This window comes from Zalophus californianus, chromosome 16 (assembly GCF_009762305.2).
Source record: "Zalophus californianus isolate mZalCal1 chromosome 16, mZalCal1.pri.v2, whole genome shotgun sequence".
Lineage (NCBI taxonomy): Eukaryota > Metazoa > Chordata > Mammalia > Carnivora > Otariidae > Zalophus > Zalophus californianus.
Genome location: NC_045610.1, coordinates 33,241,083 through 33,313,171, shown reverse-complemented (window position 1 = coordinate 33,313,171; position 72,089 = coordinate 33,241,083).

Genomic DNA, 72,089 nt, shown 5'->3' with positions numbered 1-72,089 from the left:
ACATGGAGAACCATGATTCTTCTTTTAAATTTTCCATCCAAACTCAACTTTGTGAACTTACATATAGATTTCCAGATGCAGAAAAAAGTTATATTTTCCCAATATGAAAAGGTTGTCTTTCTCTTGGTTTAGTTTGTAGGCATGTAATGACAGAGAGGTTATGATGATTTGTTCCAACACAGGGTCACCAGTATGGAGGGAGATGAAATGCTGAAAAATACATCTGCAAGAAATCTCTCTATTAATTCCTTCCTTAGTTTTCCTGGAGGATTGACCACAGGGAACAAGAGACCTAAAAACTTCTTGGAAGGAAGATAAAGGTTTTACTGGCATAGTAATACTATACTAACTTAAAAAGCATATCTTCTAAAATTTGATATCTACTTAGCAATATTTGGCAAAATGCCATTAAAATTGTATTTCTGATATTAATATCTGCTATTGTTATAGAGAATTTTCCAAATATGAAATCCATTTAACATTTCTAAAAAGGTAGAACTGCATTAACTTTTAATTCATTTAACTAATTTCATTATTCACATTAACTTTTAATTCATTCTTAACTAATTTCCAGCACTGAATAAGCACAGACGTGTTTTGACTGTCATTGTTTTTAAAGGTACTAATTCAGTAATCCAGTATAGTATTTTAACAGCTTTGATAAGAAACTTAAATGTTCACCTCCCATCACTGATCTTTTCTTGATTGGAGTTTTTCAAGTGTTTCTTTTATACTCAGATTTATAGCTCATGCAAAGTAATTAATAATAATCACATTGAAATATATCTGAATTTAAATAATAATTTCAATGCCTTTGACTTCTAAAAATGAAGATAAAAGAAAGAAACTGGCTTAAGAAATAAACATTTAGAATTAATGTGTATTTTCCTATTGAGTTCCAGGGTTATAGTAACTGTCACAGTAAAAATCTTATTTGACCCATTATTTTGGATCAATAAAAAAAGGTACATTATCCTTTTAACAAAAAAGATTCTGTCAGCAGAGGAAGTCAGGCCAGGCATTTGTAAAAACCACCCCACCCTTTTTGTTTAACACAGCCATTCAGTACTTAAAATGGTAACATCATTCAATCCCAGAATCTTTAACTTTCTATCAGGAAATGGAGTTAGACATTTCCAAGGCTCTGTGATCCACAACCCAGACTCTTTCTACCATCACCTATGTGGTTATTATATTGCAAGTTTCTCAGAGTCCACAAAACAAAATTCATTTTATCTTATTTTATTACTATTACTTACAAAATTCGTTTTAGGTAACTCAAGTATAAAATAACTTTTAAGGAAGCTTTAAAATCAGATAGAATAGTAGATTAAAAACTGCCATGAATGTGACCAAACAGAAAGACCTTCTTTGTTTTTGCATCCTTCAGTAATACTTGGCCATTTTAATTTGAATACTATGAGGCTGATTCCTGTACTTCATCTATTGGTATGTTACAGCTTTTCCTTCTCTCACTCAAGAGTAGCTCAGTTTTCTATTGTGGACATTGCTGCTATGAACATTGGGGTGCAGGTGCCCCTTCTTTTCACTACATTTGTATCTTTGGGGTAAATACCTAGTAGTGCAGTTGCTGGGTCATAGGGTAGATCTATTTTTAACTTTTTGAAGAATCTCCATACTGTTTTCCAGAGTGGCTGTACCAGTTTGCATTCCCACCAACAGTGTAAGAGGGTTTCCCTCTCTCTGCATCCTCACCATCTGTTGTTTCCCGTCTTGTTAATTTTAGCCATTCTGACGGGTGTAAGGTGGTATCTCATTGTGGTTTTGATTTGTATTTCCCTGATGCCGAGTGATGTGGAACATTTTTTCATGTGTCTGTTAGCCATTTGTATGTCTTCTTTGGATAAATGTCTGTTCATATCTTCTGCCCATTTCTTGACTGTATTCTTTGTTTTTTGGTTGTTGAGTTTGATAAGTTCTTTGTAGATCTTAGATACTAGCCCTTTATTTGCTATGTCATTTGCAAGCATCTTCTCCCATTCCATAGGTTGCCTTTTAGTTTGTTGACTGTTTTCTTTGCTGTGCAGAAGCTTTTTATCTTGATGAAGTCCCAGTAGTTCATTTTTCCTTTTGTTTCCCTTGCCTTTGGAGACATGTCTAGCAAGAAGTTGCTGTGGCCAAAGTTGAAGAGGTCTTTGCCTGTGTTCTATAGGATTTTGACAGATTCCTGTCTCACATTTAGGTCTTTCATCCATTTTGAGTTTATCTTTGTGTATGGTGTAAGAAAACTGTGGAAAGAGTCAATATGTACATTGAGAGATGAATGGATAAAGAAGATGTGCGATTATACACACACACACACACATACACACACACATACATACAGTGGAATATGACTCAGCCATCAGAAAGGATGAATACTTACCATTTACATTGATGTGGATGGAACTGGAGGATATTATGCTAAACAAAATAAGTCAGACAGAGAAAGACAATTATCATATGGTTTCACTCATATGTGGACTATAAGAAACAGCACAAAGGATCATACAGTAAGGGAGGGAAAACTGAATGGGACATCATCCGAAAGGGAGAAAAACCATGAGAGCCTCTTAACTATAGGAAACAACCTGAGGGTTGCTGGAGGGGTGGTGGTGGGTGGGGGATGGCATAACTAGGTGACAGGCCTTAAGTAGGACATGTGATGTGATGTGATGAGCACTGGGTGTTATATGCAACTGATAAATTACTGAACACTATGTCTGAAACTAATGATGTTGGCTAATTGAATTTAAATAAAAAATTAAAAAATAAAGAGTAGCTCAGTTTTCTTTCTCAAGCACTCCTTCCCTCAAATACTCCCCCACATATGTTTTCACTGGTTGTTTTACCTTCTCCCTTCCCCTGCATTTCAATAAAAACAGTTGTGGTGCCCCCCCCCCCCCCCGCTGAGTTCACTTACAGCTAAAGAAAAGAATTACATTTCTCTAAACTCATTCATTCTTTGATAAAATATTTTTTGAAATCCTAATATGTATTAGTCATGGTTTAGATGCTGTGCTGCCTTTGACAAAATCTATACCTGGAAGGAAAAAGCCCACTCACCACAAGAGATGATAAATTGTGAGATCCTAAAATCAAGGATCATAATTGTTCTTGCTTACATACCTCTGCCCTCATCTAGATCTCCTTCAGAGATAGTGTGTCAGATGAGGTATACTGAGTAAATATTGTTGTTACTTGATTACAGATCACCCTGTAGTATTATGAGCATACTGCTTTCTAGCATTCTTCATATTAAATAGCTGGTCGTTTACTTTAGAGTGAATACTCCAGGCACAATCATGATTTCTTACTCATGATGGCAAATTCACCCATAACCTGATAAACAATAAATACTGAATATTTGTTTATAAAAAGTGAATTTTAATTTAAAATATGAATTATGAATGACAGCATGAAGAAGGGAATGAAAGATATAGAGGCAAACCAGACTGATATCCCATTTTTCTTAGTGTGTATAGTTTCATTTAATTAGTGATCAGGGTTTGGGCTAGATGCTGGTAGAGGCAGTATCTGTTTACTATTCAAAGTAACAGAATATGATGGATGTTACAATATTTATTTCAAAATTGTGGAGAAACTTTGGCTTATGGCCCAAGATGGAGGTAAAGCTGAGTTTTGAATCTTGGTCACTTGAGCCCAATCCCTGTTCTCTCTGCCTTCCCCCCTCCCCCCAAGTTATCTTAAGAACATTAAATACAAGAACCTTTCTTCCTAAATATGTAGAAAGTCTCCTTAGACTCTTCATTGAAGAAGGGGCAAGGCGAGAACAGAATGGGGCATTATTATGTATTCAGCTGTAGCAGGCCAGATAAATGACTGCAGTTACACACCTGAGCCAACAGTGCCCTAGATTTAGTGATTTAGCACTAAACAGAACAACTAGTCAAGAAAATGATGTGGTTAGAGTATGTGATGAGACAGTAATAAGAGGAATATTGGCTGTCATAACCCTTTCACTATCTAAAAGCTATGATTACTTTCCCAAATGCTAAGCCAGTAATGTATAAAAACCAAGGGAGGGAATAAAGCCTAAACGCCTCAAACGTGGCACATTCTAGGATATTTCCAATTATATAGTGGTTTTAACACCTTTCTGGTCTGAATTTCATCTAGGATTAGGATTCAAAAAGAGACCATGCCCAATCATGAAGAACATTGGTATTTCATCTTTTTGTTGTTGTTGTTTTGAGAATGACATTTGTACAGTATCACTTACAGATGTTTCCTGCATGCTATTTTTGCCCAGAACTTTTAAGTCTCTTCAGGCAGATGAAACAAAGCTGCTTCCACTGACAAGGAAGGCACAATGGGGGGAGATTCTCAGTTTTGACTGTGTTCAACCAGATGCCTCCATTTTGAGCTCAAGGTCTCATTGTTTCTCATCAGTGTCCTAACTTTAACATGAATGAGTTGGTAATCCTGGGTATTCAGTAGATGGTAAATAAACACATAATTTATTTGTAGCTACCTAAAACTGGAAACAACATGAATACCCGCCCCCCATTTGGTGAGTGGAAAAACAGTTTAGTTCTTTCATACAATCAAATATCACTCAGCAAAAGAACCAACTACAAATAAACAGTACGTGGATGGATCTTATTGCATTATACTAAGTAAAAGAAAGACTGCATAATGTATGAATCTATTCACATTATATTCTGGGAAAGTAAAACTATAAGAACAGAAAACAGATTAGTTGTTGTGAGGGGCTGGAGGTAGGAGGAGAGATATGGTCTAAAAAATGGTTACAAAGGAATTGGGATGTAGAGGGGGGATAAAACTGCTCTATCCTTTATTAGAAAAATAAAATTTCCACAATGAGATTTTTCTACATAGGCAGTGAGATAGCTAAAATTAAAATGACTGTCAATACCAATTGTTACTGAGGAAGAAGTAGAACTCTCAGACATTTCTATTACTAATGCTTTTTCTATTAATAATGTAAAATAGTACAACCACTAGGAAAAACAGTTTGGCAGTTTCTGACAAAGTTAAACATGGTCATCACATAACCCAAAATTTTCTGTTTTAGATCCAATCCAAGAGAAAGGAAAACATATGCATACACAAGAACTTGAACAACAGTCTCCCTAATGGCTTTATTATAGACCCAAACTGGAAACAGTGCAAATGTCTGTTAGTGAATGAATGGATAATCAAATTGTGGTGTATTCAGTAAATAAAATACTACTCAGGAATATAAGTGTATAAACTAATGACACATATGAAATGAATGACCCTCAAAATATTACACTTATCAAAACAAGGCAGCCATAAAAGAGTCATGATCTTTTCATCTGAAACTTTATTTCTACTTGAAACTACATAAGAAAAATTTAAATTATAATGATAGGAAGCATATATGTGGTTTCTTAGTTGTGGGTGGGTTGGGAACTGAATGGAAAGGGAAATAAGGAAAACTTTTTGAATGACAGAAATCCATTTATCTGACTCATTTCCTTACCATTTCCTGACCATATCCTTAAACTGGATTTAGTTTATTGTATGTAAATTGTACTTCAATAAAGTTGATTTGGGAAACATATTACCCATATAGTATGAATATCCCCATAACGAGTATTATAAATATTGTTTATTGGTTGATGTTATAGTGGGGGACTTGTTAGAAGCAAACACTTAACAGTTCTAGAAGATCACTTCTGACTTCTGGGGATTTACGGTGTGGAAATTCTACTAAAAATTATCCCCCAAAGGAAAATTACAATACACTGTGGAAATAAGAGGCAGACTCCAGCAGATGCCACAATAGTATTATTACTCCCCAGACTTGAGGTAATAAATATGAAAGAAACCATTAATAGAAGAAGCAAATAGATAAAATAAGCTACAAAACATAAAAACCCAAACAGCAGGACAAAAAATAGGCTTGGTTCGAAAAAAAATAGTACTCATAAAAAAACTAATTTAAATAAATTTAAAGAATAATTAGAATATAAATAAGATGTTAGGTATAATTCAAGAGAATCAGTGATTTGGAAAATATAATGAGGAAATTGCCCATTATTCAACATAGAGAAATTAAGCATGAGAAATATAAAAAAGAATTAGTAAAACATGGAGAAAAATAATATTTCCAACATTTGTGTAAGAGAAATTACCAAACAAGGGAAAAGAGAAAACGAGTAGTAAAAGAGACATTACTAAATTTTACTCTATAATTGAAGAATGAATATATACATAACAAAGACAGAGAAACTATTTTAACATTCAAAAATATTCTGGAATTAAGCATATTATCTTAAAGAGGCCTTTTCAAAATGATAAAAAAAGTGTATCCATTGAGAAGATGTAACAGTCCTAAATGTGTGTGCACCTAATAACAAAGCTTTAAATACACAAAGCATAAACTGTTAGAACTAGAGAGGTAACAAGACAAGTCTGCAAACACTTGAAGTTTTTTTCTCTCAGTAACTTACTAGAACATGTGGAGAGAAAGGACATATAAGACTTGAACAATGGATGGCAACGAAATTAACAACCATTGTTCAAATTAACTTGAACAATGATGGCAACCAAATGATATAAAACTGTTTTGTATAAACCCTTTAAAACTGCAGAATTTTTTTTCTTCTAATCTTCGTGGAACACTCATCACAAAAGATGCGAAATGTCTGGAAATGTCTTGAAAAATTTAAAAGCATTGTAATGATTTCCATGAGTGTTTTCTCATGGAATTAATAGAGAACAATGAAAAAAGATCTCCAGTTTGCAAATTAGTCGGCAAACTTGTAAATAATTCACAGGCCAGTGAAACACAAAGAAAACTAGAAATATTTGAACTGCATAAATATTAAAGCACAATATATAAGAATCTGTGGAGTATAGTTAAAGCAGTGTTTAAAGAGAATTTTATAGATTTAAATATCTACATTAGAAAAACAAGATGTTTTTAATTAAAAAAAAAGTGCAAATTAAACCCAAGGTAGGTGGATGATAGGAAAATCTAACAAATCAAAGTAAAAACCACACAATTATATTTTTAAGAACGTATACGTCATTTATAAAAGATTAATAAAAGTGATAAAAGCTTAGTGTTCCAGTTATTAACATGCTATATAAAAATTACCCCCAAATTTAAGAAGGTAAAATGACCATTTATCATGCTACTGATTCTGTGAGTAAGGAATTTGGACCAGGAAGAGTGGGGAAGACTTGCTTTCCTTCCACTTGCTATTTGTTGGGAGAGCTCAAAAGTTGGGAGCCAGAATCATTCGAACAATTGCTCATTCAGGTGTCACTCATGCCAGGAAGACTCAAACAGTTGGTAGTTGGACAGTTTATGAAATTAAATAAAATTAGGTCTGAAAAAGTTGATGATCAGGAATGTAGTTTTGGACTATATTAGTGTATGTGCCTTCTCTCTTAGCAGGTCATGATCTGAGTGAAACAGAAGAGAAAAATAAACTTGAGAGGAAAAATTATAACCACACAAAAAGTTAGGCAGTAGGGAAGCTGATAAATGACAATCAGCAGAGTTACTCACAGCTAAGATTCCACAAAGCTCTACTAGGAATAACTGACACATAATGAATCTAATCTTGATTCTGTTCAGAGTGTTTGGATATGCTGATTCTTCTAGAAGGCTTTTAAAGGAAGAAACCTTGAATAAAAGTCATTTTCCTCTGCCTGTCACAGTCACTCACAAAGGATATATTTTCTTTTCTTTGGGGAAGCTGGTGGCAAAATCTGGCCAAGAGCTTACATCACTAACCGGAAGCTGTGGTAAAGACAGAAAACCTGGGAGTGCAAAGGGAATGTATTCTATACTTCGTACGGGGAAGATAAAAAGGGAAGAAAATGGGGAAATTCAAGAGAACAAAGGAAAGGCAAATGAATAAATTATAAGGATTGTGAAAAAATGAAGAATGAACATAGCATTATGTTATAATCAAACTTAAATGGAGCAAGATTTGAAACTTCCCTGAGCCAGATAAAACCCGTTAGATACACAAGCAAAGCTAATTTAGCTTATTTTGCAAGACAAGCGAGATTAACTTGACCTGGATCACCTCTTGCTTAAGCCTCTGAAAATCATGAGATTTACGTAGTATCCCAAAACTGATATGAGATCACCACTAACCAATACCCTTTCCTATAAGGAAAAATCTAGTATTGTAACCAAACACTGTAAAGAATAAAGACTCAGCTGCCTTTGAACTATATAGAGTTGCTTTAGAACAATATACCTCTGAGCCTCATTCCGTGTTTTGGTTTGAGTGTTCCCGGTTTGCAAACTGTCTTTTCGGTGTGTGCTCAATAAACTTTTACTAATTAATTTACTAATTTACTAATTAATTTACTAGTTAATACTTAATAGTTCGTTTTACTTCTGTTTTTTATGGACTTTTGACAGTTATAATTCAGAAGAGATAGAGCTGATTAAAATTTTTAAAGTAGCGTGTATTTGACAACTATCAATATACTTATTCGTGTTTTGATTTTGTTCCTTTGTTAAAGAAGTAAGGAAAAGGATTGCTAATATATCTTCAAGTTTCTTGATAGTAGGACATTAAACAAAGAAAATGAAGGTTTTATTTTCAAGTCTTTTTACTCTTCTGGTATATGAGTTCCACAGAACTAAAACTCATATTTGCTCAGCTAATTCTCCATAATAAATGCATAGACACTGTGTTTGTCGATGCCGTTTTAAGTTATTTTAAAGAAAGTGTGAAGCCAGTGGCCAGAATTCTTTATCTGCTGGGTTAGCTAGTTAATTATATTACGGTAGATGTAATGTTATTCTTGGAAATGAGGCTAGTTGTATCGATGATAGAATTTTGTACTTCTTTTCATCATCCATTTTTTTATTCATGAATTTATTTTGTAAATATTTGATTTCTTACTGTGTGCTAGATGTTGCTCTAAGTTCAAGGGACATTATGTAAATAAAACAAAAATACTAGTAAAAATAATAAATAAAAATACAAATTCCTGGCTTCTGTTATAATGTCATTATTTCCCATCAGAACTGTGAGGAGCTGCTTTTGGCTTAGGGTTTACAAAACATATTTAAGTCAGCACTTGTTACAATAAGACTTTAAAATATAGAATATCAACTGGTGGTTGAATTATTTCCTCCAATTTAGAAACACTGTTTATTTCCAATCATCAATTTATATAACTCCTTCTGTAATTTCCACCAAATCAGTATTTACATTTTCCTCTGGGATAAGCATATGCTCTTGACTAAGACATTAGTCTGTAGGTCTCAAATACTTGGAACATTCAGGGATTTTTTTTTTTAACTTTATAAACAATTCATCACTTTCAAAAATAATCATGCATTTCTTTTTTTAATGCAGCACCTTATCATTTTCAAAAACAACTGGATTCAATAATTTCCAGCCTTCTTGCTTACTAGATTTTAGAAACTGGCACTATTGAATTTCCAAGATTATAACAGATTTTTTTAAAAGTTAATCATTTTGGATATGTAAATTTGCAGAAGAATGTTCCTATGTTTTCAGAAAGAAACTAAATATGAAAGTTTTCATGGGAATGAGATTGCTTTGTGACTTTCTGTCAATTGAGCAGATAAGATTTGTTTCTCTTATGACTCTAGAAAGAGAATCATTATCTTCAGATTACTGAAAAAATATTTTTTAATTTAAAACATATTTTGTCATTTCTCTAAGAAGACTAAGACTAGCTTCCGAGGGAAACTTAACACTTCCTTAGCATGTTGTTCTTATCCGGTAGTGTAGAATTTATCAGATTTCCTTTTCACTTCATTAGAAAACCCTTTGAGGGCTAGGATACATGTCCTTCTCATCTTTGTATCTTCAGTGTCTGACACAATTCCTAGCACCCTGTAGGTCCTCAATGTATGAGATATGAAGGGATTTAAATTTTGTTCTTTATTTTAGTTGACTCAGTTTTACACCCAGTATTTAAAACCTTACACTTTGGCTTTTTCTCAGAATGTTTACTCAAGATTTTATGAAGGAAAGTTTTAACATATCAACATATCTATGTAAAAATATTTTTATCTAGTCATTTTTATTCTAGCATTTTTTTCTTATTTTGTTTTCACCCAGCCTATTTTCACAAACTATAAATTTTGGGCCAAACTTAGGCCAATAAAATAAATAACGTTTGTATCCGTAGCCAACCTATGGTTGCAGTTCAACCATGACCAATGGAGTTGCATCTTAATTGTCTCTTTTCCCAATAAAATTATTATCATTAAAATTAATATGTGATCTGTTAAGCTATTTCTTACTCTCATACAAATAAATGAAATTAAACTAAAACCAATTTTAACTTCACTATTTATAAGATTATGTAATTTTATTTATAATAATGGCTAACTACTGGCTTAAAAATTTTTTTTAAATTTAAATTTCAGATCTTCCCATTAACCAAAATGAGCCAGCTTCAGCACATCACTGCAGGCATTAAATAAACAATAGGTTAAATAATTACAGGATTCTTTTTAAATTTTATTTTGTTATGTTAGTCACCATACATTACATTATTAGTTTTTGATGTCGTGTTCCATGATTCATTGTTTGCGTATAACACCCAGTGCTCCATTCAGTACGTGCCCTCCTTAATACCCATCACTGGGCTAACCCATCCTCCCATCCCCCAAGAATTACAGGATTTTTATAATTATATGATATATAGCATAAAGATTTTTATAATTATAGGGCGCCTGGGTGGCTCAGTTGGTTAAGCGACTGCCTTCGGCTCAGGTCATGATCCTGGAGTCCCGGGATCGAGTCCCGCATCGGGCTCCCTGCTCAGCAGGGAGTCTGCTTCTCCCTCTGACCCTCTTCCCTCTCGTGCTATCTCTCATTCTCTCTCTCTCAAATAAATAAATAAAATCTTAAAAAAAAAAAAAAAAAAAAAAAAAAGATTTTTATAATTATAGATAAAAGATTACAGGATTTTTAAATTATAGGGTAAAAGAATATGAGACCTAAAAAAATAAATAACATAACCAACCTTTTTTTATAATACAATAATATTTTTTGGTTCTCAGTAAGGCTGATTAAGTATTATTATTATTAGCTCCATTTTTTTGACAAATGATTATTTGAAAAATTCAAATAATACAGAAATATAAAGAGTAAATCTGAAAGGCTCTCATAACACCTCCTTCCCCTATACCTTTCCTGAGAAATAACAATTTATCCTTCCAGATTTCTTTTCTCCTTCTTTCCTTCTTTTTCTCTTTTGTAATAATAATTGTTTTTTCTTTTAAAGTAATTGTTTTTAGTATAAGTGTAATGTAAGCATATGTAGCCTCATATCAGGCTCCCTATTATTAACAAAGCTGCAAAAAACATCTCCATTATATATGGACAGATATAGCCTGATATCCTGAGCTGTTCTGCAAGAATTTCCATGTTGAGATACTTTGATGATATACTGGCCCATCAAATTCTGTTTGTTTTTATGATGTTCAATCTTATTGACATATAGCATACAAAAAGAATGTGGTACCAATCATGTATCAGTGTGTCCATTTCCCTGTCCCTGCAGTAACACGGCACTGGCTCATACTGGCTTGTGAGTACTGATTCTGCATCTCTTCTCAACTCCGTGTGCAGTGATGTCACAGTGGTCGTTGGAAATAATGCCACATTGAAGGTATGGAAACTGTGGAAATTGACAAATACTATAAATGACGGCTTTTTTTTTTTCCTTCAGAGAATCTGTTTACTAGTGCACTTAACGGTGAGCTTATACTTTCACTAATACTAGCTATTATCTTTTAAATATTTACTATACCTTGTATATAAATATTATTTACTTTTTTTAATTAAATCATTTGTCCTTTTTTATGGGTTATTATGATTAGCCCGTTGTACTGCTAAGAAAGAGAGATTGACTTAGAATATATAAATAGGGGCACCTGGCCGACTCTTGATTTTGGCTCAGGTCATGATCTCAGGATCCTGGGATGGAGCCCCGTGTGTCGGGGTCTGCACCCAGTGGGGAGTCTGCTTCAGGATTCTCTCTGTCCCTCTGCCTTTCCCCAGTGCTCACGTTCTCTCTCTCGAAAAAAAATCATTAAAAGAAGAGAATATATAAACAATTGCATCAATGTGTTAGGTACAAAATAAATATTAGTTTATCATTCTTTCTCCGACCCCATTCTTTCCCTGTCCAAGAAACATAGGAAGTTTGTGGTTAAAGACAGTCACAGAAATCGACCCTCATTTTATTTATACCCCCCATTATTATAACATTCCTCTTTATTTGTGAAAGTAAATAAAAAACCCATAATTCACATAAGGTTGTAACTTCAGTTTGGAGCTTCCAAAAGAAATTCTATAAAAGATTCTCCATCTGGTTACTGTCCCAGAAGGGCTCCTTCTAATGCACATTGGGAATGAGGGACATTGACATAAGCCACTGGATGACACCATCATCAGTGACACTTGGCATCACAGAGAGCAAGTAGCTAAGTGGCTGACTAAATTTTCTCAGTTTTCTTTGGTTACTGTGTCTTATACAAATGTTGTCCAGTCTCAGATGATAGTTTCATCGATTTGTCTTCTTTTTTGTAAATTCCTAGTTCAGGTGAATTTTGCTGATGGCATTGTGAGCAGTATTCAGGCTGGTGATGGAGGATCCAAATCTGTTTTCAGATGTTGAAGGAAGGGGAAATCTTAGCATCTGAGGGTAAGTTCTCAGGTAAAGCTAGTGGCAGTGCTATTTATCTGGTGCATTTAAAAGGTAGCAGCACTGAGAAACTATAGCTTTCACTGAATTATTTTCTGAAATCCAAAAGTAACAGAAAATACCAATTCTTAATTTTTCTTTAAATTTTTGAAGTTTGGTGCTCTTTCTCTCCACTTCTGAAATCATGCTTTTGCCTACAAGGATCCTAGTTTGCCTTTCTGGGCAGTCTTACAGTTTGTAAAATAATAGATTTTGATAAAGCTCTTTGGTACATATTTGGAAATAAACAGGAAACCTGGCTCAGCAAACCCTCCCTCCTTTCCCTTTTCTTTTTCTTGCATCTTCTCCCCTATTCAGAGAAAAGTTGTTTGCAGAATCCAGAAGAGCTGCATGGATTGATTCCTGCCCTCTATTCTTTTGTCCCTACATTCACTTCCTCAGAGAGTGCAACCATTTTCATTATTTTTATTCTGAAGACTCCCATATGGTCTCCACGAAACTTTCATTTAAATACAGTACTCTATCATGAACTCTCTCCTGGACATTTCTATTTGGATGTTTTTTAATTACATCATACTATGTGTTCATATCCATACTTAACATGCTTTCCACTAAAAAAAAAAGTCACCTCTTGTTATGGTCTGAATGTTTATGTCCCCACAAAAATTTATGTTGAAGTCCTAAGCCCCAAAGTTAATGGTAATTGGAGGTGGGGCCTTTGGGCGATGAATAGGCCATGAGAGTGGAGCCCTAAGGAGTGGGATTGGTGCTCTTACAAAAGAGGCTCCAGAGATATCCCTTGTCCCTTCCACCATGTAAGGAGTCAAAGACAGTCACAGCTATGAACGAGGGAGAGAGCCTTCAGCCGAACTTGACCATGCTGGGTGCCTTGATCTTGGACTTCCTGTGTTGGCTTTCCCTTCCAGCTTTAGTCTACAGGTGCAATTTTTAAAATGTTTTAATATAGAAGTTCTGTTTTTTCATCCAAGTCATTGATAAACATGTTTGAATAAAAGAGGGTAAAGGGCCAATGCCCAAAACACCCTTTTGAAAATCCATTTCCTTTATCTTTAAATTTTGAGTAAATTATTTCTGCCAGGTATAGAAGCATCCAACAAAACTCTTAGTCACCCTTTCAATATTTTGTTCACAAGAACATATATATGTATATTTTAATTTTACAGGTATTTGTATCTTTTACTACTATTTGTCACTTTGGTAAATAATTTTGAAAGAAATAAAGTGAATATAGCAGGGCTTGCATTTGATGAAGCACTTTAGTGGTGTCTGATGATCATTGTGTTTAATATACTCTCCTTTGTAATCTGATAACAGGCTTTTGCCATGATTTGGTGATTGTTAAGCTTAATGAGTTTTTCTTATTGTTTTTTGCTTGGTTTTTAAGGTTTTTTTCTTAATTCTTTGGACAGAATATGTGCCACCAACTTCAGTTCTAGGATCTGGGTTCCATTTTGTGTGTGAGTGTGTGCGAGTGTGAGTGTGTGTGTGTGTGTGTGTGTGTAAAATTCCTTACCCCGGAAACCTACTTAGATAACTAGATCCTCTTAGTTGGGTATGAAGTCTCAGTCCTATGAATCCTTGGGAGACTAGAATGCTCCCTGACTCCCAATCTAGTAGCAAGAACACCATTCCAGCTGATGAACTTTTCTGACCCTATTGACTTTCCAGCTGGCCTGTCTCACCGGTTCTCTGCTTCTTGTCCATCCCAGGACTCCTCATTATTATGCTCTCCACACTTGCTTATTATCCTGCTGAATTTCCCAGACATTTCCAGCCTGCTTAGATTGGCACCCATCGCTTATCATCATAATCTCCAGACACTGGGTTCTGGTTCACTGGCTGGGTGGGGGAGACCTGTCTCAGAAATTCACTCCTTTGCTGAGACCCTGTCACTTGCTTTGCTGCTGCCAGATTCCACGGCTACTGCCTGTCTGCCTGGAATGTCAGTCTGTCACCTAAGTCCAGACAGCCCTGACAATTCTCTGCTTACCAAGATAGCCTCAGTAACACCAATTGCACCGCTAGCTCCTTTGCTTTTGCATTTGGTTGCCAGTCTTTTTTCCTGATGAATCTTTCTAGTTTGTGCACTCCAGCACCTCAGTTAGTTCTAGGATTCTTGTTTCCAAACCCTAGTTTTTTATGCTGTCTCCCACATGGAGCTAAACATTCAATAGAGGGTATGTATTTGTGTGTGTGTGTGTATGTGTGTGTGTGTGTGTGTGTGTGTGTGTGTGTGTGTGTGTGTGTGTTCTGCTCTTCAGGATCTCTCTCAACTGCCACCTTTGTGAGACCTCACTCTTCCATTATAGTGGGGTGTTGTATATCCTTTTCATGGACCTTAACACAAGTCTGCTTTTGGGGCACCTGGGTGGCTCAGTTGATGAAACATTCAACTCTTGATTTCAGCTCAGGTCATGATCTCAGGGTTGTGAGATTGAGCCCTGCGTCCGGCTCTGCACCATGCATGGAGCCAGTTGGGATTCTCTGTCTCCCTCTCCCCGCTGCAACCCCTGCTGTGTGCTCTCTCTAATAAAATAAAATAAAAAAAAGCAATTCTGCTTTTTATGTGTTTGTCTCTTCTCTTGGACTACGTGTTATTCTGGGACAGAAACCACATGGTTGTTCATTCACATAAATATTTATTAAACACTTGCCACATGCCAGGCACCATGTTTTTGACAACACAGATAAACAAAAAAGAAAACACACAGTTTTATGGTTTTAGTAAGCTCAGGATCACAGGATTTTATTACTAGTGTAAGTAGTTTGGTTTAAATATTCCACAAAAGTTTATTGAATGAACGAATGAATGAATGTTTGCTGAATAATTGACTATCGATTTTAAAATCTGCTTTTTGAAATAATTATGTGCTCTGGTGCATGCTCCATGCTCCCTAAGAAATAAATGACACCAATTGAGCAAAAACAAAAACTTAGAATAACTGTCAAAGTTGTTTTGGAGTCTAGGATAGGGAAGATTATTTATCATAAATAACATAAGACTCTGAGGCAGAAGACAACAAACTTTTTCTGTAAAGGGCTGGATCATAAGCATTTTCACATTTGTGGTCTCCGTCATGACCACTCAGCTCTGCTCTTTCAGTGCAGAAGCAACCACAGACAATACATGGGCAGATGGGCATGGCTACGTTCCAAAGAAATTTTATTTAAGGATGCTGAAATTTGAATATTACATAATTTTCATGTGTCATGAAATACTCTGATTTTTTTTTTCTTAACCATTTAAAAAACATTCATGACTTTCAGGCCTCACAGAACCAGGTGGTCAGTGGGATTTGGCCACTGGGCCCTAGTTTAGGCTTCATGTAGTTTTTACTTTTATTTTTTTTTCCAGAACACTTGTATTAAGATAAAATCTGGGTTTCCTAATATAAAATGCTTTTGGAATGTTTGCAAATAAAAATAGCTTAGATCTAGTTGAGATTTTTTAATATATGAAGGAAGATGGAAGAGTGGTTGCAGTGTCAACTAGTGTAAACAAAGCAAATTTCACAGTACAGCGTAATGCTAGGCATACTTGTGACCTGGCTGAAATCAGAGGCCTATATTGGCTACTTTCCAGGTTACCTCTAATCTTCAGATTCAGTGATTCCTTTCACTGGCAGTTGAGTAGAGGGGACTTAATAAGGTTCAGTAACTTACTTACTGATTAGGTTAGAAATATCTCTGGGCAGTGCTTGCTTAAAAAGAAGCTATCCTTATTAGTGTCATAACATAAGAGTTGAAGCAGGTGAGTTTGATCCTGGGGGCTTGGGTCAGCCTTTGTCTTAATTTACTCCAGTTTATGCTAGTGTTAAAAACCATGATATTGGGGCACCTGGGTGGCTCAGTTGGTTAAGCATATGCCTTCAGCTCAGGTCATGATCCCGGGGTCCTGGGATCGAGCCCCGCATCAGGCTCCCTGCTCTGCGGGAAGCCTGCTTCTCCATCTGACCCTCCCCCTGCTTGTGTTCCCTCTCTTGCTGTGTCTCTCTCTGTCAAATGAATAAATAAAATATTAAAAAACAACAACAACAACAACATGATATTGGGGCACCTGAGTGGCTTAGTCAGTTAAACTTCCGACCCTTGGTTTCAGCTCAGGTTGTGATCTGAGGGTCATGGCATCGAGCCCTGTGTTGGGCTCTGCACTCAGCATGGAGTCTGCTATGCTCTCTCTCCCTCTCCCTTTGCCTCTCCCCCTGTTCTCTCTCTCCCTTTCTACATAAATGAATAAAGTCTTAAAAAAAAAATGTCCTATTTGTCAGCCCCATTTCTTCTAGTTGGGTCAATTTAATCAGTTGAACTGTTCTTGTATCTGAAAGTTCAATAGAATGATCCATGTCCTGTCACCCTATTCAAGGACATCCCCTCCTTCCCCTTCCTCTCTTCCTTCCTCCCTTCCTCTCTCTCTCTCTCTCTTTTTTCTTTCCTTTTCTTTCTTTCTCTTTCTCTTTTTCTTTTCTTTATTTCTTTCATATGTTTTCTACTCCTTTACTATTATTTTCCCCACTACCAGCACCAAAACCCAGTAGAGTCTTGATTTCCTTTCCCCAAAACAGTGCTAACTCATTTCCAGGCAGGTGACGGAAGACAGGACTTTGGGTGGGAGCTATGACTACCACCCACACCCTGTCCCCAGTGCCCACCTTCAACCAGCCCAGCCTACTGGGGGGGTCACTCCTGAAATCCATGGTCCCCCAGGGCTGCTCTGGGATCTAGACGTCCTCTTCCAGGGGATGCCACCCAACAAAAGCATCTACAATGTGTGGGTTGGCCATTCCTAGGATTTGGCTGCCTCTACCCCAGGCTGGCTACTCTCCTGATACAGCCTATGAGGCTCCCAGGACAGGGGCTGCTTTCCTCTCCTACCCCTTCCTGTCACCATTGGCTTGAGGACCAAGAGGTGTCTGTGGTCACAGGGATGTCCTCTTTTCAATGCTTCTCCCTGAGACCACCTTCACCTCCAGACAGATTATAAGAAATAGGTTTCCTGAAAATGAATTTATTTTGTTTTATTTATTTATTTTAAAGATCTTTCTTTCTTTCTTTCTTTCTTTCTTTCTTTTTCTTTCTTTCTCTTTCTTTCTTTCTTTCTTTCTTTCTTTCTTTCTTTCTTTCTTTCTTTCTTTCTTTTTCTTTCTTTCTTTCTTTCTTTTTCTTCTTTCTTTCAGACAGAGAGAGCACGAGTGGGGCGGGGGGCAGAGGGAGAAGCAGACTGCCTGCTGAGCAGGGAGCCTGTCATGGAGCTTGATCCCAGGACCCTGGGATTGTGACCTAAGCTGAAACCAAGGGTCGGATATTTAACCAACTGAGCCATCCAAACACCCCCTGAAAATGATTTTAAAGGCTATATAATTTTGAGAGGCTGGTCTCAAGGTCATTTGTTTTCTTTCCTCTTTGTCCTTGAATATCTCTCCTTTTCTCTATTGCTCATGAATTTTTTCTGTTGTGGCAAGTCCTAGATTTCTCTCTCCCTCTTCCCAAGAGAAGAATAAAGACGTGACGTTAAGCAGAGAGGACTGTGGTATTGAACCAAATCAGAGATTCAGTAAACCTTTTCTGTAAAGGGCCAGATAGTAAATATTTTCGGCTGTGTATGCATATGGTCTCTGTTGCAACAGCTCAGCAGTACCATAGTGTGAAAGCAGCCATTGGTAATGTAAACAAATGAGCATATTTGTATTCCAGTATATTTACAAAACCAGGCAACAGGCAGGCTCTGACCTCCACACCTTAATTTGCTGACTTCTGAACCAAAGTATATGTTGTGTCTATTGAATATTTTGATATTCTGTATTCTTAAACTGAAATACGATATTCTTTGTCTTAAAACATCAAATGAAATTTTAATCTCTCTTTATATCCCTTTCTTATCTCCTATCTATCATCTATCTGTCCATCTGTCTGAGAAAGCCTTTATATTAACTGAGAAAATGACTCTTTAAGAACCTGCACTGTATCTCATGCTTGGTTCACAGAGCCTGCTTGGGCAGCATTCTCCTACATGTTTCTTTGCAGAAGTGTTTGGACGAAACTGACTTTAACCATTTGCATGAGCAGAAGACAAGATAGATCACAGTATAATGTGACAACCATTTGATTTCCAGTGTTCACAGACTCCCCCCCTCCCCCACCGGTTGGTGCCATAGTGTTTATGCCTTATCATATGCTGGCTGAAATGGGTGGCATATTCCTTCTTTCCAGACTCTAGTTTTGAGTTGATAAAGTCTTTGGATCAATGGCAGATTTACACATGCTATTTGTCCACCTGGTACTTATTGCAAAACTGCTTCTCTCAAAGTGGACACTTGATAGTGAATGTGTTTATTCATTCTATTCTAGACAGGTCCCCTGATGCTATCTTTCTAATGTCCATAAATAATTCTTTGGCCTAACAGCAGTGGAAGCCTAAGGCATTTTTCATGTAACCATTAGCTTCTTTGCAGTCTGGACCAGTTCTCTTCCTAGAGTCAATCATAGATTCTAAGGAAGTGCCTAGCTTGGAAATAGGTACAGATGTTTGTTGAGTCCCTATTATATTCCAGTTTCTATACTTGGATTTTTCAATTGTGTATCATTTAATCATCATAAACAACCTTGTGAGAGATAATATTAACCCTCTAGACTAAAAGTTAACAAAATAGAGTTACAGAGAATATAATGAAGCCTCCCAAGTTTCCATGTGTAGTAAATGGGCAACATTATAGCAAAGTATTGATGAGCTAACTCTGCACCAGAGTAAAAGACACTAGAATTCTGACACCAGTTGCACTCTTTCGGCTATGTGAAATCTCCAAGTTACTTTACCTCTCAGAGCCCATTTCTCCATGTGAAAAGTATAGGGCTGTTTTTGTTTAAAAACAAAAGATAATAAGACGCTGCATGTGAAGTGCTTAGCAGAGTATCTAGCACAAGGGAATATGCTCAATAAATATTAGTGACTATTATTAAAGTAAAAGATCCAAAATATAAATCCCCTTTCTCAGAGCTTCATAGCCCTTGATCTTTCAACTATGCTAATGTTAGCTGTTTTATCTCAGTGATCATATTTTTCATTCACATTCATAAAATCTGCTAATCAAAAATTGAAAGAAAGTAAGGGATCCTTTAGTTCAGGGTCCAATTTCAAATGCCTGTACAGCCAGGCGGTTAACATGATGGACTCAAGCTGGCTGGGTGTCGGTTCAGTACAGATATTCTGTGAGTAGTGGGCACTGGAGCGCACACACACGTCACACACACACACACACACAGCAAAACATTGCTGATTTCTCTGGCCCCTGCTTGCACCGGTAGAATTCCATATTTAAACACCTTCCTGTGTATTTACTGCTCTCTTGAACACAATAGCTGACAAAGATGTCAGGCTTCTCTAGACTAATCTGGTCTTATGTGGCCTTATCTCCTCCAACTTTTATTCTGTCATTTCCCAGCACCTCCCCTGGAATTCTGTTTCCCCTGGTGGTTTCCCACCAATCTCTGCTTGACTCTGATAGTCACCACTGCCCTGCAAAATTAATCTGCTGCATCCCTAAATAAGGGAAAGAAAAAGAAAGATATTTTTGAGAAAATAACTCCTCTGCTTTGTACACTAATAGCTGCCCATTCTTCCCTCTACTTCTCCACATTTTCCTCCTTATCATGGGGAGATAATGTAGAGTGTGAAATTGATTCAGGGACAGTAGACTAGCGCTAGCTCTTTTCTCCGTGGCCCATTGCTCTAGGATACCAGGGCCTATTGGGCAAAACTTCTGGAGTCTAGGGAAAGCCATATCCTGATATAAGCTCCGGAAAATAAAACATCTCCCATAAGCCTCCCAAGTAGATTGCATCATATAAATAGAATGCTTTTATTAGCACATTTGTTCAACATATTCCTGCCTCCTGCCTCAGTACTATGGTGGTGGTAGCTCTTGTCTCTGGAAGGCTTTCCCTCCAGCATTTTAACTAGATGGCAATGTTTCATCTGTAGCAGTTGCTCAAAGAGATACTGTTATTGACAAGCAAAGAGCAAAATCATCTTTTATCATAATTTCCTATTTCATTCTTTCATAGTATTTATTATCTGGATATGTTTTTTTAATGTATTTGTCTGTCTGTCAGTCTCTCTAATTTCACCTTCGCCCAATCTCTATGAGAACAAGAACATTTCTATCTTATTCACCACCGTATCTTCAAGTCTGGAACAGTATATGACATAATATATGTGCCCAATAAAATCTTGTTAATTGAATGAATTAATTAACTTTGTATCATCCTTTAATTATTCATTACTTTAGGTCTAAAATATAGTATTCTGTTTGAAAAAATGGGGTATCAAAGGCACAGAGGGTATTGCATCATATGCAATGTAAAAATAGAAACTCTCCTTTTAAAAGATAAGCTTTGATTAGATAAAACAACAAAACAAGTAAACAGAAAGCAATTTTTTTATTATGCTATGTTAATCACCATACATTACATCATTAGTTTTTGATGTAGTGTTCCATGATTCATTGTTTGAGTATAACACCCAATGCTCCATGCAGAATATGTCCTCTTTAATACCCATCACCAGGCTAACCCATTCTCCGACCCCCCTCCCCTCTAGAACCCTCAGTTTGTTTCTCAGAGTCCATAGTCGCTCATGGTTAGTCTCCCCCTCCGATTTCCCCCCTTCATTCTTCTTCTCCTGCTCTATTCTTAGTCTTCTTCTTTTTTTTTTTTTAACATATAATGTATTATTTGCTTCAGAGGTACAGATCTGTGATTCAACAGTCTTGCACAATTCAGAGCTATCACCATAGCACATGCCCTCCCCAGGGTCTATCACCCAGCCACCCCATCCCTCCCACCCCCCACCACTCCAGCAACCCTCAGTTTGTTAACAGAAAGCAATTTTATTTTTTTATTATTTATTTTAATTTTTTATTATGTTAATCACCATACATTGCATCATTAGTTTTTAATGTAGTGTTCCAAGATTCATTGTTTGTGCATAACACCCATGCTCCATGCAGAACGTGCCCTCTTTAATACCCACCACCAGGCTAACCCATCCCCTACCACTCTCCCCTCTGGAACCCTCAGTTTGTTTTTGAGAGTCCATTATCTCTCATGGTTCATCTCCCCCTCCGATTTCCCCCCCTTCATTCTTCCCCTCCTGCTATCTTTTTATTTTTTCTTAACATATATTGCATTATTTGTTTCAGAGGTACAGATCTGTGATTCAGCAGTCTTGCACAATTCACAGCACTCACCATAGCACATACCCTCCCCAATGTCTATCACCCAGCCAACCCCACCCTCCCGCCCCCCAACACTCCAGCAACCCTCAGTTTGTTTCCTGAGATTAAGAATTCCTCATATCAGTGAGGTCATATGATACATGTCTTTCTCTGATTGACTTATTTTACCCTCGAGTTCCATCCACGTTGTTGCAAATGGCAAATCTCATTCCTTTTGGTGGCTGCATAATATTCTATTGTGTATATATACCACTTCCTCTTTATCCATTCATCTGTCGACGGACATCTTGGCTCTTTCCACAGTTTGGCTATTGTGGACGTTGCTGCTATAAACATTGGGGTGCACCTACCCCTACAGATCCCTGCATTTGTATCTTTGGGGTAAATACCCAGTACTGCAATTGCTGGATCGTATGGTAGCTCTATTTTCAACTGTTTGAGGAACCTCCATACTGTTTTCCAGAGGGGTTGCACCAGCTTGCATTTCCACCAACAGTGTAGGAGGGTTCCCCTTTCTCCACATCCCCGCCAACATTTGTCATTTCCTGAGTTGTTAATTTTAGCCATTCTGACGGGTGTGAGGTGGTATCTCATTGAGGTTTTGATTTGGATTTCCCTGACGCCGAGGGATGTTGAGCACTTTTTCATGTATCTGTTGGCCATTTGGATGTCTTCTTTGGAAAAATGTCTGCTCATGTCTTCTGCCCATTACTTGATTGGATTATTTGTTCTTTGGGTGTTGAGTTTGATAAGTTCTTTATAGATTTTGGATACTATCCCTCTATCTGATATGTCATTTGCAAATATTTTCTCCCATTCTCTGGGTTGTCTTTTGGTTTTGTGGACTGTTTCTTTTGCTGTGCAAAAGCTATTTATATGATGAAATCCCAATAGTTCATTTTTGCCCTTGCTTCCCTTGCCTTTGGCGATGTTTCTAGGAAGAAGCTGCTGTGGCTGAGGTCAAAGAGGTTGCTGCCTGTGTTCTCCTTTAGGATTTGGATGGACTCCTGTCTCTGATCTAGGTCTTTCAACCATTTGGAGTCTATTTTTGTGTGTGGTGTAAGGAAATGGTCTAGTTTCATTCTTCTGCATATGGTTGTCCAATTTTCCCAACACCATTTGTTGAAGAGACTGTCTTTTTTCCATTGCACACTCTTACCCGCTTTGTCAAAATGAGTTGACCATAGAGTTGAGGGTCCATTTCTGGGCTCTCGATTCTGTTCCATTGATCTCTCTGTCTGTTTTTGTGCCAGTACCATACTGTCTGGAGGATGACAGCTTTGTAATGGAGCTTGACGTCCGGAATTGTGATGCCGCCAGCTTTGCTTTTCTTTTTCAACATTCCTCTGGCTATTCGGGGTCTCTTCTGGTTCCATATAAATTTTAGGATTATTTGTTCCATTTCTTTGAAAAAAATGGATGGTATTTTGATGGGGATTGCATTGAATGTGTAGATTGCTCTAGGTAGCATTGACATCTTCACAATGTTGGTTCTTCCAATCCATGAGCATGCAAAGTTTTTCCATTTCTTTGTGTCTTCCTCAATTTCTGTCATGAGTCTTTTATAGTTTTCTGAGTACAGATCCTTTGCCTCTTTGGTCGATTTATTCCTAGGTATCTTATGGTTTTGGGTGCAATTGTAAATGGGATCGACTCCTTCATTTCTCTTTATTCTGTCTTGTTGGTGTATAGAAATGCCACTGATTTTGTGCATTGATTTTATATCCTGCTACTTGACTGAATTCCTGTATGAGTTCTAGCAGTTTTGGGATGAAGTCTTTTGGGTTTTCCACATGAAGTATCATATCATCTGCAAAGAGTGAGAGTTTGACTTCCTCCTTGCTGATTTGGATGCCTTTGATTTCTTTTTGGTGTCTGATTGCTGTGGCTAGGACTTCTTCTTTTTTTTTTAAATTTTTTATTGTTATGTTAATCACCATATATTACATAATTTGTTTTGGTGTAGTGTTCCATGATTCATTGTTTGTTCATAACACCCAGTGCTCCATGCAGAACGTGCCCTCTTCAATACCCATCACCAGGCTAACCCATCCCCCCTCCCTCCTCCCCTCCAGAAACCTCAGTTTGTTTCTCAGAATCCATCTCTCTCCTGGTTCGTCTCCCCCTCTGACTTACTCCCCTTCATTCTTCCTCTCCTGCTATCTTCTTCCTTTTCTTTTTTCTTAAAATATGTTGCGTTATTTGTTTCAGAAGTACAGATCTGTGATTCAACAGTCTTACACAATTCACAGCGCTCACCGTAGCACATATCTTCCCCAAAGTCCATCACCCAGCCACCCCATCCCTCCCACCCCCGACCACTCCAGCAACCCTCAGTTTGTTCCTGAGATTAAGAATTCCTCATATCAGTGAGGTCATATGATACATGTCTTTCTCTGATTGACTTATTTCACTCAGCATAACACCCTCCAGTTCTATCCACGTCGTTGCAAATGGCAAGATCTCATTCCTTTTGATGGCTGCATATTATTCCATTGTGTATATATACCACCTCTTCTTTAGCCATTCATCTGTCGATGGACATCTTGACTCTTTCCATAGTTTGGATATTGTGGACATTGCTGCTATAAACATTGGGGTGCACGTACCCCTTCGGGTCCCTACATTTGTATCTTTGGGGTAAATACCCAGTAGTGCAATTGCTGGATCGAACGGTAGCTCTAATTTCAACTGTTTGAGGAACCTCCATACTGTTTTCCAGAGGGGTTGCACCAGCTTGCATCCCCACCAACAGTGTAGGAGGGTTCCCCTTTCTCCACATCCCCGCCAACATCTGTCGTTCCCTGACTTGTTAATTTTAGCCATTCTGACGGCTGTGAGGTGGTATCTCATTGAGGTTTTGATTTGGATTTCCCTGATGCCGAGCGAGGTTGAGCACTTTTTCATGTGCCTGTTGGCCATTTGGATGTCTTCTTTGGAGAAATGTCTGTTCATGTCTTCTGCCCATTTCTTGATTGGATTATTTGTTCTTTGGGTGTTGAGTTTGATAAGTTCTTTATAGATTTTGGATACTAGCCCTTTATCTGATATGTCATTTGCAAATATTTTCTCCCATTCTGTCGGTTGTCTTTTGGTTTTGTGGACTGTTTCTTTTGTTGTGCAAAAGCTCTTTATCTTGATGAAATCCCAATAGTTCATTTTTGCCCTGGCTTCCCGTGCCTTTGGTGATGTTTCTAGGAAGAAGTTGCTGCGGCTGAGGTCGAAGAGGTTGCTACCTGTGTTCTCCTTTAGGATTTTGATGGACTCCTGTCTCACGTTTAGGTCTTTCAACCATTTGGAGTCTATTTTTGTGTGTGGTGTAAGGAAATGGTCCAGTTTCATTCTTCTGCATGTGGCTGTCCAATTTTCCCAACACCATTTGTTGAAGAGACTGTCTTTTTGCCATTGGACATTCTTTCCTGCTTTGTCAAAAATAAGTTGACCATAGAGTTGAGGGTCCATTTCTGGGCTCTCGATTCTGTTCCATTGATCTATGGGTCTGTTTTTGTGCCAGTACCATACTGTCTTGATGATGACAGCTTTGTAATAGAGCTGGAAGTCCGGAATTGTGATGCCGCCAGCTTTGCTTTTCTTTTTCAGTATTCCTCTGGCTATTCTGGGTCTCTTCTGGTTCCATACAAATTTTAGGATTATTTCTTCCATTTCTTTGAAAAAAGTGGATGGTATTTTGATGGGGATTGCATTGAATGTGTAGATTGCTCTAGGTAGCATTGACATCTTCACAATGTTGGTTCTCCCAATCCATGAGCATGGAACGTTTTTCCATTTCTTTGTGTCTTCCTCAATTTCTTTCCTGAGTATTTTATAGTTTTCTGAGTACAGCTCCTTTGCCTCTTTGGTTAAATTTATTCCTAGGTATCTTATGGTTTTGGGTGCAATTGTGAAAGGGATCGAATCCTTGATTTGTCTCTCTTCTGTCTTGTTGTTGGTGTATAAGAATGCCACTGATTTCTGTGCATTGATTTTATAGCCTGCTACTTGACTGAATTCCTGTATGAGTTCTAGCAGTTTTGGGGTGGAGTCTTTCGGGTTTTCCCCATACAGTATCATATCAAATGCAAAGAGTGAGAGTTTGACGTCCTCTTTGCCGATTTGGGTGCCTTTGATTTCTTTTTGTTGTCTGATTGCTGTGGCTAGGACTTCTAATACTATGTTGAATAGCAGTAGTGAGAGTGGACATCCCTGCCGCGTTCCTGACCTTAGGGGAAAAGCTCTCAGCTTTTCCCCATTGAGAATGATATTCGCTGTAGGTTTTTCGTAGATGGCTTTATGATATTGAGGTATGTACCCTCTATCCCTATACTCTGAAGAGTTTTGATCAAGAAAGGATGCTGTACTTTGTCAAATGCTTTTTCTGCATCTATTGAGAGGATCATATGATTCTTGTTCTTTCTTTTGTTAATGTATTGTATCACGTTGATTGATTTGCGGATGTTGAACCAGCCTTGCAGCCCAGGGATAAATCCCACTTGGTCGTGGTGAATAATCCTTTTAATGTACTGTTGGATCCTTTTGGCTAGTATTTTGGTGAGAATTTTTGCATCCATGTTCATCAAGGGTATTGGTCTGTAATTCTCCTTTTTGATGGGATCTTTGTCTGGTTTTGGGATCAAGGTAATGGTGGCCTCATAAAATGAATTTGGAAGTTTTCCTTCCATTTCTATTTTTTGGAACAGTTTCAGGAGAATAGGTATTAATTCTTCTTTAAATGTCTCATAGAATTCCCCTGGGAAGCCATCTGGCCCTGGGCTTTTGTTTCTTGGGAGATTTTTGATGACTGCTTCAATTTCCTTAGTGGTTATAGGTCTGTTCAGGTTTTCTATTTCTTCCTGGTTCAGTTTTGGTAGTTGATACATCTCTAGGAATGCTCCCATTTCTTCCAGGTTATCTAATTTGCTGGCATAGAGTTGGTCATAATATGTTCTTATACTTGTTTTTATTTCTTTGGTGTTGGTTGTGATCTCTCCTCTTTCATTCATGATTTTGTGGATTTGGGTCATTTCTCTTTTCTTTTTGATCAGTCTGGCCAGGGTTTTATCAATCTTGTTAATTCTTTCAAAGAACCAGCTCCTAGTTCCGTTGATCTGTTCTACTCTTCTTTTGGTTTCGATTTCATTGATTTCTGCTCTGATCTTTATTACTTCTCTTCTCCTGCTGGGTTTAGGCTTTATTTGCTGTTTTTTCTGTAGCTCCTTTAGGTGTAGGGTTAGTTTGTGTATTTGAAACCTTTCTTGTTTCTTGAGAAAGGCTTGTATTGCTATATACTTTCCTCTCAGGACTGCCTTTGCTGTATCCCAAAGATTCTGAACAGTTGTGTTTTCATTTTCATTGGTTTCCATGAATTTTTTAAATTCTTCTTTATTCCAGGTTGACCCATTCATTCTTCAGTAGGATGCTCTTTAGCCTCCATGTATTTGAGTTCTTTCCGACTTTCCTCTTGTGATTGAGTTCTAGTTTCAAAGCATTGTGGTCTGAAAATATGCAGGGAATAATCCCAATCTTTTGGTACCATTTGAGACCTGATTTGTGACCTAAGATCTGAACCAGAAAGCAATTTTAAAAAAGAAATCTTGGGGACTATTCAGGATATTTAATTGTACTACATATTATATAATAATATTAAATTAATATTCTTACTGTGGTAATGATGTTGTTGTTGTACAGGAGAATGTCTTAGTTTTAGGATATGAATGGTGAAGTGTCCAAGAGTGAAATTTATATATATATGTATATATATATATATATGTATATATATATATATATATATATGTATATGTGTGTATATATATATATATATATGAGAATAGGCAAGTGAGACAAGATTAATAATTAGTGAATCTAGTGAAGTGATGTTACAAGTGTTCATTTTGCAATTCTTTCAACTTTTGTATGTGTTTGAATAATTACAAGTTAAATATTTGAGAGGAAATGGCTTTTTAAGAAAGATTTTGTTTATTTTAGAGAGAGAGAGAGAGAGCGAGCTCACATACGTGAGCAGGGGGAGGGGCAGCGGGAGAGAATCTCAAGCAGGCTCTACCCTGAGCGTGGAGCCTGATGCTGGACTCAGTCCCACAACCCCAAGATCATGAAAACCGAGAGTTGGACATCCAACTGATTGAGCCACCCAGGTGCCCCTGAGAGAAATAACTTAAAACAAAAAAATTCTATATATGAAGTAAGTAGTTAAATTTTTGCCAGAATTTTACTTTTCAATTTTTGTATTTGTAGTATCTATTTGTTGACCTAAAAATGCTGGAAAATGATTAATATTTTCCTTTATTTGTTCACATTTAAAATTTTATGCCTAGCCTTAAAATGGCAAGGTGAAAAGCAGCGTAGTTTATAAAAAAGCTGCCTCTGACTCTTGCTTACTAACATCACATCCCCACTTTAGTCCCTCTCTTAAAAATTTTATAGATACACTTGAAGTGTTAACAGTTCTCTCATTGAGTCTAAAGGAGATGGAATTTGATCAACTTTATGAAGTCTTTTCTTCTGAGTTATCATAGAACATAAATGAAGTGTGTCATCACCAAGGGCAGTTATTTACAAGAAGCTAAAATAGATTTTCTATTTCCAAATTTATACACTTTCTGTACTCTAAAATAATTCAATTCAATGAACTTGGAAACTGTGGTAGACAGATATTAAATAACTAAGAACAATAAAACGAAAATGCTTCTCACCTTTCCTATGTTTTTATGAGCATCTTTTAACAATAGAGACAATATAGTATTTGCCTCTGGGTCCTAATGTTCAAGTACAGAGAAGTAATTTTGAAGACTGCTAGCTTTGTATGCAGATAGCTAATTATTGATTAGTAGCTTTGCTTATTACAGGGAAAACCGATTATCTATTATAGTGGCTTAAGAAAATAAAACAAAGGGACAGTTAATGATGTGTAGTCATGCATTTCACAAAAAAGTTATACTTGGAACTGTGAAAAAGTGCATGTTGTTATTTTATACCAGGTAGTCATTTTTAACCAGGAAACAATTGGCACTGAAATGTATATTCATTACTGAGGTTTGGATAGATCCACTAATCTTGCTCCTAAATATAATTTAATACTTTTTAACGAGGTTTTTCACACTGGAGAATGTAGTAAATAGGAGATGTTCCTACAAATGCTATTTTACTTTGTCAGTTTCATTTAATTTATTCTGTGACAAATCAAAGACTAAAAATTGTAAGTTCCTACCTTACAATCCCTTTACAACATATGGAATTTTGTGTGATATTTTAGGAAGGTGATTTAGAGTTTTTGATGAGTTCGTATAAAAATTATTATGTTACTGTTTACAAATTAGTTAAATAATACCAAGAGAACAGATTGTTGTTGAAGATATCTCACCAATAATTGCTCCTTGTCCAGGCTCTTTATTAACCAGAAATAGCAAATACTGTGCTGTCACCTTATTTTCTTTGGATCATGTAGTATCTATTTGCTATTCCTGTGTGTCATTGACCACAAAATCTTTCTTTCATCTGTGAACTCTTGCCCCAATGAACAAACTTGTCTTTCTTTGTCTCGGCTGTTATTCTCCATTGCTGAAGAGTTACTCAATCATAAATTTAGAAAGCATACACATTTATTCAATGGTATGTTTCAGTTTATAGTGGTCAACATGTATGACAATAAAGATTAATCCCCTGTTTTGGATTCTCATTGGGGATAAAAATATCAACTAACATTTATAAGACAAATTACCTAATATCATCTTGGTTGATCCTCATTTCAACCTTAGAAATGGGTGTTTTGAGCCCAAATTTTATATAATTAAAAAAAAAAAAAAAAACAACCCACATTACAGAGATAAAGCAAATTGTCCAAAATCGGTGGCCTGGTAGGCAGTGTATTTAGAATTTGAAATCAGATCCTCTGATTCCAGGCTGGGTGCTCTTTCCAATAGAATAAGCTGCCTCTCATAAAGTAAAATGAAATATCATTGAACAACATTTGGTCAACTCCAAGCCCCTTCCCTGAAAATAATATCAAGACACTGAGGGATACAGAAGGACAGCTTTTAGTACCCTCAAAGGTCAGGACTGTAATTCCTAACTCTCCTGTGCCTTTTGCAGGACCACTTGAATGAGGAAATTGGAAAATCCATGTTTACAGAATTATAAGGACTAAGATATGGAAGGCATAATATTGCTCAATCAGAGAATGGAGGTATACTCCAGTAGGGTCCTTGTGTGACCATGTGGAGATATATCAAGGAAGGGTACTGGTTCCCTGGTGGTTTTGAACAACTCGAGACAGAAAATGAAAAAAAAAAAAAAAGGTTACTGATAGTAATGGGTGAGAGCTAGAAAAATGGAGAAGCAGATTATAAAATAGAGCTCAAACTCTCCAAAGAGAAAAGCAGAAACAAACAAAGCAAGACTAACTGGATGGTCAGTGCTATCTGTCAGTCTGCTGAGTTACTCTGACAGCCACCTGAGTTCACGGATGAAAGAGACAAAGTGGGTTGCAGGTAACCAGGAAAACAAGGGCTCTAATGTCATTACTAAAACAGGCCAAGGGTGCTCTTGAAATCTCCAGCACCAGTCAGTGTCAAAATGATAAAATGATTAAGGCTTAGGATGGAGGGAGCTCTTGTAGGGTTTCTAATTGTGCCAGTGTTTCCACAATTCACAAATTTCATGCCGGGAAATAGGCATAAAAATACCATGTCTGGCCTTCAAGGCTTCCTTAATTCTCATGGTCATTCCCATGCCTTCATCCTAATGGTGAGTTATGAATCCTACTTAGTACTCAGTGACTTAGCTTAGACTCTGACTTGCCCTTCCCTTTCTTGTTTTCATTCTTTCATTATGTTTTTACTTCTCAAACATTTTTTTAAACCTCCACTTATACACCAATGCTATTAAAATATGAAATAAAAAGAAATTACGAGGAAAATAATTTAAGTATCACACATTTGAATACCACAGCAGTGTCAGGTTGCTCTGTAGATTGCTACATGCTAACTTAATTTCTGTACTTATCTTATCCCAGTCCTATAACAATTTGTGGACTGGTCACAATCCAGGGATTGTACTTTGAGAAGCACCTGTTGGCCTAGTGCCTTTACCATTTTACTCTATTATAATTCAGATGATCTTTGTATATTTTATTAATGTTCTAGATGTAAGATTCAGTTAAATTTTGTTTTAATTTTCACAAGGCCCATTGTTTTTAAGCCATTTGTAACGTAATGGTAAAATGGTTCATTCAGGGTTTCCTTGAACTAAAACTTGTTTTTTCTAAGAGAGATAAATAGAAAATGTTGGTTGTGTTGGCCTAAATCTTATTACTCCTTCTCCAATGTTTCCAGGCTTACAGATCCATATCTGGAAGATAAAGCATTGCTCTTCAATGTTGATTAGTTCTACAGACTCTCTGGTTAGCTTCTGATCAATTCAAAATATTATGAACTCATCTTTCCATAGAAAGTCTAGGTTGCAACAGTGGGTAAAAATTGAGAAATCTCAATGGGAAAGATGATGTAAATTAAAATGTTCTGAGTTGTTCAGGCTTCCTGTGCTTATTTACCTATTGTCTGACTTTTAGGAATTTTTTAGAAATGAATAAAATATTGTATGTCCCAAAGATTGCATGGTATGCAGGATTTCCAGTCAATCTATGTGTTATGTGATATCATTATGCCAATACTGGAGTTTCTTCCACCAGTTGGACCTTATCCAAACAATCTCAGTATCAGCAGAAATATCATAAATTACTAATGAGGATTTTACATCTATTTTTTGGACAAATAAATAGAGATGCAAGAGTGAAATAATACTAATAGTTAGCATGTACATAGCATTTTGTGTAGGCCAGAAACTGTTCTAAATGTATCTGCATGTATCAACACATTTTGTCCACCTGACAACCCTATGAAATACACAGTGGTATTGTCCCTATTTTCTATTGTGTTATTATCATCTTTGTTTTACTATTTTGTTAGGGTGAATCCATGTTGTCTTTGAGGATAGGGCAGAGTCTCCTCCTGTAGGTCCTATTCCCCTTGTTATGTCATTGCAAATGGAATCTACCAAAGACAGGAAAGAAACTTAAGAAGCTCTGGTGAATTAGACCCAATAAATGGTTCTGTCACATTCATAAAGTAAGCTGAACATTTCCATGATTCCAGTTCACCAGGCAGAACTTTAGAGGTAGCAATGCAAGGGATCTCTTTACTTATTATATCTCTGCCTTCCTGTTAACCCTATTCAAAAGCAGTGTTTCCTTGACATTAAAAAGATCCACTCTGTTATCCAGATACTTGCAGATTCCCTGGTGTTTAAGACATATAAACAGCATTGAGATGTTTGTCTCTTTTCACTTTAAACCCACTTGTACTCCTCTGAATATCTTGATTTTATTATCAAAACTGCTATTCTTGCCTCTGCCCCTTTTAAGCATGTTGTGCACTGCTAGCCCACTAGAGTGTCAGTGGGTTAATGCAGTGAAGCAGAGCCAGGATAATGGTGCAGTGAAGGAGTATGTATTGATGAAGCATTATATAAGCTATTAATTTCTTCACTGCAACATTTTCTCAAAGCCTTTTTTTTTTATTTTGCTGTCATTGGTTATCACTTTAACAAGCCACAACCTGAAATATATTATGGTGGCATTATCAGGAATGAAAGCTGGAAATGCTATCACATGAGTTATTTTTTCTTTTCTTTTTTTTAAATCTGTGCACATTTAGTAATCATATGTTCTTCTTTTGGAAACCTGACCTGGTCTAATCTTCAGTATTTTCCAGTGACTACTGGAAAGCATTCTGAGATTCCCTATATTTTAGAGTCACAGATGCTACCTGGACTTGTTGTGCCATTTCCAGTGTCCAGCATTAACAGATAGGCACTAAATAAAAGACAGTTGAATGATCTATCAATTTATTATTAAAAGTCTTATAAGAAAAGCACATTGTACTTTAAAATTAAATGGCTTATTTCTAGATTAGAAAACAAATTGAATGAAATACCTAAACTAGAGCAGACAAAAAAATATATATATGTTGTTTGTACAATTGGGTAGCTGGTAAACCTTCTTTAAACCCCAGATGTAAACACCCCTGTTGTATTATTCCAACCGTATTCAAGACATAATTTCCTTAGTATATGGACTTTATCCTTCCTCTAGGGACATTAGCTTGGTTTATTCCTTCAGCTCTTGAGTAAGGGCTTCTTGCTCTTCAGAATTCACTACCCATCCTGGCAATTTACCTGGTGCTCTACCATATCAATTCCATTTTCTCTTTTTAAGGAGAAGGAAGTCATAGATGAGTCAGTTCCATTTCCAGTGTTAGAGAAAATCCTTGACAGATTCTGCATCATTTTTAGACCCTATATTTCTCAGGCTTTACTGGCTATGTAGTTCACACTTAGAAAAATCCAAGAGCTCATTTTAAGCTGCTTCTTATAGATTCACAGGCACACAGACACATACGCGTGCGCACGCACGCGTGTGCACTAAAAAATAGTAAAATGCAGACCAAATTTGGGCCTGTGTACTGCTGCCTATCCATTTATTCTTCACAGTTTTGCATTATAATGATGTGGATTTTTGCTAAGCTGATGACCCCCAAACTACTGAGAATAACTTGGATAACATGGATGATAGTCACCCTGTAAGAATCTGTGATATCACTGGACACAAGAGATGACTGGCCATTTCTACAAGCAGGGCATATATTTATATTTATGGTCCTCTGGAGAATCTTGCTTTTCTCCACTCCTTTTTATTTTACTCTATCTATAGTTTCATAATTTCAGAAGAAGAGAATAAACTACACCCCATTGCCTCACACAAAACCATATTTTTATTGAATCTGTCAAGTGACTCTAGGCATTACAAAAGAAGTATCTGAGTGCACATTTCATGATACTGCAAAGATGACTCTGTCTCATATACATACACCAGATTCTGATTGCTTCTCCTTTCATAAAACTTGGATTTGCCTAAATTCTTTATATGAAAAGGTTATAGTAAATGCAGTCTGTGACTTTTCTAAGTGAAATCGAGGAGTCATCCAACACAAAAGAGTGAACAGTTTTATTAAGTATATGGACTATAAGCAAAGTTTCCTAGTTTTGAACTTCATGACACCACCTACTTTAGCCTATATTTTTCAATTTTCTGATTTATAAAATGGGGCTAATGGTGATAGTACCTACCTTATTAGGTTACAATAAGGATTAAATTGGCGTACATGAAGTGATTGGGTAGTGCCTGACATATAGCATTTGTTCTACAAGTGATAACTATTATTGCCATTGGGTAGGCATTAATTCACAGTACACTTGCATCTAAGAGAAGAAAGGTGTCAAACTAGATTAGCTGCCTACATGGAAAAAAAATGGAAATTTAAGGATGAACAAGTATCAAGATAAATTTCTTCACTTAAGCAAAAGTGGTAATGAGATTTGTACTATTTCATTTATTCATATTATTCATTAATTCCCTGTTCTGGGAACTGGAGTTAGGGTAATGAGATGAGAGATAATATTGTTGATACTATATTTTAGTGGTAGAAGACAGAGGAAGAATAATGCATTTGATCGATAAAGGCATGAAATACGAAGTTGATATGAGAGAGAGAGTAACTGAACTAGAAGAAGTTTAGGAGCAGGCTGTGGGGAATTGGTGTTTGAGCTGTAAACTGAAGTTAAATGTTTAAGTCTTGCTAAGAGATAGAGGAAGAGAAATCCATGGGAATGAAAAGGTCATTTGGCTGAAACATGGTAAGCCAGGAGGAGAGTGATAGAGATGGGATTGGAGACAGATGCAGAGGCTAGGTCAGGTAGGACACCATGTGCCAGAATAAGATCTTAAGACTCTTCTGAGTGCATCAAGAAGCAATCAGAAGGTTATATATAGAAAGTGGTATGACCTGCATATACATTAAAATTACTCTGACTGTTGTAAGGAAAATGGATCGGGATGGGTGGGGTACATGGCAAGAGTGAAAGCAGACGGACTGATTAGGAAGCAGTCGGAGAAGCCAAGGGTAGAATGTCCTACCATGGTGGGAGTGTAGCTGGAGAAAACGGGCAGCTTTCAGTTCTATTTCAGGAAAACAACTGATTGGACCAGCTGGCAGATTTGATGTAGGCGAAGAGGAAAGATGGTTATAATGACTACATATATGGCTTAATGGATATCTTAGACTATAAGACCTTTATAGGAAAGTGGCTGTCAATATTTGGCCAGTTCATCATTTCTCAATCCTATTATTCGATGTAAACCCTTCTCACCTTTGGCTTTAGCCCATCCATTTCTGTTACAAGTTCCTTCACCTCCCAGGTGGATGGGGCTGCAATTAACCTCAGGAAGACTCCTGTCCTTATGACTTGTGTAAATTCTGCCATCCATCTGCTCACACACAAAAAAATATTTTCCTTGACTTCTAATGAGTGTATCTGGTGTATACAGCTAGATTTCACTTTTACTCATAGGATAGTAGTCAAAGTCCTTCAGTGACGAGTAAGATTCATACTTGACCAAATTATGATCCTTTAAACCAAACAGTTTATCCCAAATAATATTCCCTTTGCTAATATTCTACATCTATTTTTTATTATTATGTTATGTTAATCACCATACATTACATCATTAGTTTTTGATGTAGTGTTCCATGATTCATTGTTTCCATATAACACCCAGTGCCCCATGCAGAACGTACCCTCGTTAATACCCATCACCAGGCGAACCCATATCCCACCGCCCTCCCCTCTAGAAACCTCAGTTCATTTTTCAGAGTCCATAGTCTCTCATGGTTCGACTCCCCCTCCGATTTACCCCCTTCATTCCTCCCCTCCTGCTATCTACTTCTTTTTTTTTAACATATAACGTATTATTTGCTTCAGAGGTACAGACCTGTGATTCAACAGTATTGCACAATTCATAGCGCTCACCTTAGCACATACTCTCCCCAATGTCTATCACCAAGTCACGACATCCCTCCCAGCCCTCCGCACTCCAGCAAACCTCATATATTTCCTGAGATTAAGAAGACCTCATATCAGTGAGGTCATATGATACATGTCTTTCTCTGATTGACTTATTTCGCTCAGCATAATACCCTCCAGTTCCATCCACGTCGTTGCAAATGGCAAGCTTTCCTTCCTTTTGATGGCTGCATAATATTCCATTGTATAAATATACCACTTCTTCTTTATCCATTCATCTGTTGATGGACATCTTGGCTCTTAACCACAGTTTGGCTATTGTGGATATTGTTGCTCTAAACATTGGGGTGCACGTACCCCTTCAGATCCCTACATTGGTATCCTTGGGGTAAATACCCAGTAGTGCAATTGCTGGGTCATATGGTAGCTCTATTTTCAACTTTTTGAGGAACCTCCGTACTGTTTCCAGAGTGGCTGCACCAGCTTGCATTTCCACCAACAGTGTAGGAGGGTTCCCCTTTCTCCACATCCCCGCCAACCTCTGTCATTTCCTGACTTGTTAATTTTAGCCATTCTGACTGGTGTGAGGTGATGTCTCATTGAGGCTTTGATTTGGATTTCACTGATGCCGAGCGATGTTGACCACTTTTTCATGTGTCTGTTGGCCTTTTGGATGTCTTCTTTGGAAAAATCTCTGTTCATGTCTTCTTGCCATTTCTTGATTGGATCATTTGTTCTTTGAGTATTGAGTTTAATAAGTTCTTTATAGATTTTGGATACTAGCCCTTTATCTGAAATGTCATTTGCAAATATCTTCTCCCATTCTGTTGGTTGCCCTTTGGTTTTGTTGACTGTTTCTTTTGCTATGCAAAAGCTTTTTATCTTGATGAAGTCCCAATAGTTCATTTTTGCCCTTGCTTCCCTTGCCTTTGGCGATGTTTCTAGGAAGAAGTTGCTGCGGCTGAGGTCGAAGAGGTGGCTGCCTCTGTTCTCCTTTAGGAATTAGATGGACTCCCGTCTCACATTTAGGTCTTTCAACCATGTGGAGTCTATTTCTGTGTGTGGTGTAAGGAAATGGTCGAGTTTCATTCTTCTGCATGTGGCTGTCCAATTTTCCCAACACCATTTGTTGAAGAGACTTTTTGCCATTGGACATTCTTTCCTGCCTTGACAAAGAATAGTTGACGATAGAGTTGAGGGTCCATTTCTGGGCTTTCTATTCTGTCCAATGATCTATGGGTCTGTTTTTGTGCCAGTACCATACTGTCTTGAGGATGACAGCTTTGTAATAGAGCTTGAAGTCCGGAATTGTGATGCCCACCAGCTTTGCTTTTCTTTTGCAACATACCTCTGGCTGTTTGGGGTCTTTTCTGTTCCATACAAATTTTAGGATTATTTGTTCCATTTCTTTGAAAAAAGTGGATGGTATTTTGATGGGGATTGCATTGAATGTGTAGATTGCTCTAGGTAGCATTGACATCTTCACAATATTTGTTCTTCCAATCCATGAGCATGGAACATTTTTCCATTTCTTTGTGTCGTTCTCAATTTCTTTCATGAGTATTTTATAGTTTTCTGAGTACAGATCCTTTGCCTCTTTGGTTAGATTTATTCCTAGCTATCTTATGGTTTTGGGTGCAATTGTAAATGGGATCGACTCCTTCATTTCTCTTTTTCCTATCTTGCTGTTGGTGTATAGGAATGCCACTGATTTCTGTGCATTGATTTTATATCCTGCCACTTTACTGAATTCCTGTATGAGTTCTAGGAGTTTTGGGGTGGAGTCTTTTGGGTTTTCCACATACAGTATCATATCATCTGCAAACAGTGAGAGTTTGACTTCTTCTTTGCCAATTTGGATGCCTTTGACTTCTTTTTGTTGTCTGATTGCTGTGGCTAGGACTTCTAATACTATGTTGAATAGCAGTGGTGATAATGGACATTCCTGCCGTGTTCCTGACATTAGGGGGAAAGCTCTCAGTTTTTCCCCATTAAGAATGATATTCACTGTGGGTTGAAATAGATGGCTTTTATGCTATTGAGGTATGTACCCTCTATCCCTATACTCTGAAGAGTTTTGATCAAGAAAGGATGCTGTACTTTGTCAAATGCTTTTTCTGCATCTATTGAGGAATCATATGGTTCTTGTTCTTTCTTTTATTAATGGATTGTATCACATTGATTGATTTGTGGATGTTGAACCAGCCTTGCAGCCCAGGGATAAATCCCACTTTGTCGTGGTGAATAATCCTTTTAATGTACTGTTGGATCCTATTGGCTAGTATTTTGGTGAGAATTTTTGCATCCATGTTCATCAAGGATATTGGTCTGTAATTCTCCTTTTGGATGGGGTCTTTGTCTGGTTTTGGGATCAAGGTGGCCTCATAAAACGAGTTTGGAAGTTTTCCTTCCCTTTCTATTTTTTGGAACAGTTTCAGAAGAATAGGTATTAATTCTTCTTTAAATGTTTGGTAGAATTCCCCTGGGAAGCCATCTGGCCCTGGACTTTTGTTTGTTGGGAGATTTTTGATGACTGCTTCAATTTCCTTAGTGGTTATAGGTCTGTTCAGGTTTTGTATTTCTTCCTGGTTGAGTTTTCGTAGTTGATACATCTCTAGGAATACATCCATTTCTTCCAGGTTATCTCATTTGCTGGCATAGTGTTGCTCATAATATGTTCTTATATTTGTTTGTATTTCCTTGGTGTTGGTTGTGATCGTCTTTCTCGTCTCGTCTCGTCTTTCATCCATGATTTTGTGGATTTGGGTCATTTCTCTTTTCTTTTTGATAATCTGGCCTGGGGTTTATCAGTCTTCTTAATTCTTTCAAAGAACCAGCTCCTAGTTTCGTTGATCTGTTCTACTGTTCTTTTGGTTTCTATTTCATTGATTTCTGCTCTGATCTTTACTATTTCTCTTCTCCTGCTGGGTTTAGGCTTTATTTGCTGTTCTTTCTCCTGCTCCTTTAGGTGTAGGGTTAGTTGTGTTTTTGAGACTTTTCTTTTTTCTTGAGAAAGGCTTGTATTTCTATATACTTTCCTCTTAGGACTGCTTTTGCTGTATCCCAAAGATTTTCAACAGTTGTGTTTTCGTTTTAATCAGTTTCCATGAATTTTTTTAATTATCCTTTGATTTCCTGGTTGACCCATTCATTCTTTAGTAGGATGCTCTTTAGCCTCCATGTATTTGAGTTCTTTCCAACTTTTCTCTTGTGATTGAGTTCCAGATTCAAAGCATCGTGTCTGAAAATATGCAGGGAATGATCCCAATCTTTTGGTACTGGTTGAGCCCTATTTGTGACCTAGGATGTTATCTATTCTTGAGAATGTTGCATGGGCGCTAGAGAAGAATCTGTATTCTGTTGCTTTGGGATGGTATGTTCTGAATTTATCTGTGAAGTCCCTTTGGTCCAGTGTGTCATTTAATGTCTTTATTTCTTTGTTAATCTTTTGTTAAGATGATTTGTCCATTTCAGTGAGGGGGGTGTTAAGGTCCCCTGTGATTATTGTATTGTTGTCAATGTGTTTCTTTGCTTTTGTTATTAATTGCCTTATATAATTGGCTGCTCCCATGTTAGGGGCATAGATATTTACAATTGTTAGATCTTCTTGTTGGATAGACCCTTTAAGTACGACATAGTGTCCTTCTTCATTTCTTATTACAGTCTTTGTTTTAAAATCTAATTTGTCTGATATAAGAATTGCCACCGCAGCTTTCTTTTGGTGTCCATTAGCATGGTAAATGGTTTTCCACCCTGTCACTTTCAATCTGGGGTGTCTTTGGGTCTAAAATGAGTCTCTTGCAGACAGCATATGGATGGGTCTTGTTTTTTAATCCAATCTGATAGCCTGTGTCTTTTGATTGGGGCATTGAGCCCATTTACATTCAGGGTAACTATTGAAAGGTATGAATTTAGTGCCATTGTATTGCCTGTAAAGTGACTGTGACTGTATATTGTCTGTGTTCCTTTCTGATCTATGCTGATTTTAGGCTCTCTCTTTGCTTAGAGGACCCCTTTCAATATTTCTTGGAGGGCTGGTTTCGTGTTTGCAAATTCCTTTAGTTTTTGTTTGTCCTGGAAGCTTTTGATCTCTCCTTCTATTTTCAATGAGAGCTTAGCTGGATATAGTATTCTTGGCTGCATATTTTTCTCGTTTAGTGCTCTGAAGATATCATGCCAGTCCTTTCTGGCCTGCCAGGTCTCTGTGGATAAGTCTGTTGCCAGTCTAATGTTTCTACCATTTTAGGTTACATATCTCTTCTCCCGAGCTGCTTTCAGGATTTTCTCTTTGTCTCTGATACTCGTAAGTGTTACTCCTAGATGTTGGGGTGTTGACCTATTTTTATTGATTTTGAGAGGGGTTCTCTGTGCCTCCTGGATTTTGATGCCTGTTTTCTTCCCCAAATTAGGGAAGTTCTCTGCTGTAATTTGCCCCAATATACCTTCTGCCCATCTCTCTGTTTCTTCTTCTGGGATCCCAATTATTCTAATATTGTTTCATCTTATGGTATCACTTGTCTCTCAAATTCTGCCCTCGTCATCCAGTAGTTGTTTATCTCTCTTTTTCTCAGCTTCTTGATTTTCCTTCTTTTGGTCTACTATATTGCTTATTCTCTCTTCTGCCTCCTTTATCCTAGCAAGTAGAGCCCCCATTTCTTATCGTACCTCATTAGTAACCTTTTTGATTTCAACTTGGTTAGATTTTAGTTCTTTTATTTCTCCAGAAAGGGTTTCTCTAATAACTTCCATGTTTTTTTCAAGCCCAGCTAGTATCTTTAAAATCATCATTCTGAACTCTACTTCCAACATCGTACTAATGTCCATATTGAGTAGGTCCCTGACAGTCTGTACTGCCTCTTGTTCTTTTTTTGAGGTGATTTTTTCCATCTTGTCATTTTGTCCAGAGGAGAATAGAGGAATGAGAGAACAAAATTCTAACAGGGTAACAACCTCCCCAGAAAATATACTCTAAACAAATCAGAAAAGACCTGACACTGGGGGAAAAGAAAGGGAAAGAAAAAAGAAAAAGAAAAGGATAAAAATGAACAAAAATGGAACAAACAAAAAAAAAAACCAGAATATGATCAAATATGATCAGTCTGGTGCATAGATCATTGCCCCACCCTAGATTTTGGGTGTATTTTGGTCTGTTAGAAGAAAGTGTATCCCAAAATTTTAAAGAACAAAAAACTTATATATGTACAAAAATAAGGGTTAATACGATGGAGTGATGGAATATGACTGTAAAGATGAAAATTATAAAGATTTTATAAAAGGAATTGATAAGTTGTTTGAAAAAAGAATGAAGAGGATTGAAAAAACAAGGGAGAGAATGTGATCAGGCAGTAACTAGAACAAAGCCATACACTAGAGATTTAGGGTATATTTTGATCTGTTAGAAGAAACTGTACCTCAAAATTTTAGAGAGAGAACAACTTATATATATATGCCAAACGTAAGGGTATCTACTATGAAGGGATAGAATATGACTCTAAAAATGAAAAATAAAAATGTTTTTTAAAAAAGGGATTGATAAGATGTTGGTTGAAAAAGGGAAAAAGAAAAATTAAAGAAAAATTAAAAAAAATTAACTTTGAAAGACTAAAGAATCATGGGGAAAAAGCCATGAATTCTATGTGCAGTATTCCCCTAGCACTGGAGTTCTGCTGTTCTCATTGATCGGTAAACTTGGTCTTGACTGGCTGTTCTTGCTGATCTTATGGGGGAGGGGCCTGTTGCCGTGGTTCCCAAATGTCTTTGCTGGAGGCAGAATTGCCCAGCCCTTGCCAGGTCCGGGCTAAGTAATCTGCTCGGTTTTGCTCTCGGGAGCTTTTGTTCACTGCAAGCTTTCCGCTCGGCTTTGGAGGACGAGAGTGAAAATGGCAGCCTCCCGATCTCCGCCCCAGAGGCGCACATGACCCCATTTGGTGTCTCCAAACCCAGCAGATCCCTGCAGTGCGTACCCATGCCGCTCCTCCTGGGTGGGGAAAGGGTATCTCCCCGGATCTGCTGCTTGTTGGGTCCCTGCTGGAGGAGCAGTGGCCCAACTGTGCCTTGGATCATGGTTTATGGCAACCCCGCGCTGAGAGCCTGTGCCTCAGCTCCATCTCTGCAGCCAGTTTTCCCGCTCTGATCCTTGGGAGCTCTGCCGCCCTCAGGTACCCCTGGTCTTCCTGTGACCCTGAGGGTCCTGAGACCACACTGTTCCAGTGATGGTTCCACCCCCAACTTAGCCACTGGAGCAATGTCCGTCAGCGGAGCCAACTTCTAAAATTTACGATTTTGTGCCCTGCTGCTCTATCACTTGCCAGAAGCGGCAGACCCCCTCCCCCGCAATGTATCCTCCCGAATATTGCCTCAGTTTTACTTCTCCACACGTTCTACCTTCTAGAAAGTGGTCGCTTTTCTGTTCAGAGAGTTGCTGCTATTCTTTTCTTCGATGTCCTGTTGAGTTCGTAGGTGTTCTGGTTTGATCCTTATCCAGCTGAATTTCTGGGACCAGACGAAATCCAGGTCTCCTACTCCTTTGCCATCTTGCTCCAACCTCCAGTATTCTACATCTTGAACTATTTTGTTTTACCACCCCCACACCTGCTTTACAGTCTATTCAGAATCCTCTTACTATTTTATTTGTTATGTCATCACACCTTGAGTTTGTCCCATGATACTTCTCTCCTGTGACATGTGTTGGTTTTGCTCATCAATTTTGACTCAATATATCCCTTATATTATACTTACTATTGATGGTTTTATGTAAATAGTCCACTTAAGATTGATAGTAAACTATCTCTGCCAGCAATGCAAATGCCAATTCTCCCACTGGTTGTTCTCTATACTTGTAGGTAGGATATGGAAACACAAATACCTGACTTGATTCTTAACCTTCTTAAACAAAGGATTGGAAATTAAAATTTGCCTAACACTTGCTAATACTTTGTCACTTGGAGTGTACCCTCATCTCCCTATTAAAGCTTATGTTTACTAGGCTACAAACCAGAGGTGAACAAAAGAAGTTAACAGAACCATAGTATTGCCATTGTTCTTATTTCAAGATCTATCTCTCTGGAAGGTAAAACTTCATTCTGGCCACAAAATTAAATACCAATACTAGTTCAGGGGGAAGTTAAGTTTGCATTCTGGACATTTTAATTTGTGTTATTGAATTTTCCATGCAGGATCAAGGACTATAGCCAATTCTCTCTAGTCTGAGTTCTCACTCCTTTTTTTTTTTCCCCTACTAGCCTAGAGTCCAGCCCATCTTTTGGTTTACGTAGTCTAAATGTGGGATCCTAAATGTTCACCTGTAAACTAAATGCAATCCTGTAGGTATTAAAATAGTCTATTTAGCAATACCATAGAGTACTGTACAGCCTCAAATCTTCCATTAGGTACACTGAATGTCCAGTGAAATACTGTTTAGGGAAAAAGACTGTCACTAACCTGGGCACTGGCCTACACATTGCTTCTTCAAGGTGCCAAGGGACAAAACAGTTTTAATATTGCAATACTGCAGGTTTATATTTCACCAAGTTGAAACCACAAAGTCTAGAATAAGGAGGGAAAATGAGTGTAAGGGCACAAATCATGACAAGCTAACATAGCATAGGTGGAAAGATTAATAATATAAGAGCTATGGAAATCTTAGTTAAATGCAAAAACCCAAGCTGCTGTAGTTTTGATTTGTAACTGCTGAAGCACTGAATTAGGTCCTTTATAACTTCTGTTTTCACTCAACGTTTTAAAATATATATTGGATCTGTTAATGGGCTGTACCCCTTTCCTATTAACATAAAAATAAAGACTCATCAAAAACAGTAAGTTCAAGGGGCGGAGCAAGATGGCGGAGGAGTAGGAGACCTAGATTTCGTCTGGTCTCAGGAATTCAGCTGAATAGGGATCAAACCATTCTGAACACCTACGAACTCAATAGGAGATCGAACAGGAGAGTAGCAACAACTCTCTGAACAGAGAAGCGACCACTTACTGGAAGGTAGGACGTGCAGAGAAGTGAATCCGAGGCGATATTCGGGAGGATGGACGGCAGGGGAGGGGCCTCCGTCGGCCGCTTCTGGCAAGTGATAGAGCCGCAGAGCACAAAATCGGACCTTTTAGAAGTTGGCTCGGCGGAGGGACGTCGCTGCAGTGGCTAAGCGGGGGGTGGAATCCTCCCCCGACAGTGTGGTCTCAGGACCCTTGGGGTCACAGAGAGACCGGGGGTTCCTGAGTGCGCCAGAGCTCCCAGGTATCAGAGCGGGGAAGCCGGCTGCAGAGACGGAGCCGAGGCGCGGGCTCTCAGCTCGGGGTTGCCATAAACTGTGATCTGCGGCCCAGTCGGGGCACGGCTCCCCCAGCAGGGACCCAACAAGCAGCAGATCCGGGGAGACTCCCCTTCCTTCCCGGGGAGGAGCAGTGCGGGAACGCACTGCAGGGATCTGCTGGGTTTGGAGACTCCGCACGGGGTCGGGTGCCAGAGATAGCAATGCTCGGTCACGGGCCGGGTGAGCACGGAGTAGGGCCGGAGACCAGGGACACGGAAGTGACTGCTTTTCTCTGGGGGCGCACTGAGGAGCAGGGCCCCGAGTTCTCAGCTCCTCCGGGTGGAGATTGGGAGGCCACCATTTCTGCCCTGGTCCTCCAAAGCTGTACCGAGAGCTTGCAGGGAACAAAAGCTCCTGAGAGCAAACCGGAGCAGCTTCCTTAGCCCGGACCGACAAGGGCAGGGCAATTCCGCCTCCGGCAAAGACATTTGGAAACCACAGCAACAGGCCCCTCCCCCAGAAGATCAGCACAAACAGCCAGCAAGCCAAGACGAAGTTGATCGATCAAGGAGAATGGGAGAACTCCGGCGCTAGGGGAATACTGCACATAGATTCATGGCTTTTTTTTTTTTTTTTTACCATGATTCATTATTTCATCAAAGTTAATTTTTGTTGACTGTTTTTTTTTTATTTTTCTTTTTCCCTTTTTCAACCAACATCTTATCAATCCCGTTAAAAAAAAAAAAAACATTTTCTATTTTTCATTTTTAGAGTCATATTTTATCCCTTCATAGTAGTTACCCTTATTTTTGGCATATATATATAAGTTGTTCTCTCTTTAAAATTTTGAGGTACAGTTTCTTCTAACATATCAAAATATACCCTAAATCACTAGTGTATGGCTTTTTTCTAGTCTCCTGCCTGATCACATTCTCTCCCTTTTTCCTTTTTTTTTCTTTTTTTTCTTAAATCTTCTTTCTTTTTTCAAACAACTTATCTTACCAAGTCCTTTTATAAAATCTTTTATAATTTTCATCTTTACAGTCATCTTCCATCCCTTCATTGTATCAACCCTTATTTTGTACATATATGTCTTTTTTCCTTTAAAATTTTAGGAGGCACTTTTTTCTAACAGACCAAAATAGGCCCAAAAACTAGTGTGTGGCACTGATCCATGCACTAGCCTGATCATATTTGATCATATTCTGCTTTTTTTGTATTGGTTTGTTTTTGTTTTTATCTTTTTTTCTTTTTTTTTCTTTTTCTCTCTCTTTTTTCTTTCTTTCCCTTTCTTTTCCCCTGCTTTCAGGTCTTTTCTGATTTGTATACAGTATATTTGCTGGGGACGTTGTAAACCTGTTAGCATTTTGTTCTCTCTTTCATCTATTCTCCTCTGGACAAAATGACAAGACGAAAGAAATCACCTCAGCAAAAAGAACAAGAGGTAGTACCGTCAGCCAGGGACCTACTCAATACGGACATTAGTACAATGTTGGACCTAGAGTTCAGAATCATGACTTTAAAGATACTAGCTGGGCTTGAAAAAAGCGTGGAAGTTATTAGAGAAACCCTTTCTGGAGAAATAAAAGAACTAAAATCTAACCAAATCGAAATCAAAAAGGCTATTGATGAGGTGCAATCAAAAATGGGGGCACTAAATGCTAGGATAAATGAGGCAGAAGAGAGAATCAGCGATATAGAAGACCAAATGATGGAAAATAAAGAGGCTGAGAAAAAGAGAGAGAAACAACTACAGGATCACGAGGGCAGAATTCGAGAGATAAGTGATATGATAAGACGAAAAAACATTAGAATAATTGGGATCCCAGAAAAAGAACAGAGAGAGAGAGGGGCAGAAGGTATATTGGAGGAAATAATAGCAGAGAACTTCCCTAATGTGAGGAAGGAAACAGGCATTAAAATCCAGGAGGCACAGAGAACCCCTCTCAAAATCAATAATAATAGGTCAACACCCCGACAACTAATAGTAAAACTTACGAGTCTCAGAGACAAAGAGAAAATCCTGAAAGCAGCTCGGGAGAAGAGATATGTAACCTACAATGGTAGAAACCTTAGATTGGCAACAGACCTATCCACAGAGACCTGGCAGGCCAGAAAGGACTGGCAAGATATCTTCAGAGCACTAAACGAGAAAAATATGCAGCCAAGAATATAATATCCAGCTAGGCTATCCCTGAAAATAGAAGGAGAGATCAAAAGCTTCCAGAACAAACAAAAACTAAAGGAATTTGCAAACACGAAACCAGCCCTCCAAGAAATATTGAGAGGGGTCCTCTAAGCAAAGAGAGAACCCAAAAGCAGCAAAGAGCAGAAACGAACACAGACAACAGACAGTTAACAGTCACCTTACAGGTAATACAATGGCACTAAATTCATACCTTTCAATAGTTACCCTGAATGTAAATGGGCTAAATGCCCCAATCAAAAAACACAGGCTATCAGATTGGATTAAAAAACAAGACCCATCAATATGCTGTCTGCAAGGGACTCATTTTAGACCCAAAGACACCCCCAGATTGAAAGTGAGGGGGTGGAAAACCATTTACCATGCTAATGGACACCAAAAGAAAGCTGGGGTGGCAATCCTTATATCAGACAAACTAGATTTTAAAACAAAGACTGTAATAAGAGATGAGGAAGGACACTATATCCTACTTAAATGTTCTATCCAACAAGAAGATCTAACAATTGTAAATATCTATGCCCCGAACATGGGAGCAGCCAATTATATAAGGCAATTAATAACAAAAGCAAAGAAACACATTGACAACAATACAATAATAGTGGGGCACTTTAACACCCCCCTCACTGAAATGGACAGATCATCTAAGCAAAAGATCAACAAGGAAATAAAGACTTTAAATGACACACTGGACCAAATGGACTTCACAGACATATTCAGAACATTCCATCCCAAAACAACGGAATACACATTCTTCTCTAGTGCCCATGGAACATTCTCCAGAATTGATCACATCCTAGGTCACAAATCAGGTCTCAATCAGTACCAAAAGATTGGGATCATTCCCTGCATATTTTCAGACCACAATGCTTTGAAACTAGAACTCAACCACAAGAGTAAAGTCGGAAAGACCTCAAATAGATGGAGGCTAAAGAGCATCCTACTAAAGAATGAATGGGTCAACCAAGAAATTAAAGAAGAATTTAAAAAATTCATGGAAACCAATACAAATGAAAACACAACTGTCCAAAATCTTTGGTATACAGCAAAGGCAGTCCTGAGAGGAAAGTATATAGCAATACAAGCCTTTCTCAAGAAACAAGAAAGGTCTCAAATACACACCCTAACCCTACACCTAAAGGAGCTGGAGAAAGACCAGCAAATAAATCCTAAACCCAGCAGGAGAAGAGAAATCATAAAGATCAGAGCAGAAATCACTGAACTAGAAACCAAAAGAACAGTAGAACAGATCAACGAAGCTAGGAGCTGGTTCTTTGAAAGAATTAACAAGATTGATAAACCCATGGCCAGACTGATCAAAAAGAAAAGAGGAATGACCCAAATCAACAAAATCATGAATGAAAGAGGAGAGATCACAACCAACACCAAAGAAATACAAACAATTATAAGAACATATTATGACCAACTCTATGCCAGCAAATTAGATAACCTGGAAGAAATGGGTGCATTCCTAGAGATGTATCAACTACCAAAATTGAACCAGGAAGAAATAGAAAACCTGAACAGACCTATAACCACTAAGGAAATTGAAACAGTCATCAAAAACCTCCCAAGAAACAAAAGCCCAGGGACAGATGGCTTCCCAGGGGAATTCTATCAGACATTTCAAGAAGAATTAATACCTAGTCTCCTGAAACTGTTCCAAAAAATAGAAATGGAAGGGAAACTTCCAAACTCATTTTATGAGGCCAGCATTACCTTGATCCCAAAACCAGACAAAGACCCCATCAAAAAGGAGAATTACAGACCAATATCCTTGATGAACATGGATGCAAAAATTCTCACCAAAATACTAGCCAATAGGATCCAACAGTACATTAAAAGGATTATTCACCACGACCAAGTGGGATTTATTCCTGGGCTGCAAGGCTGGTTCAACATCCGGAAATCAATCAACGTGATACAATACATTAACAAAAGAAAGAACAAGAATCATATGATCCTCTCAATAGATGCAGAAAAAGCATTTGACAAAGTACAACATCGTTTCTTGATCAAAACTCTTCAGAGTATAGGGATAGAGGGTACATACCTCAATATCATAAAAGCCATCTATGAAAAACCTACAGCGAATATCATTCTCAATGGGGAAAGGCTGAGAGCTTTTCCCCTAAGGTCAGGAACGCGGCAGGGATGTCCACTCTCACCACTGCTCTTCAACATAGTATTAGAAGTCCTAGCCACAGCAATGAGACAACAAAAAGAAATCAAAGGCATCCAAATGGGCAAAGAGGAAGTCAAACTCTCACTCTTTGCAGATGATATGATACTGTATGTGGAAAGCCCAAAAGACTCCACCCCAAAACTGCTAGAACTCATACAGGAATTCAGTAAAGTAGCAGGATATAAAATCAATACACAGAAATCAGTGGCATTCCTATACACCAACAACAAGAGAGAAGAGAGACAAATCAAGGTGTCTATCCCATTTACAATTGCACCCAAAACCATTAGATACCTAGGAATAAATCTAAACAAAGAGGCAAATGATCTGTACTCAGAAAACTATAAAATACTCATGAAAGAAATTGAAGAAGACACAAAGAAATGGAAAAACGTTCCATGCTCATGGATTGGGAGAATCAACATTGTGAAGATGTCAATGCTACCTAGAGCAATCTACACATTCAATGCAATCCCCATCAAAATACCATCCACTTTTTTCAAAGAAATGGAACAAATAATCCTAAAATTTGTATGGAACCAGAAGAGACCCAGAATAGCCAGAGGAATACTGAAAAAGAAAAGCAAAGCTGACGGCATCACAATTCCGGACTTCCAGCTCTATTACAAAGCTGTCATCATCAAGACAGTATGGTACTGGCACAAAAACAGACCCATAGATCAATGGAACAGAATCGAGAGCCCAGAAATGGACCCTCAACTCTATGGTCAACTTATCTTTGACAAAGCAGGAAAGAATGTCCAATGGCAAAAAGACAGTCTCTTCAACAAATGGTGTTGGGAAAATTGGACAGCCACATGCAGAAGAATGAAACTGGACCATTTCCTTACACCACACACAAAAATAGACTCCAAATGGTTGAAAGACCTAAACGTGAGACAGGAGTCCATCCAAATCCTAAAGGAGAACACAGGTAGCAACCTTTTCGACCTTAGCCGCAGCAACTTCTTCCTAGAAACATCGCCAAAGGCACGGGAAGCCAGGGCAAAAATGAACTATTGGGGTTTCATCAAGATAAAAAGCTGTTGCACAGCAAAAGAAACAGTCCACAAAACCAAAAGACAACCGACAGAATGGGAGAAAATATTTGCAAATGACATATCAGATAAAGGTCTAGTATCCAAAATGTATAAAGAACTTATCAAACTCAACACCCAAAGAACAAATAATCCAATCAAGAAATGGGCAGAAGACATGAACAGACATTTCTCCAAAGAAGACATCCAAATGGCCAACAGGCACATGAAAAAGTGCTCAAGCTCACTAGGCATCAGGGAAATCCAAATCAAAACCTCAATGAGATACCACCTCACAGCCGTCAGAATGGCTAAAATTAACAAGTCAGGGAACGACAGGTGTTGGCGGGGATGTGGAGAAAGGGGAACCCTCCTACACTGTTGGTGGGAATGCAAGCTGGTGCAACCCCTCTGGAAAACAGTATGGAGGTTCCTCAAACAGTTGAAATTAGTGCTACCGTTCGATCCAGCAATTGCACTACTCGGTATTTACCACAAAGATACAAATTTAGGGACCCGAAGTGGTACGTGTACCCCAATGTTTATAGCAGCAATGTCCACCATAGCCAAACTGTGGAAAGAGCCAAGATGCCCATCGACAGATGAATGGATAAAGAAGATGTGGTATATATACACAGTGGAATATTATGCAGCCATCTAAAGGAATGAGATCTTGCCATTTGGAACGACGTGGATAGAACTGAAGGGTGTTATGCTGAGTGAAATAAGTCAATCAGAGAAAGACATGTATCACATGACCTCACTGATATGAGGAATTTTTAATCTCAGGAAACAAACTGAGGGTTGCTGGAGTGGTTGGGGGTGGGAGGGATGGGGTGGCGGAGTGATAGACATTGGGGAGGGTATGTGGTACGGTGAGCGCTGTGAATTGTGCAAGACTGTTGAATCACAGATGTGTACTTCTGAAACAAATAACGCAACATATTTTAAGATAAAAGAAAAAGAAGAAGATAACAGGAGAGGAAGAAAAGGGGAGTATGTCAGAGGGGGAGACGAACCAGGAGAGATGATGGACTCTGAAAAACAAACTGAGGGTTCTAGAGGGGAGGGGGGTAGGGGGATGGGTTAGCCTGGTGATGGGTATTGAGGAGGGCACGTTCTGCATGGAGCACTGGGTGTTATGAACAAACAATGAATCATGGAACACTGCACCAAAAACTAATGATGTAATATATGGTGATTAACATAACAATAAAAAAATAAAAAAAAAAAGTAGGTTCAATCTTGGAGAGAAAGGCATAGGCTTGCTTGGAAAACCAAAACAAATCCAAAAGGATCTACTTCCCTGAATTGGCAAGGGATAGTCCCATTTTCTAAAGAATACTCAAACATTCAAGAGACTTCTCTGTGGCACTGAGATAAACAGTGCAGATTACATACTCTCAGCCAACAGAACCAACAAAACCAAGTTGTCCTTCTGCTCTCTAAGAGACTAATCAACCACTCTCTTCACCGCCATTGTTTTAATTAATTAATTAATTTACTTATTAATTATGTTCATTTAGCCATCTTCATGTTAAAAAAGATATTCATTATCAGGGCAGTCTTTATGTTCAGTTTTGACGTTTTTCTTTTGAATTATTTGCCCAAATAAAATATGCTCTTTAGAAAATTGATTTATAACTTTCTCAACTTTAAAAGATCTTTGTTTCTTTTTGGGTAGGGAGGAGATAACTACATTTAAGCTCATGTCAGGGAGGCGTTATGCTTCCTGGCTCAGAAAAAATTTAACTTTTTCTCCCTACATAGCATCAGCTTTTCAATAAATAATAATGATTTGAAGACTCTGCGACAGTAGATTTGTAAGCTTTGTTCTTAGACCAAATGTATTATCAAAATCCCATAGATGATGGAATAAACAGAAGTTCAGAGAAGGCTAGAACATAGTTCTGGTAAAATACCTACAGACCTCTGGGCATTGACCTTGAACTTACCAGGCTTAGCAGTGAGTACTGGGGAATGAATGTATGCTCACATCTGTTGTCGAGACAGGCAGGTTGCCAGCATTACCAAGACCAGTTAGAGGGGACCAAAGGACTGCAGCAACACACTGAGAATGACAAAAGGAATATTTCTCAGGCTTGGCAGAAGGCCAAGGGTCTTAGGGCATCAGGAAGCTAAAATGACTACTGAGAGTTTGAGTCTTCTAATTTATGGGATCATTTCAATATACAAAACAAATGCAAAGTAGGCAAATAAGCACCGATTGCAACAACAAAAGTCCCGTCTTGCAGTGTAACTATTACATTTTTCTAACAATCATTGACTTTTTGTGAACCCAGACACACTTAAAACCTTCCTGTCAAGATATTCCTACAAACTATAAGGCTAATGTTGATTTGACAACATTGAGTTACATAGAGTTACATTCTGTAACTCTACATTCCGTATATACCAAAGATAACCTGATTATCACAGAATTTCTAAATGTCAGATTTCTAGATTTTAACATTAATAGTCTCATTAACTGTTGGTTCCTTTTGGGTCAAGTTAGGGTTGGAAAATATATGATGAGTTAATAGAAATTATGCTGAGCGAAATAAGTCAATCAGAGAAAGACATGAATCATATGACCTCACTGATATGAGGAATTCTTAATCTCGGGAAACAAACTGAGGGTTGCTGGAGTGGTGGGTGTTGGGAGGGATGGGGTGGCTGGGTGATAGATATTGGGGAGGGTATGTGCTATGGTGAGTGCTGTGAATTGTGTAAGACTGTTGAATCACAGACCTGTACCTCTGAAACAAATAATACATTATATGTTAAAAAATAAAAAAAAAAAAAAAGATAGGAATGGAAAAATGAAGGGGGTGGAAATCGGAGGGGGAGATGAACCATGAGAAACTATGGACTCTGAGAAACAAACTGAGGGTTCTAGAGGGGAGGGGGTGGGGGGATGAGTTAGCCTAGTGATGGGTATTAAAGAGGGCACGTATTGAATGGAGCACTGGGTGTTACACGCAAACAATGAATCATGGAACACTACATCAAAAACCAATGATGTAATGTATGGTGATTAACATAACATAATAAAAGAAATTAAGACATATTTCTTCTCCGGTTCTCGACTGTAATATAATTTTATTGCTCAGATTCTTGACATTTTATAAGCTACTTATAAGAGTCAGTGGTACCTTTCACACAAAATAGTATTTCTTCTTTTAAAATTGTTAGCTTTACTAATATTATGTCAGTTCATTTTGTACTTATTATAGACATGCTTTTCTTCTGTTTATGTGACTTCCCATGGCCTGCAAAGCTGTGATCTCTCTCAGAATCTTCATGACCTAAAGGAAAAGAGCCTTTTGAATTCCCATCCAGCCCTGGCATGCTATCACCAACTAAGCATAACTAGAGACTCATGAGCAATGCCCCCCTAAAAATTCCACAAAGTAGCAAAAAGATGGCTTTACTTAGATTATTATAACATTCCTATCAACGTTTTTGTCTTTTTTTTTTGCAAGACATTTCCATTTTTATCATTCACATCTTTTCATAGGAGGAAAAAAATGGAAATATGAAATGACTTTTCAAAAGCTGCCACAATAAGCCAGAATCGGAATTTGCTTCTGTTAGAAATTTTGTTCTCTTTTCCATGGTTGACCTGTGAACTTTGTAGATGGTGTTTCATCCAAAAGCATCTGACTAGTGCCAGGGCATGCAGAAAACTCACAGAGCTGGAAGTAGTGGAAATGAATTTCATCATGTTTTATAATCTTATAATCTTTCTTACTAACTGTAATTTATCTTTTTATTAAGCAAAAGATGCTTCTAAGAACATCTTAAGTGGTTACATTGGTGCAAAGTCTTCATATACGACGAAGGACAATATCAATGTAACAGGTTCCAGTTATTTGACTTCCTATCCAAATTTTTTACAATAGTCTAGAGCTTTAGATTAATAGTGCAGCAGTTTAAAATTGTTTTGCTCCTAAATAAGCATGTTTAAGAATCAGGCAGAAGTAATTCATATTAGGGCTATATTAAGGGAAAAGTATAAGGCATTCACCATTTGAGCCTTAAGTTTATTGTATAAAAATTAAATTGGTTGCTGATCAAGTAAATTATATCCAATTTTTCTCAATTCTCCACTAAAATCTACTATGAGTATAAAAATCCAAGGGAAAGAGTACTTCATAATTATTGACTTTTCCCCACACAGACACATAGATTGGGTATTTTTAAACTATATTTGATTATATTAACATTATATATATTTTACTGAATTTGTTGTATATACATAACTTATATGTGTATATTATGAAATTCAAAAATCTGTATATAAAGATGCTAGCTAAAGGAAGAAAACATTAAAACACCAATGAAAATATCCAAAGCACAGCAAAAAATGAAAATATGTTAATTATAGTTCATGTTATATTTCTGAAACCAAACTCACCTTTTGCTACAGAGAGAAATTTTACCTTGAATAAAACTGTAAACATTTATTAATAAATAAAACTCCTCTTACATTTCTGTGCATTTCAAATTTTATGGAAAGATTTAAGATTTGGTGGAACTTTTCCTCCATTAGCCCTTGTAATCAAGTCACGGTAGCTTGCTTACTTATTCTAATTCATGAATGTCATCACACATCAGAAATAGGAAGCTACTTCATGAATCATTTTCTGTATTGCAGATGACTATATTTGGTCTTAACTCAGATTGCCCAGATGCAGACCATGAGATGAGGATTGGTGTGCAAGTGCTTATTGTGGAAGCACTTCCATGAAAAATGAGAAAGTGGAGAAAACAGGACAAGAAGCCAAATTAGTGTGTGATTACAAAGTCTAGTCTCAGCCTGCTCCCAAGGGTTGTTCTGGAGTGTAAATTGTACCGCAGTGTATGATCCTACTGGAAGCAAGGGAGCTGGATTTTCATACCTTTGCACTTGCACACTACGATGAAGTAAAGTCCTAGGCCTTTTGTGGAAAAAAGTAGTTGCAGTACCCAAAGAACAATATCATAAAAAAGCGTTGCAGTGCAGGCCATCAGAAGCAAATTTACATGGAAGCTAGAGGCAGAGCACAAAGAAATAGCAAGAGGGATGTCAGAATACCCAGGTGGGGGACAAACAGTAGACACTGCACATTTGGTGCAGGTGGTCCTATTTTCATCAAAGTTATACTCTTTCCAGAATTATAAAATTTAAGACCATATATAGTTGTCAGCAGGATTTCTAGGAAAATGTAAAAGAGAAACATAGACAATATTCTAACAGAGTAATCTTTGTCAATTCAAAGAATCAGGCTTGATTTTCTCTAAGGTCTCCTTAAAGAAGTTATCTGCACCAATGACACTCTACATTGGTGGCCTGTGGACCCTTTCCAGGCCCTGAACTGTGAGTCCCATTCTGTGAAAAGATAAAGTGATGGAAAGTTAGCATTTAGAAACATTTTTTAGCAACTGCTTTTAGAATCATTTTACATATCAGTTGAATCAAATAACAATGAAAATAAGGCTCGTATTTTGCATGTTTTGGGTTCCTTATTTGATTTTTGGAGTAATTTGTTTCTGTCGTATTTTATACAAAGGATGTTTTATCAGAAAATAAAACGCTTGTCCTTCAACACAGATAACTAGTTTATAAGGCAGTTAGGAATACTCTTCCATACCTTTCATTTCTCATCTCCTATTATTTCTGAGACTCCTGTATAGTTTGCTTTTTACCTCGCTCCTGTATTAGTTGCTAGGACTGCCAAAACAAAGTCCCAAAATACTAGGTGACTTAAAACACCAGAAAGTTGTTCGTTCACAGTTCTTGAGACTAGAAGTCTTGATATTAATATGTCAGTAGGACCAGGCTCCCTCTGTAGGCTCTAGAGGAGAATTCTTCCTGCCTCCTTCAGCTTCTGGTGGTCCCAGGCATTACTTGACTTGTAGTAGCTTAATTCTAATCTCTGCCTTCATCTTCACATGACCAGCTTCTTGATACGTCTTTCTGTGTCCTTTCTTCTTCTTACTGGATTTAAGCCCCACTCCAATCCAGTAGGATTTCGTTTTGATCCTTAACTTATTATATTTGCCAAGACTCTATTTCCAAGTGAGGTCCCATTCTCAGGATCCAGGTGACATGAATTTGGAGAGATACTAATATCTAACTCCGCTCTCCCAACTCCCCACATTGCACTATTTGCATTTCCATACTAGCCTTCACATTACTAAATTTAACTGGCAATTCTCAGTCCTCATCTTACTTGACTTACACATATTATGACCATACGGTCATGGTTTCTCAAGATAGTTCTGTTTAAAACTGCTGCCCAAGGGGCGCCTGGGTGGCTCAGTCGGTTAAGCAACTGCCTTTGGCTCAGGTCATGATCCTGGAGTCCCAGGATCGAGTCCCGCTTCGGACTCCCTGCTCAGCCAGGAGCCTGCTTCTCCCTCTGACCCTCCCCCCGCATGTACTCTCTCTCTCTCTCATTCTCACTCTCTCAAAATAAATAATCTTAAAAAAAAAAAAAAACTAGATTAAAAAAAAAAAAACAACTGCTGCCCAACCTCCAAAGTGTCTTAGTTTGGATAACAAATTTTTTGGTTCTACTAACTTTAAGCAGGATCTTCCATAGCTTATCATCCCTTCTTTGTGTGTTTTATTAACTTGGTTTCCAGGTCAACATGATAGCTTGGTTTTTCTCCTGCCTCACTAGTTGTGTTCTTCTCAGTTTCTTTGTTGACTTTCTCCCCTTCTCCCTAGCACTAACGCTTCCTGAAGTTGGTTTCCCTCTGTGTTCAGTTCTTGGTCTCTATGTTCATTCTCTGTCTCTGTTTCTCTGTAACATCATGATTCCAAAGATTTAAATATCCCTAAAACATACTACTCCAAAATGTGTATATTCTGATTAACTTCTCTTGAACTTTGGATTTGTAATTACAACTGATTACTCATTATCCCCATGTGTTGACTAACAGAAAACTCAGTCATGTTAAAAAAATGAATGTCTGACTTTCCCCAAAATTCTGTTGAACTTATGGCTTCTTTCATTTCAGTAGTGAAGTGAAGCATAAATTCTCCAAAAAAAAAAGGGTGGTCAAGATAGACTTTATTGAGATTATATTTGAACAAGATTTTGAAGAATGTGAGGGAGTTATAGGTAGGAAGTGTACCAAGCAAAAAAACAACCAGTACTAAGGGTTGAGTGAAAAGCATACCCTGTGTGTGCTTGGAACAGCAAAGAGGTCAATATGGCTGGAAATGAATGGACAAAGAGAACAGAGTAGCAAAGGGTGAGCAGATCATGTACTGTCTTGTAGCATGTTATAAGGGTTTTGACTTTTTTAAAAAGATTTTATTTATGTATGTATGTATGTATGTCTGTATGTGAGAGAGAGAGAGAGAGAGTATGAGAGAACAAGAGAGCATGTGTGAGCACGGAAGGGGCAGAAGGATAGAGAATCTGAAGCAGACTCCATGCTGAGTGCAGAGCCCAACGTGGGGTTGGATTTCACAACCACGAGATCATGACCTGAACTGAAACCAAGAGTCAGAAGCTCAACTGACTGAGCCACCCAGGCACCCCAGGATTTTGACTTTTACTCAGAGACATTGTGGCAATAATGAGAAGTTTGGTTTTCTTTTTTCCCTTGGAGAGGGGTATGCTTTTTATACACTGCATAACATATATACAGAAAACTTTAAAAAGTCATAATCATAGTAATCAGTAAATTTTCACATACCAAATATACCTGTGTAACCATCACTCATATCAAAACAAGAAATATCATTACCAATTTATCCCATCAGCTCCACTCAGGTCCCATTTCAGTCATTAGCCTAATTTCATGTCCCCAAGAATAAAAATAATCCTGGTTTCTAACATTATAGGTATGTGGAAAAATATAGACAAATATAATATTGATATGTTATATATAATATAAATAATATAGATAAATGAAGTCATATAGTGTGTACTTTTGGGGGTCTGACCTCTTTGGCTCAGTATAACCAGACTTGATGGGAATCAAAAATACTTCTCTGGACAGCTAGTGGAGCAATTAATGAAGCAAGAAAACTTTCTGGGGCTGATGGAAATATTCTATACCCTGATTGTGGTAGTGCTGAAGTAATAGTATATATCTGTCAAAATTCATAGACCTATACATTCTAAGTAGGGTGAATTTTACCACACATAAATTATACCTTAACAAACCTAACTTTAAAAAAAATGCACATAAAGACTGAGAGGTCATTAAATTTTAGGAATCCAGTGGCAGGATTGATTTTTGCACTTCTGTTTCACTGTTAATGTGGATCACCATTTCCCTTTTGTCAACCATCATCTGCATCTTGAAGCTTATTGCAGACTAACTTTTAGTGCTTCTCATTTTAGATAGGTGGTTGGTTCAGTTATTAACTGTTTTCTCCAATTTGTACAGAGCATTTTGCTCCATGATAATGTGCAGTACATTGTCCTGGCCCAACTGGCTACACCTTCATGGGGTTACAAGCACACAACATGGAGGGGCACCTGGGTGGCTCAGTTGGTTGAGTGGCCAGCTTGGTCTTGGTCCTGGGACTGAGGCTTGCATAGGGCTCCATACTCAGCAGGGGTCTGCTTGAGGGTTCTCTCTGCTCCTCCCCCATTCCTGTGCACACGTGCTTTCTCTCGCTCTCTAAAATAAATAAATAAATCTTCAAAAACAGAACAAAACAAATACACAACATGGATATTCATGCTTTCTAATGAAGGCTGTGAGCAAAACTATTTTACTTAAAAACAGCTATGGTCATAACAGGTCCTAAAATTAACATGTTCAGTACACTAATGGATTTTCAAATTGCCCTATTTCTTTTAATAAAATATAGATTAAGATGAAATTTGGCTACCTTCATGTCATTTTGTAAAATCATCAGGACTTCAATTATCACTTTTCCTCACAATCTGCAGTTCCTTTATGTTGATTTTGACTGCAGAAGTTTGATTGGCAAAGCTTTTGGGTTTCTTGCAAACCAATAAATACTGAGTCATTGGTTAAGATGCTGAAATTTTGATCATAGGTAACTTGAAGTATTACAGAGAAATAAAAAGGAGCTCAGTTGTGGATGTGATTTATTAATAGATATATTTAAGTTTAATTTAAATTAATTAAAAGGGTGCTATACATATAATTACCCCTAAAAATCAGAAAGTTATCACTTGTGATTTTGATTGATTTTGATTAATAATAAGAAAGAGTAGATTTTGAGACTTTAGTTCTTCACTTTAATTTGTGCTGGGAACATAAAGACTTATTTTCTCTTATCTCTAAGCCTCTATGGCAGTGGGTTAAAAAGTGAAAACAATGTAGTCACCAACTGCTATTTTGTCAGCAAGGCAAAAAAAAAAAAAAGTTTAAATTACATTTTTCATTTATTCAACAAGCATGATTTTTATTTATTTATTTATTTATTTATTTATTTATTTATTTGAGAGAGAGAATGAGAGAGAGAGAGAGAGCATGAGAGGGGGGAGGGTCAGAGGGAGAGGCAGACTCCCTGCTGAGCAGGGAGCCTGATGTGGGACTGGATCCCGGGACTCCAGGATCATGACCTGAGCCGAAGGCAGTCACTTAACCAACTGAGCCACCCAGGCGCCCCAAGCATGATTTAAATTTATGCTCTGCACAAGATGCTGTGCTGGCCATGTCAGGCACAGCTCTAGCCTCCGATAGGATGCATGTAGTGGGAGTGACTGATAAGTAAGTCACTATACAAATTGAAATTTGATATGCTGTTGGAGTGCAGAAGATGGAGCAATCAATTCTGACTTAGGGGATAAGGAAGACTTTTGAATTGGATCTTAAAAGATGAGTGGGATCCCAAATGGGGGGAATAAAGGAACAAACATTCCAGATAGCAGTACAACTACAAAGACAAGGAATAATTAGACATTTTCAGGGGAAGAAAAATAATATGACATGATTCATATGAATTCAGAGAATTTAGGCCATATCGTGAAAGGCATTAAGCTTCCCTATTGTTAGTCTACCATTTGTGATTACCTGTTCTATGTCTGCCTTCTCTATTGTGTATATTTTAATGAGGGAAGGACCAGTTTTATCTCTTTTAGCACCTTATCACCAGAGCCTAGCATAGAGCCTTGCACATATTATACAATTAATATTTATTAAGTAAATGAGTTAATATCATGTTAAGCATTTTCATGGTTATTCCACACTGCATGTGAAATACCCAGCTGCACAGAAAGACACAAACACTTTTGAAGAAATAAGTGAAATAACTCAAGCCATGCTTTGAAACTAGCACATAAAGCTTATAAAGTGGCTTTAATAGGAGAATCTGGAGGTGGGAGATCAGAAGCTTATTGCAATATTCAGTTGAGAAATTCTGAGTGGGTGAGATGGAAGTTGAGAAGACCACCTGAATTAAGAGATTCTAATAGATCCACTAAGTTAGAAACTCTGGGGTGAGGCTCAGCAGTTTGTGTTTTAATAACTCTTACAGATAATTCTGGTATTTGCTCAAGTCTGAAAATCCTGCTCCATATTATTCTACTTACCACTCTCTGGAAACTTTGAAATGTGTTCAGGGAACAGCTTACCTGGAGACATCAGTTCTTAAACATCTGTGAACTTAAGAACCATTACTGTGATTCTTAAAATTGCAAAATGTTGTACCCTAAATCCAGCAATTCTGATTTGCTGTTTTGGACATCGAATTGAAACATTGAGTTCTGGAGCTAATTCTGATGAAGATGATCTCACAAGTTTTCAGCTTGACTATTTTAAACTTTATTTAGAGATAATGTTATGTATAAATGTGGAGAAATGTTATATCTTTGTTTTACATTGTCAATAACTCTCTTTATTCCTAAAATTCCTTTTTTGGAGGGAGCCATAAACAACATTTTGCCATTTATTAACATTGCTACACTAGATTTTTGTTGTTGTTGACGTTAATATTTGAGGGCTGGATTATTTTTCAGATTTTGACTTTCAACTTCTCTCTGCTCTTACAGTTTAGGTGTATTTTGGATGACAAAACATAGCTTTATTTTGTATTTCTATATGAGAATCTGTTTTCAAACTTGTGAATTTAAACCATTTATATTTACTGAGATTGCCAATATAATTGTACCTATTTTGAATGCTTTTTTACCTTTTATTTACAGTGGCTTTTTTTCCCGTTTGATTCCATTTCAAATTTCTTTTTTTTAAATATTTTTAATTTTTAATAATTTTTTATTATGTTAATCACCATACATTACATCATTAGATTTTGATGTAGTGTTCCATGATTCATTGTTTCTGCATAACACCCAGGGCTCCACGCAGAATGTGCCCTCTCAATACCCATCACCAGGCTAACCTATCCCCCCCCTTCTAGAACCCTCAGTTTGGTTTTCAGAGTCCATAGTCTCTAATGGTTCGTCTCCCCCTCTGACTTACTCCCCATCATTCTTCCCCTCCTTCTATCTTCTTCTTCTTTTTTTTTCTTAACATATATTGCATTATTTGTTTCAAAAGTACAGATCTGGGATTCACCAGTCTTGTACAATTCACAGCGCTCACCATAGCACATACCAACCCCAAAGTCTATCACCCAGGCACCCAATCCCTCCCACCCACCACCACTCCAGCAAACCTCAGTATGTTTCCTGAGATTAAGAATTCCTCATATCAGTGAGGTCATATGATACATATCTTTCTCTGATTGACTTATTTCACTCAGCATAACAACCTCCAGTTCCATCCATGTCGTTGCAAATGGCAAGATCTCATTCCTTTTGATGGCTGCATAATATTCCATTGTGTAGGGGCGGAGCAAGATGGCGGAGGAATAGGAGACCTAGATGTCGCCTGGTCTCAGGAATTCAGCTGAATAGGGATCAAACCATTCTAAACACCTACGAACTCAAGAGGAGATCGAAGAGGAGAGTAGCAACAACTATCTGAACAGAGAAGCGACCACTTACTGGAAGGTAGGACGTGCGGAGAAGTGAATCCGAGGCGATATTCGGGAGGATAGACGGCGGGGGAGGGGCCTCCGCTGGCCGCTTCTGGCAAGTGATAGAGCCGCGGAGCACAAAATCGGACCTTTTAGAAGTCGGCTCCGCTGAGGGACGTCGCTCCAGTGGCTAAGCGGGGGTGGAACCCTCACGGGACAGTGGGGTCTCAGGACCCTTGGGGTCACAGAAAGGCTGGGGGAGCCTGAGTGTGCCAGAGCTCCCAAGTATCGGAGCGGGGAAGCCGGCTGCAGAGACGGAGCCGAGGCGCGGGCTCTCAGCTTGGGGTTGCCATAAACTGTGATCCGTGGCCCAGTCGGGCCACTGCTCCTGCAGCAGGGACCCAACAGGTGGCAGATCCGGGGAGACTCCCTTTCCTTGCTGGGGAGGAGCGGCGCGGGAACGCACCGCAGGGATCTGCTGAGTTTGGAGACTCCACACGGGGTCGGGCGCCAGAGATACATACGCTTGGTCACAGGCCAGGTGAGCACGGAGAGCAGCCGGAGACCAGGGACAAGGGAGTGACTGCTTTCCTCTGGGGGCGCACTGAGGAGCTGGGCCCCGAGTTCTCAGCTCCTCCGAGTGGAGATTGGGAGGCCATCATTTTTGCCCTGGTCCTCCAAGGATGTACGGAGAGCTTGCAGGGAACAAAAGCTCCTGAGATCAAACCCGAGCAGCTTGCTAAGCCCGGACCGACAAGGGCGGGGCAATTCAGCCTCCGGCAAAGACATTTGGAAACCACAGCAACAGGCCCCTCCCCCCAGAAGATCAGGCCTAACAGCCAGCAAGCCAAGACCAAGTTTACCGATCAAGGAGAACGGGAGAACTCCAGCGCTAGGGGATTAATGCACATAGAATTCATGGCTTTTTTTTACCATGATTCATTAGTTCATCAAAGTTAATTTTTGTTAACTGTTTTTTGTTTTTTTTTCTTTTTCTTTTTCCCTTTTTCAACCAACATCTTATCAATCTCTTTTAAAAAAAAAAAACATTTTTTATTTTTCATTTTTAGAGTCATATTTTATCCCTTCATAGTAGTAACCCTTATTTTTGGCATATATATATATAAGTTGTTCTCTCTTTAAAATTTTGAGATACAGTTTTTCTAACAGATAAAAATATACCCTAAATCACTAGTGTATGGTTCTGTTCTAGTCTCCTGCCTGATCACATTCTCTCCCATTTTTTTTTAAATCTTCTTTCTTTTTTCAAACAACTTCTTATCTTATCAAGTCCTTTTATAAAATCTTTTATAATTTTCATCTTTACAGTCATCTTCTATCCCTTCATTGTATCAACCCTTATTTTGTACATATATGTCTTTCTTCCTTTAAAATTTTAGGAGGCACTTTTTTCTAACAGACCAAAATACGCCCAAAATCTAGTGTGTGGCACTGATCTATGCACTAGCCTGATCATATTTGATCACATTCTGCTGTTTTTGTATTGTTCTGTTTTTGTTTTTATCTTTTTATTTTTTCTCTTTCTTTTTTCTTTCTTTCCCTTTCTTTTCCCCTGGTTTCAGGTCTTTTCTGATTTGTATACAGTATATTTGCTGGGGATGTTGTAAACCTGTTAGCATTTTGTTCTCTCATTCATCTATTCTCCTCTGGACAAAATGACAAGACGAAAAAAATCACCTCAGCAAAAAGAACAAGAGGTAGTACCGTCAGCCAGGGACCTACTCAATACGGACATTAGTATGATGTCGGACCTAGAGTTCAGAATCATGAATTTAAAGATACTAGCTGAGCTGGAAAAAAGCGTGGAAGTTATTAGAGAAACCCTTTCTGGAGAAATAAAAGAACTAAAATCTAACCAAGTCGAAATCAAAAAGGCTATTGATGAGGTGCAATCAAAAATGGGGGCACTAACTGCTAGGATAAATGAGGCAGAAGAGAGAATCAGTGATATAGAAGACCAAATGACGGAAAGTAAAGAGGCTGAGAAAAAGAGGGAGAAACAAATACAGGATCACGAGGGCAGAATTCGAGAGATAAGTGATTCGATAAGACAAAACAACATTAGAATAATGGGGATCCCAGAAGAAGAAGAAAGAGAGAGAGGGGCAGAAGGTATATTGGAGCAAATAATAGCAGAAAACTTCCCTAATGTGAGGAAGGAAACAGGCATCAAAATCCAGGAGGCACAGAGAACTCCTCTCAAAATCAATAAAAATAGGTCAACACCCCGACATCTAATAGTAAAACTTACGAGTCTCAGAGACAAAGAGAAAATCCTGGAAGCAGCTCGGGAGAAGAGATATGTAACCTACAATGGTAAAAATATTAGATTGGCAACAGACCTATCCACAGAGACCTGGCAGGCCAGAAAGGACTGGCAAGATATCTTCAGAGCACTAAACGAGAAAAATATGCAGCCAAGAATACTATATCCAGCTAGGCTGTCATTGAAAATAGAAGGAGAGATAAAAAGCTTGCAGAACAAACAAAAACTAAAGGAATTTGCAGACATGAAACCAGCCCTCCAAGAAATATTGAAAGGGGTCCTCTAAGCAAAGAGAGAGCCTAAAAGAAGCAAAGAGCAGAAACGAACACAGACAACATACAGTAACAGTCACCTTACAGGCAATACAATGGCACTAAATTCATACCTTTCAATAGTTACCCTGAATGTACATGGGTACAGTGCCCCAATCCAAAGACACAGGCTATCAGATTGGATTAAAAAACAAGACCCATCCATATGCTGTCTGCAAGAGACTCATTTTAGACCCAAAGACACCCCCAGATTGAAAGTGAGGGGGTGGAAAACCATTTACCATGCTAATGGACACCAAAAGAAAGCTGGGGTGGCAATCCTTATATCAGACAAACTAGATTTTAAAACAAAGACTGTAATAAGAGATGAGGAAGGACACTATATCCTACTTAAAGGGTCTATCCAACAAGAAGATCTAACAATTGTAAATATCTATGCCCCGAACATGGGAGCAGCCAATTATATAAGGCAATTAATAACAAAAGCAAAGAAACACATTGACAACAATACAATAATAGTGGGGGACTTTAACACCCCCCTGACTGAAATGGACAGATCCTCTAAGCAAAAGATCAACAAGGAAATATAGACATTAAATGACACACTGGACCAAATTGACTTCACAGACATATTCAGAACATTCCATCCCAAAGCAACGGAATACAAATTCTTCTCTAGTGCTCATGGAACATTCTCCAGAATGGATCACATCCTAGGTCACAAATCAGGTCTCAACCGGTACCAAAAGATTGGAATCATTCCTTGTATATTTTCAGACCACAATGCTTTGAAACTAGAACTCAATCACAAGAGGAAAGTCAGAAAGAACTCAAATACATGGAGGCTAAAGAGCATCCTACTAAAGAATGAATGGGTCAACCAAGAAATTAAAGAAGAATTAAAAAAATTCATGGAAACCAATACAAATGAAAACACAACTGTCCAAAATCTTTGGTATACAGCAAAGGCAGTCCTGAGAGGAAAGTATATAGCAATACAAGCCTTTCTCAAGAAACAAGAAAGGTCTCAAATACACAATCTAACCCTACACCTAAAGGACCTGGAGAAAGAACAGCAAATAAAGCCTAAACCCAGCAGGAGAAGAGAAATCATAAAGATCAGAGCAGAAATCAATGAAATAGAAAAAAAAAGAACAGTAGAACAGATCAACGAAACTAGGAGCTAGTTCTTTGAAAGAATTCACAAGATTGATAAACCCCTGGCGACACTTATCAAAAAGAAAAGAGAAATGACCCAAATCAACAAAATCATGAATGACAGAGGAGAGATCACAACCAACACCAAAGAAATACAAATAAGTATAAGAACATATTATGACCAACTCTATGCCAGCAAATTAGATAACCTGGAAGAAATGGGAGCATTCCTAGAGATGTATCAACTACCAAAACTGAACCAGGAAGAAATAGAAAACCTGAACAGACCTATAACCACTAAGGAAATTGAAGCAGTCATCAAAACTCTCCCAAGAAACAAAAGCCCAGGGCCAGATGGCTTCCCAGGGGAATTCTATCAGACTTTTCAAGAAGAATTAATACCTATTCTCCTGAAACTGTTCCAAAAAATAGAAATGGAAGGAAAACTTCCAAATTCATTTTATGAGGCCACCATTACCTTGATCCCAAAACCAAAGGTCCCATCCAAAAGGAGAATTACAGACCAATATCCTTGATGAACATGGATGCAAAAATTCTCACCAAAATACTAGCCAATAGGATCCAACAGTACATTAAAAGGATTATTCACCACGACCAAGTGGGATTTATCCCTGGGCTGCAAGGCTGGTTCAACATCCGCAAATCAATCAACGTGATACAATACATTAACAAGAGAAAGAACAAGAAACATATGATCCTCTCAATAGATGCAGAAAAAGCATTTGACAAAGTGCAGCATCCTTTCTTGATCAAAACTCTTCAGAGTATAGGGAAAGAGGGTACATACCTCAATATCATAAAAGCCATCTATGAAAAACCTACAGCGAATATCATTCTCAATGGGGAAAAGTTGAGAGCTTTTCCCCTAAGGTCAGGAACGCGGCAGGGATGTCCACTCTCACCACTGCTATTCAACATAATATTAGAAGTCCTAGCCACAGCAATCAGACAACAAAAAGAAATCAAAGGCATCCAAATCGGCAAAAAGGAAGTCAAACTCTCACTCTTTGCAGATGATAGGATACTTTATGGGGAAAACCCAAAAGACTCCACCCCAAAACTGCTAGAACTCATACAGGAATTCAGTCAATTAGCAGGCTATAAAATCAATGCACAGAAATCAGTGGCATTCCTATACACAAACAACAAGACAGAAGAGAGACAAATCAAGGAGTCGATCCCATTCACAATTGCACCCAAAACCATAAGATACCTAGGAATAAATTTAACCAAAGAGGCAAAGGATCTGTACTCAGAAAACTATAAAATACTCATGAAAGAAATTGAAGAAGACACAAAGAAATGGAAAAACGTTCCATGCTCATGGATTGGAAGAACCAATATTTTGAAGATGTCAATGCTACCTAGAGCAATCTACACATTCAATGCAATACCCATCAAAAAACCACCACTTTTATCAAAGAAATGGAACAAATAATCCTAAAATTTGTATGGAACCAGAAGAGATGCCGAATAGCCAGAGGAATGTTGAAAAAGAAAAGCAAAGCTGGCGACATCAGAATTCCAGACTTCCAGCTCTATTACAAAGCTGTCATCATCAAGACAGTATGGTACTGGCACAAAAACAGACACATAGATCAGTGGAACAGAATTGAGAGCCCTGAAATGGACCCTCAACTCTATGGTCAACTTATCTTTGACAAAGCAGGAAAGAATGTCCAGTGGAAAAAAGACCGTCTCTTCAACAAATGGTGTTGGGAAAATTGGACAGCCACATGCAGAAGAATGAACCTGGACCATTTCCTTACACCACACACAAAAATAGACTCCAAATGGTTGAAAGACCTAAACGTGAGACAGGAGTCCATCCAAATCCTAAAGGAGAACACAGGTAGCAACCTCTTCGACCTCAGCCACAGCAACTTCTTCCTAGAAACATCACCAAAGGCACAGGAAGCCAGGGCAAAAATGAACTATTGAGATTTCATCAAGATAAAAAGCTTTTGCACAGCAAAAGAAACAATCCACAAAACCAAAAGACAACTGACAGAATGGGAGAAAATATTTGCAAATGACATATCAGATAAAGGGCTAGTATCCAAAATCTATAAAGAACTTATCAAACTCAACACCCAAAGAACAAATAATCCAATCAAGAAATGGGCAGGACACATAAACAGACATTTTTCCAAAGAAGACATCCAAATGGCCAACAGGCACATGAAAAAGTGCTCAACATCGCTCGACATCAGGGAAATCCAAATCAAAACCTCAATGAGATACCACCTCACACCCGTCAGAATAACTAAAATTAACAAGTCAGGGAACGACAGATGTTGGCGGGGATGTGGAGAAAGGGGAACCCTCCTACACTGTTGGTGAGAATGCAAGCTGGTGAAACCCCTCTGGAAAACAGTATGGAGGTTCCTCAAACAGTTGAAATTAGAACTACCATTCGATCCAGCAATTGCACTACTGGGTATTTACCCCAAAAATACAAATGTAGGGACCCGAAGGGTTACGTGCACCCCAATGTTCATAGCAGCAATGTCCACAATAGCCAAACTGTGGAAAGAGTCAAGATGTCCATCGACAGATGAATGCTAAAGAAGAGGTGGTATATATACACAATGGCATATTATGCAGCCATCAAAAGGAATGAGATCTTGCCATTTGCAACGAAGTGGATGGAACTGGAGGGTGTTATGCTGAGTGAAATAAGTCAATCAGAGAAAGACATGTATCATATGACCTCACTGATATGAGGAATTCTTAATCTCAGGAACAAACTGAGGGTTGCTGGAGTGGTCGAGGGTGGGAGGGATGGGGTGGCTGGGTGATAGACATTGGGGAAGTTATGTGCTACGGTGAGGGCTGTGAATTGTGTAAGACTGTTGAATCCCAGATCTGTACTTCTGAAACAAATAATGCAACATACTTTAAGAAAAAAGGAAAAGAAGAAGATAGCAGGAGAGGAAGAATGAAGGGGAGTAAGTCAGAGGGGGAGATGAACCAGGAGAGACGATGGACTCTGAAAAACAAACTGAGGGTTCTAGAGGGGAGGAGGGTAGGGGGATGGGTTAGCCTGGTGATGGGTATTAAAGAGGACACATTCTGCATGGAGCACTGGGTGTTATGAACAAACAATGAATCATGGAACACTACACCAAAACAATTTATGTAATATATGGTGATTAACATAACAATAAAAAAAAGTTAAAAAAATATTCCATTCTGTATATACACCACTTCTATTATTTGTTCTTTGGGTGTTGATTTTGATAAGATCTTTATAGATTTTGGATGGTAGTCCTTTATCTGATACGTCATTTGCAAATATTTTCTTCCATTCTGTCAGTTGTCTTTGGTTTTGTGGACTCTCTTTTGCTGTGGAAAAGGTTTTTTCTTGATGAAATCTCAATAGTTCATTTTTGCCCTTGTATCCCTTGCCTTTGGCGATGTTTCTAGGAAGAAGATGCTGCGGCTGAGGTCCAGAGGTTTTGCCTGTGTTTTCCTTTAGGATTTGGATGGAATCCTGTCTCACGTATAGGTCTTTCAACCATTTGAAGTCTATTTTTGTGCGTGGTGTAAGGAAATGGTCCAGTTTCATTCTTCTGCATGTGGCTGTCCAATTTTCCCAACACCATTTGTTGAAGAGACAGTCTTTTTTCCATTGGACATCCTTTCCTGCTTTCTCAAAGATGAGTTGACCATAGAGTTGAGGGTCCATTTCTGGGCGCTTGATTCTGTTCCATTGATCAATGTGTCTGTTTTTGTGCCAGTACCATACTGTCTTGATGATGACAGCTTTGTAATAGAGCTGGAAGTGCAGAATTGTGATGCCACCAGCTTTGCTTTTCTTTTTCAATATTCCTCTGGGTATTTGGGGTCTCTTTTGGTTCCAAAAAATTTTAGGATTATTTGTTCCATTTCGTTGAAAAAAGTGGATGATATTTTGACGGGGATTGCATTGAATGTGTAGATTGCTCTAGGTAGCATTGACATCTTCACAATGTTTGTTCTTCCAATCCATGAGCATGCAACTTTTTTCCATTTCTTTGTGTCTTCTTCAATTTCTTTCATGAGTATTTTATAGTTTTCTGAGTACAGATCATTTTTCTCTTTGGTTAAATTTATTCCTAGGTATCTTCTGGTTTTGGGTGCAATTGTAAATGGGATCGACTCCTTGATTTGTCTCTCTTCTGTCTTGTTGGTGTATAAGAATGCCACGGATTTCTGTGCATTGATTTTATATCCTGCTACTTTACTGAATTCCTGTATGAGTTCTAGGAGTTTTGGGGTGGAGTCTGTAGGGTTTTCCTCATACAGTATCATATCATGTGCAAAGAGTGAGAGTTTGACTTCCTCTTTGCCCATTTGGATGTCTTTGATTTCTTTTTGTTTTCTGATTGCTGTGGCTAGGACTTCTAATACTATGTTGAATAGCAGTGGTGAGAGTGGACATCCCTGCCACGTTCCTGACCTTAGGGGAAAAGCTCTCAACTTTTCCCCATTGAGAATGATATTCGCTGTAGGTTTTTTATAGATGGCTTTATGATATCGAGGTATGTACCCTCTATTCTTATGCTCTGAAGAGTTTTGATCAAGAAAGATGCTGTACTTTTTCAAATGCTTTTTCTGCATCTATTGAGAGGTTCATAAGATTCTTGTTCTTTCTTTGGTAATCCATTTTATCACTCTGATTGATTTGTGGATGTTGAACCAACCTTGCAGCTCAGGGATAAATCCCACTTGATCATGGTGAATAATCCTTTTAATGTACTGTTGGATCCTATTGGCTATTATTTTGGTGAGAATTTTTGCATCCATGTCCATCAAGGATATTCGTCTGTAATTCTCCGTTTGGATGGGGTCTTTGTATGGTTTGGGATCAAGGTAATAGTGGTCTCATAAAATGAGTTTGGAAGTTTTCCTTCCATTTCTATTTTTTGGAACAGTTTCAGGAGAATAGGTATTAATTCTTCTTTTAATGTTTGTTAGAATTCCCCTGGGAAGCCATCTGGCCCTGGGCTTTTGTTTGTTGGGAGATTTTTGATAACTGCTTCAATTTCCTTATTGGTTATAGGTCTGTTCAGGTTTTCTATTTCTTCCTGGTTCAGTTTTGGTAGTTCATACATCTCTAGGAATGCACCCATTTCTTCCAGGTTATCTAATTTGCTGGCATAGAGTTTCTCATAATATATTCTTATAATTGTTTGTATTTCTTTGGTGTTGGTTGTGATCTCTCCTCTTTCATTCATAATTTTGTTGATTTTGGTCCTTTCTCTTTTCTCTTGATAAGTCTGGCCTGGGGTTTATCAATCTTGTTAATTCTTTCAAAGAACCAGCTCCTTGTTTCGTTGATCTGTTCTACTGTTCTTTGGTTTCTATTTCATTGATTTCTGCTCTGATCTTTATGATTTCTCTTCTCCTGCTGGGTTTAGGCTTTATTTGCTGTTTTTTCTCTAGCTCCTTTTGTTGTAGGGTTAGGTTGTGTAATTGAGACCTTTCTTGTTTCTTGGTAAAGGCTTGTATTGCTATGTACTTTCCTCTCAGGACTGCCTTTGCTCTTATCCCAAAGATTTTGAACAGTTGTGTTTTCATTTTCATTGGTTTCCATGAATTTTTTAAATTCTTCTTTAATTTCCTGCTTGACCCATTCATTCTTTAGTAGGATGCTCTTTAGCCTCCATGTATTTGAGTTCTTTCCGACTTTCTCTTGTGATTGAGTTCTAGTTTCAAAGCACTGTGGTCTGAAAATATGCAGGGAATAATCCAAATCTTTTGGTACCGGTTGAGACCTGATTTGTGACCTAGGATGTGATCAATTCTGGAGAATGTTCCATGGGCACCAGAGAAAAATGTGTATTCCGTTGCTTTGGGTTGGAATGTATTGAATATTGTGTAAAGTCCATTTCCTTGTTGATCTTTTGCTTAGATCATCTGTCCATTTCAGTCAGGGGTTGTAAAGTCCCCCACTATTACTGTATTGTTGTCAATGTGTTTCTTTGCTTTTGTTATAATTGCCTTATATAATTGGCTGCTCCTATGTTAGGGGCATAGATATTTATAAATGTTAGATCTTCTTGTTGGATAGACCCTTTAAATAGGATATAGTGTCCTTCTTCATCTTTGTTTTAAAATCTAATTTGTCTGTTAGAAGGATTGGCACCCCAGCTTTCTTTTGGTGTCCAGTAGCATCATTAGTGGTTTTCCACCTCGTCACTTTCAATCTGGGGATGTCCTTGGGTCTAAAATGAGTCTCTTGCAGACAGCATATTGATGGACCTTGTTTTTTAATCCAATCTGATAGCCTGTGTCTTTTCATTGGGGCATTTAGCCCATTTACATTCAGGGTAAGTCTTGGAAGGTATGAATTTAGTGCCATTGTATTGCCTGTAAGGTGACTTATTGTATATTGTCTGTGTTCCTTTCTGATCTATGCTGCTTTTAGGCTCTCTCTTTGCTTAGAGGACCCCTTCAATATTTCTTGTAGGGCTGGTTTCGTGTTTGCAAATTCCTTTAGTTTTTGTTTGTCCTGGAAGCTTTTTATCTCTCCCTCTATTTTGAATGACAGTCTAGCTGGATATAGTATTCTTGGCTGCATATTTTTCTCGTTTAGTGCTCTGAAGATTTCATGACAGTCCTTTCTGGCCTGCCAGGTCTCTGTGGATAGGTCTTTTGTCATTCTAATATTTCTCCCAATGTAGGTTACCTATCTCTTCTCCCGTGCTGCTTTCAGGATCTTCTCTTTGTCTCTGAGACTTGTAAGTTTTACTATTAGATGTCTGGGTGTTGACCTATTTTTATTGATTTTGAGAGGGGTTCTCTTTGCCTCCTGGATTTTGATGCCTGTTTCCTTCCCCATATTAGAGAAGTTCTCTGCTATAATTTGCTCCAATATACCTTCTGCCTCTCTCTCTCTTTCTTCTTCT